This window comes from Humulus lupulus, chromosome 9 (genome assembly GCF_963169125.1).
Source record: "Humulus lupulus chromosome 9, drHumLupu1.1, whole genome shotgun sequence".
NCBI lineage: Eukaryota > Viridiplantae > Streptophyta > Magnoliopsida > Rosales > Cannabaceae > Humulus > Humulus lupulus.
In genome coordinates this window covers 125,597,590-125,669,678 of record NC_084801.1, presented here as the reverse complement: position 1 = coordinate 125,669,678, position 72,089 = coordinate 125,597,590, and the positions used below count along the sequence as shown (strand labels likewise).

Genomic DNA, 72,089 nt, shown 5'->3' with positions numbered 1-72,089 from the left:
AAGGCCTGGCCGCCTGATGTGGTGATGATCTTGCTTCGCAGGCTCCTCATCTCTGTGTCTAGGTCCTGCCTCCTCTTGTTTAGAGAGTCCCTCAAAGCGGACGGGCTAAGATCCGCCTATCCCTTGCCTTCCCGAGGCGCCATAGGGGGTGTGGTCCCTTTGCCCGCCCTCTTTTTATTAAGCTCCTCCCGTAAATCTGAAGGTGCTCTTTTAGAGGTGACCTCGTCCTCGTTGCGAGGGGCAGCGTTGGTCCTTGGTGCTGGTTTCTGTGCCTGCTTAGGTGGTTCAGGGTGTTAGCATCGCTTCGCTCGGGGGGTGTTACTGGTAGAGTGCCGCGTTCTCCCATCATCTACTGGTACGGTGGTCACCACCCCGTCCTTGCCTTTCTCCTTCCTCTTAGGCAAGGTCATACTCGATTTACCCTGCAGCAGGCCATTCAGGACCTCTTGCATATTCTCCAAGGTGGTCTCCAACCTTTGGTTCTTACGGTGGAGCTCACGTATTTCCTCTTCATAAAACCGAGATTTCAAACTCGAGCTCACGGAATGGACCCGGGGATGCTTATCATGCCTATGGGTAGAGGGGCCCAGGTCCTGCCGGCCGGAGTTCGGTACTTGCGGTGGTTTTGGGAGAGGGAACTCATTAGCATTTCCCAGCGGTGCTCTTGGAGGACTTTCTCTAGGTGGAGCGGCCGGTGACGAGGCCACTCTATCACCTCCGTGAACCTCAGGGTCCTTCGGGGGCTCCACGTCCCTGGGTGGAAGAGCATCCTTCATGGAGGCCTTCAGTTGGACTCCGTTCAGGTGAACCTCTACCTCTCGTAGTTCCCTGAGTCACTTTGAATGTCTTGGCATTTCTTCTTGCCGGAAACAATGGTGGAACAGTAGCTTGAAACTAACGTTCCCACAGACGGCGCCAAACTGTTGACGGTGAGAACTCGTCAACTAAGTTGAGTTGGAAAAAATTATCAAGTAAGGATCGTCAATAAAAAAGCTGTAGAAATCTAAGTAATAACTCAAGAACAATGACAGAATAACAATGGAGAAATCAATCTTTCATTCACTCTCAAGCCTTTGCTACAGTAAATCTTCCAACCCCCCTTTAGGTGGGGTTAGAGTTCATTTTATAGTGGGCTCTAATGGCCCTGGGTACATGGTGGTCCTAGGGACCAAGTGGTACATAAGTACTATGTCAAGAGAGTGGCTTCAGAGGTTGTGGTCGTACATCCAGTATAGGGGCAGGTGTCAGGAGGATGCCTTCACTACTTGTCTGTACCAATGTCTGATGAGTGGTGACAGGCATAGTGGCGCAGGTGGTAGTGGTGTCGACTCTGACTCCTGGCCGTAGACGTACGTGCCATCACTCTTATTCCAACACTCCAACTCTCCCACTGGTACAGGTGTCCGTACTCAACATACAATGTCTTAATGGCCGTACTCAGTACTAGATCGTACAAGTATGATCCATTCGACTTGTACTGGAGCCTCTTAGCATTGGGGTCTCAAGGTGTAAGGAATGGGACCCTTGGTGCGTGTAATGGTCGTGGCGTGAGGTGGGGGTCTCGGGTCCTTGGCACGAGATGCCTGAAGCACCCCGAGGTCACCCACAAGCCTAGGCGATAGGCATGTGGCCTTGACGGATGTCTAAGGATGCGTGGTGAGACGCCTTCCTTGCGACCCCCTTGGTGGTGCGGCTCCCTTGGTACATGGCTTCACTCGCGTGGCCACCAGGTGGCGTGGCCCCTATTCCTTCGCGAAGCCCCCTTGGAAGGCCTATTGATGACGCGGCTCCCTAGCTGCTCACGAGGCCCTCCTCCTCTCGCGTGGCCATGTGATGGTATGGTTCGCTCGAGGCGCGAGGCCGAACGTCTGCTGAAGTGCGAGGCTACGGTGCCGGGGCGCGACGCCGAGGGTGCTCCAGCAAGGCCACGCGGGCTTGGATGCGAGGCGGGGCGCGCATCAGGGGCCTCGCTTGGACGCGAGGCGGGGGCTCGCTCGGAAGCGAGGCGGGGGCTCGCTCGGAAGCGAGGCGGGGCGCGCATCAGGGGCCTCGCTCAGACGCGAGGCGGGGCACGCATCAGGGGCCTCGCTCAGCCGCGAGGCGGGGGCTCGCTCGGACGCGAGGCGGGGCGCGCATCAGGAGGAGGTGGGGCCTCACTCGGACGCGAGGCCGAGGCTGCTTCGAATGCGAGGCCACGCGAGGCCGATGCTGCTGGGGTGTGAGCTTGGGCACGCGGGGCCGTCTCGCGGGGCTTGGTTCTGAGCATGCGAGGCCTGCCAACAAGACTTCCCCTGAGTCACACTTAGGAATGCGAGGCCGTTGTGAGAGGATCGCGCCCCGAGCGTCTCGTGGCTCAAGCACACATGTAGGCCTTTAAGGGACTTCACCACACGACTTGGTTCTTTTATGGGCGCGGAATACTGAGCGTCTACATTTAGTATTTTAGCTTTTGACTTGATGCAACCGGTTATCTTAACCTGTTGGAAAACTAGAGCTGATGTGGTTGTGAAAAGTAAGAACATTAATGTAATTTAATTTTTTTAAAAATGTACCGTTGAGGACATTATAGTAAAATTCGTATGAAGTTGAGACTTATTTACGATAGTGGCTATGTGACACTTTGGTTGTCGCTAAGTAATTGTTAATGAACTATTGAGTAACATTGTTAAAGTCGAATGTAGCAAAAATTGAACTATTTTTATTGTTTTGTGTAAAAGAAATGAATTGTCTTAGGAAAAGTTTGAAATTTATTTTATCTCTTTAATGTTGGAATGACCGAGTTATCATTATTTTATCTCTTTAATGTTGGACAACTTCTACGGAAAGTATCACTTCTTTCAAGTTTTAAAGAAAATTACTAATTTAATTCATCTTTATTTTATTTAAAACAAAATTGATTAGTTACACCTATTTTAATTATTTAATTTTAAATCATATTTAAAAGAATAATTAAATAAACAAAATATTTGAAATTCAAAATTTAAATCCCATAGATAGAAAATATCCCGGGGTGGCGCCACTCACTGTACAATACAGTGAGTGGTGTGTGCCACATTAGAGATTTCCCTGATTTTCTCATTTGTTTCTTTAATTAATATTTAGGACAATATATTTATCCCAAAATAAAATATCATTTAATTCAATATTAATTTTATCTTAAAATATTAGTTTTAAATAAATAAATAAATATCTTATAATAAAAAAATTATTAATCTCTCTATATTAATCAAAACATGATTAATATTTATTTTAACATATAGTTTTTCAAAATAAAAACTATATAATTTATTAATTAATTAATTCACAATTAATCAACTGCCCATAATTATCACAAAATTATTGTAATGTCCTAGATAACCAAGACCGTTACACTGTGTATTTTAAATAGTGCTAGGCTCGCTAAACGAGTCAATTGGCCAGAAACGTGTACTAAACGTGATAAACAATTTAGGGTTAAAATTTTTGTTCAAAAGGAATAATCATTTCATGAAAATAATAAGTTGTACATGGGATCCCATAATAAACGTTTACAAAGTTGTTTACAATTACAAAAGGGTAATTACAATTCAAAAGTTACAACCTGTCGACCTAAGCGGTGAAAATAGGGTTTAACCCTAGTTCCTCAAACAAACTTTGGCCGTGGTGGTCAAGTAGTCGCATATGTAAAAGTCGCCACCTAAGCTTTCCAACTCATGGCAGATCCAGCTTCCCTTTCCCCATACTTGCACCACATAGCACTCGTGAGCCAAGACCCAGCAAGAAAACTTAAACATGCTCATAAGTAGTTAATAATTCTTTACCAAATCATAATATGCATGCCTAGCAGTAATCACCCTACTCATGTATGAAAACCATTCATATAAATGACTACAACGTCATATGGGGGTGTAACGCCCTGGTTACCCCCAGAACAATTACGGTGAACGGTGGACCGGAAATTTGACTTGCTACCCGAGTCCTTTGGTCAAAAACGTGCTCTAAGTGTAATTAACAGATTAAGGTATAAAACTAATAAAAAGGAAATGGATATTTTCATTACAAACTGCTCTGCAGAGCTAATCAAAACATTTACAAGTTGTTCTCAGTACAAAATGGTCATTACTGTTTTAAAATTTACAATCCCGCCGACCTAAGCGGCAAAAATAGGGTAAACCCCCTAGTTCCTCTGAGAACTCCTTGGCTGTGGTGGTCAAGCGGCCGCATATGTACACATCACCACCTAAGCTATCCACTCAAGGCTAGGTGAGCTTTTTCTTTTCCTTATTTGCACCACATAGCACCCATGAGCCAAGGCCCAGCAAGAAAACACAGTATCATATGTAAACATCATCAAATGATTATCATTATAATCACACTGAGCATAAAGCTTTCAAACAAACGAGTGAATATCACTTGAGGTCCTGATAAACCATACTGAGTGACTGACAAGCATGTCACTATTTCAAATGGAAGAGTGGCTGCTAGGTAAGCCACTAGCCTTCAACAGGTTCTGGTAAACCATACTGAGTAACTGACAAGCATGTCACTATTTCAAGTGGGAGAGTGGCTGCTAGGTAAGCCACTAGCCTCCAAGCGCTTATTTCATTCATCGACCTTGATGTCGGTCTGGCATTAATGCTCTTTGAGTCATTCAATGCTGATAGTCGATTAGATCTAATCTATGTTGGCTTGCGTGATACACGCTAAGGCCGTTCTGACTAATGAGTCAGCGCAACGTGACCAGTGCCCAATACCACTGCCGAACCTGACTAATAAGTCACAGCTTCACAGTTGATACTAGCACCTATGCCAAATCTGACTAATGAGTCAGTACCATGCACAAGTGAGCAACATATGCTAAGAATTCTATATTCAATCCATGTCCATATTTATACAACCAACATGCCTCATGAATATCCATGCATGTCACACTTGGGGTGCAGTTTTCTTACCTCTGGTTCGAGCTAGAATGAATAAAAGAACGACCCTTGAGAACGATCAACCTTTTGGTCCTTTAGCGGTTACCTGGTCATAACCAATTATGGGATTCCATCAATAAAATGAATAATAAAAGGTTCCCAAACCAAAACCTAACCTCCGAGACATCAAACACTACTCAACCGGGTAGTAGGTTCGACCCCGAGGCCTTAGGCTTGAATCCCCAAGCTAAAAACACTCTTCTGGCCAAAAAGCCACTAAGGGCTGCGGCCCGCCCTAGCTGCGCCGCGGCGCGCCCCTCAGACAGAGGCTACCCTCTCTACCAGACGCCATGAGTCGCGACGCACCACAGCCATGCCGCGGCTCAATACCCAGACCAGCCAAAATGACAGCACGCACCAGCAAAATTTCCCCTGCGTTTTCCCTTGGAACCAAGCCCTCTAACCAACTCCAAACCTCCTCCAAACACCCAATTTAACCTCTAAACATCATCCATAACTCACCCTCATCAAAACCCAAGCTAAACTTCAACCTAACTCCCTTTAATTCCAACTATCCACCAATTGATTACAAGCTGAAAACTCAAAACTAAAACAGGGTATAACCAGAAAGTTAATGGATAAAACTTACCTCAAACCTGGAATTAAACCCTCTCCAATGGCTGAACCAAGTCTACAACCTCAGCCCCTTGATTTCCTAGCTTAATTCCCCAATTCAAGCTCAAAAACTCCAAAAAGGAAATGGAGGAAATGGATGTACGGGAAGGAGAAATGAAACTCCGTGTTTCTGTTATGTTTCTACAGCCATCTAAAGCTTCACATATATCCACCCAAATGACCTAAATGCCCCTAGGTCATTTAAGGCTTCTAAAATCATTTCAAGGGTAAATTGGTACTTTCCACTTATCCCGTTAATCATAATTAACGCTTCCCAATTCCCGATAATCTCAATATTCTCAAGCACCAATAATTCACATCCCATTACCCTTTAATGCCCGGTAACACTCTAATCATTAAAACACCCCGAGACTCACCTCGAGCCCTGAGCTTAAGCCTATTATGACCAAACCGATATTTAACATACCATGATCATCTCATGTCGAATGGCTCGAACAAACTCACATTATAATGTGATCTCAAAATATATCACCAACATGCGTACAAATAAACAATTTTCCCTCAACGGGCCAAATTACCATCACACCCCTGTAATTAGAAATATGAACTCACATGCATGCATTTCACATCATATTATAATATAATCAACATATACATGCATTTTATCAATTCATAACATAATTAAGCAAGTATGGCCCTCCCGGCCTACTATTCACGCCTTTAAACACATCGGAGAATTCGGGGCATTACAACTATCCCCTCCTTACTGAAATTTCGTCCTCAAAATTTACCTGAACATCTCGGGATACTGACTCTGCATATCTGACTCCAGCTCCCAGGTCGCCTCCTCGACCTTGCTGTTCCTCCACAATACCTTAACAAAAGGTGTTGCCTTATTCCTGAGGACCTTGTCATTTCTATCAAGTATCTGAACTGGCTGCTCCTCAAAGGAGAGATCTGGCTCAAGCTCCAGATCTTCATAACTCAGAATATGGCCCACATCAGATACATACCTCCAAAGAGCTGATACATGAAACACATTATGCACGGCCGACAATGTCGGAGGCAAAGCTAGTCTGTAAGCCACTTGACCAATCCTCTCCAGGATCTCAAATGGACCTACAAACCTAGGGCTCAGCTTGCCTTTCTTTCCAAATCTTCTCACCCCTTTCCACGGTGAGACTCTAAGGAAAACATAGTCTCCTACCTGGAACTCCAGGTTCCTACGTTTGGGATCTGCATAGCTCTTTTGTCTACTCTGAGAAGCAAGCATTCTAGCTCTAATCTTCTCAATAGCCTCACTGGTCCTCTGAACTGCATCAGGACCTAAGTATCTCCTTTCTCTTGTCTCATCCCAATGGATGGGAGATCTGCACTTCCTACCATACAACATCTCATAAGGTGCTACTCCAATGGTAGATTGGTAACTGTTGTTGTAGGAGAATTCTATCAAAGGCAGATACTTACTCCAAGATCCACCAAAATCCAGCACACATGCTCTCAGCATGTCTTCTAAAATCTAGACCGTCCTCTCAGATTACCCATCTGTCTGAGGATGATAAGCTGTACTGAATTTCAACTGTGTCCCCATGGCTTTCTGCAAACTCCCCCAGAACTTGGAAGTAAAAGTGGGGTCCCGATCTGACACGATCGACCTAGGTGCACCATGGAGCCGCACGATCTCTCTCACATAGAGATCTGCATACTGATCAATTGTATATGTAGTCCTCACTGGCAGAAAGTGAGCTGACTTGGTGTAGCGATCCACTATCATTCAAATGGAGTCATGCTGACCAGTAGTCATGGGTAAGCCCACCACAAAACCCATCGTGATGTCTTCCCACTTCCACTCTAGAATATCCAGAGGCTGCAGTGACCCTGCCGGCCTCTGATGCTCAGCCTTGACCTGTTGACATGTCAAGCACTTAGCCACATACTCTACTACATCTCTCTTCATCCCCGACCACTAATACAATGATGTTCTATGATGTTCTATGTATTGGTGGTCGGGGATGAAGAGAGATGTAGTAGAGTATGTGGCTAAGTGCTTGACATGTCAACAGGTCAAGGCTGAGCATCAGAGGCCACCAGGGTCACTGCAGCCTCTGGATATTCCAGAGTGGAAGTGGGAAGACATCACGATGGATTTTGTGGTGGGCTTACCCAGGACTACTGGTCAGCATGACTCCATTTGGGTGATAGTGGATCGCTAAACCAAGTCAGCTCACTTTCTGTCAGTGAGGACTACATATACAGTTGATCAATATGCAGATCTCTATGTGAGAGAGATCGTGCGGCTCCATGGTGCACCTAGGTCGATCGTGTCAGATCGGGACCCCACTTTTACTTCCAAGTTCTGGGGGAGTTTGCAGAAAGCCATGGGGACACAGTTGAAATTCAGTACAGCTTATCATCCTCAGACAGATGGGCAATATGAGAGGATGATCCAGATTTTGGAAGACATGCTGAGAGCATGTGTGCTGTATTTTGGTGGATCTTGGAGTAAGTATCTGCCTTTGATAGAATTCTCCTACAACAACAGTTACCAATCTACCATTGGAGTAGCACCTTATGAGATGTTGTATGGTAGGAAGTGCAGATCTCCCATCCATTGGGATGAGACAGGAGAAAGGAGATACTTAGGTCCCGATGCAGTTCAGAGGACCAGTGAGGCTATTGAGAAGATTAGAGCTAGAATGCTTGCTTCTCAGAGTAGACAGAAGAGCTATGCAGATCCCAAGCGTAGGAACGTGGAGTTCCAGGTAGAAGACTATGTTTTCCTCAGAGTCTCACCGTGGAAAGGGGTGAGAAGATTTGGAAAGATAGGCAAGCTGAGCCCTAGGTTTGTAGGTCCATTTGAGATCCTGGAGAGGATTGGTCAAGTGGCTTACAGACTAGCTTTGCCTCCGGCATTGTCGGCCGTGCATAATGTGTTTCATGTATCAGCTCTTCGGAGGTATGTATCTGATGTGGGCCATATTCTGAGTTATGAAGATCTGGAGCTTGAGCCAGATCTCTCCTTTGAGGAGCAGCCAGTTCAGATACTTGATAGAAAGGACAAGGTCCTCAGGAATAACACAATACCTTTGGTTAAGGTATTGTGGAGGAACATCAAGGTCGAGGAGGCGACCTGGGAGCTGGGGTCAGATATGCAGAGTCAGTATCCCGAGCTGTTCAGGTAAATTTCGAGGACAAAATTTCAGTAAGGAGGGGATAGTTGTAATGCCCCGAATTCTCCGATGTGTTTAAAGGAGTGAATAGTAGGCCGGGAGGGCCATACTTGCTTAATTATGTTATGAATTGATAAAATGCATGTATATGTTGATTATATTATAATATGATGTGAAATGCATGCATGTGAGTTCATATTTCTAATTACAGGGGTGTGACGGTAATTTGGCCCGTTGAGGGTAAATTGTTTATTTGTACGCATGTTGGTGATATATTTTGAGATCACATTATAATGTGAGTTTGTTCGAGCCATTCGGCATGAGATGATCATGGTATGTTAAATATCGATTTGGTCATAACAGGCTTAAGCTCGGGGCTCGAGGTGAGTCTCGGGGTGTTTTAATGATTAGAGTGTTACCGGGCATTAAAGGGTAACGAGATGTGAATTATTGGTGCTTGAGAATATTGAGATTAGCAGGAATTGGGAAGCGTTAATTATGATTAACAGGATAAGTGGAAAGTACCAATTTTACCCTTGAAATTATTTTAGAAGCCTTAAATGATCTAGGGGCATTTAGGTCATTTGGGTGGATATATGTGAAGCTTTAGATGGTTGTAGAACAGAACAGAAAAACAGAGTTTCGTTTCTCCTTCCCGTACATCCATTTCCTCCATTTCCTCTTTGGAGTTTTTGAGCTTGAATTGGGGAATTAGGCTAGGAAATCAAGGGGCTGGGGTTGTAGACTTGGTTCAGCCATTGGAGAGGGTTTAATTCCAGGTTTGAGGTAAGTTTTACCCATTAACTTTCTGGTTATACCCTGTTTTAGTTTTGAGTTTTCAGCTTGTATTCGATTGGTGGATAGTTGGAATTAAAGGGAGTTAGGTTGAAGTTTAGCTTGGGTTTTGATGAGGGTGAGTTATGGATGATGTTTAGAGGTTAAATTGGGTGTTTGGAGGAGGTTTGGAGCTGGTTAGAGGGCTTGGTTCCAAGGAAAAACGCAGGGGAAAGTTTGCTGGTGCGTGCTGTCATTTTGGCTGGTCTGGGTATTGAGCCGCGGCATGGCTGTGGTGCGCCACGACTCATGGCGTTTGGTAGAGAGGGTAGCCTCTGTTTGAGGGGCGCGCCGCGGCGCAGCTAGGGCGGGCCGCAGCCCTTAGTGGCTTTTTGGCCAGAAGAGTGTTTTTAGCTTGGGGATTCAAGCCTAAGGTCTCGGGGTCGAACCTACTACCCGGTTGAGTAGTGTTTGATGTCTCGGAGGTTAGGTTTTGGTTTGGGAACCTTTTATTATTCATTTTATTGATGGAATCCCATAATTGGTTATGACCAGGTAACCGCTAAAGGACCAAAAGGTTGATCGTTCTCAAGGGTCGTTCTTTTATTCATTCTAGCTCGAACCAGAGGTAAGAAAACTGCACCCCAAGTGTGACATGCATGGATATTCATGAGGCATGTTGGTTGTATAAATATGGACATGGATTGAATATAGAATGCTTAGCATATGTTGCTCACTTGTGCATGGTACTGACTCATTAGTCAGATTTGGCAAAGGTGCTAGTATCAACTGTGAAGCTGTGACTTATTAGTCAGGTTCGGCAGTGGTATTGGGCACTAGTCACGTTGCGCTGACTCATTAGTCAGAACGGCCTTAGCATGTATCACGCAAGCCAACAAAGATTAGATCTAATCGACTATCAGCATTGAATGACTCAAAGAGCATTAATGCCAGACCGACATCAAGGTTGATGAATGAAATAAGCGCTTGGAGGCTAGTGGCTTACCTAGCAGCCACTCTCCCACTTGAAATAGTGACATGCTTGTCAGTTACTCAGTATGGTTTACCAGAACCTGTTGAAGGCTAGTGGCTTACCTAGCAGCCACTCTTCCATTTGAAATAGTGACATGCTTGTCAGTCACTCAGTATGGTTTATCAGGACCTCAAGTGATATTCACTCGTTTGTTTGAAGGTTTATGCTTAGTGTGATTATAATGATAATCATTTGATGATGTTTACATATGATACTGTGTTTTCTTGCTGGGCCTTGGCTCATGGGTGCTATGTGGTGCAGGTAAAGGAAAAGAAAAAGCTCACCTAGCCTTGAGTGGAGAGCTTAGGTGGTGATGTGTACATATGCGGCCGCTTGACCACCACGGCCAAGGAGTTCTCAGAGGAACTAGGGGGTTTACCTTATTTTTGCCGCTTAGGTCGGCAGGATTGTCAATTTTAAAACAGTAATGACCATTTTGTACTGAGAACAACTTGTAAATGTTTTGATTAGCTCTGCAGAGCAGTTTGTAATGAAAATATCCATTTCCTTTTTATTAGTTTTATACCTTAATCTGTTAATTACACTTAGAGCACATTTTTGACCAAAGGACTCGGGTAGCGAGTCAAATTTCCGGTCCACCGTTCACCGTAACTGTTCTGGGGGTAACCAGGGCGTTACACTCATACAACTCCGATTCTGAGTGCTGAGTGCTGCCCCTGAAATATTATGAACTGTTATGTGATACATGTTGAGTGCTGAGTGCCATAAACATGTATCTGTTTGTGAATATTGAATGACTGTGGAATATGATAATTGTCTGCTTGTTCTTGGACCGTGAGGCGGCAAGAGGTTTAGTTATTACTACCTGACTGGCCGTATTGATCAATGCTTCCGCAAGGTAACAGATAAGAATGAACCCAGAACAGACAGACACTACAGCTGGCCAGAGTGGTCAGGGTCAGAATAATGATAACAGCCAGGGTAAAGAGAATGACCAGTCTCAGATTCCACAGCCAACTCTTGCAAACTGGCAGCAATTCTTTAATGATTTGCAGGCTATAGTGTTGAAACAGGGAGAGGAGCTTCGCCTCCTGAGACAGCAACAAGTGCCTGCAGTGGTTAATGGTATCAAAGCCTTGACCCAGCCGAAAGTGTGGCCAACGGGGATGTCGGGCCCATAAGGGGGGGTGATTGTGACAATCATAATCTCGTGATCCGTAAGGGGAAAGACCGGGTAAGCTGTGCAATCCCACACCGCCTGGGGAAGGTCAAGTGTAATGATTCTAAGACTGTGTAGGTATGGGACTACACAGTTGAAGATGGCTTAAATGGATTGATGGGTACTACCTATATCAGGAAGGTGCATCTTCTTTTCGGTAGCCCATCACTTGAGAACTCCATGGTTAAGCGTGCTTGGCCTGGAGTAATCTAGGGATGGGTGACCTCCTGGGAAGTTTTCCTAGGAAGTGTGCGAGTGAGGACAAAGCACGCTGGAAAGACTTGTCTTGGTTTGTAGGGCCAGTCGTCATTCCAGAAAGCAGCCATAGTGATGTGGGGCGTCACAGGGGGCCAGTTGCCCTAGATAAATAATCAATGAATCATATCGGGGCTCGTTGCCCAAAACACATGGTTAATGAATCATGCTGTGGCTCAGCGCCCTAGGATATGTGACTAATAAGTCACCCAGGGGCCCATTGCCCTATCCTCTGTATAACCAGCCTTGGAGCTGGCCTAGCGTACTTGGCACTTAATTTTCCTCGACCATTGGGTCAGACAAGTGTTTAATGCGCTCCTGATTAGATCTAAAAAAAATGGCCAGCGCTCAGTGCGCTATTGCCGCTCTTGACTCATAAGTCAATGCTTTTCAACCAGCACTCAGCGCTATTGCCGCCCTTGACTTATAAGCCAATACTTTTCGACCAGCGCTATTGCCGTCCTTGACTCATAAGTCAAGCTTTTATCAATTATATAATGCTAACACGCATTCATCATATAACAAATATCCATATAGAAAGAATTCAGTTAATCAATCATTCACAGGCATAATCATAATCATGCACATTTACAAGGGCCCACACCCAATCAAGACTATATTCAACGTTTGGGCCAAGCCCTAATCATGTACATCACGTATTGGGTGCAGTTTTCTTACCTCAAGTTCGAGTGTAGAGTAAAATAATAACGACCCTCGAGCACGATCCTGATCTCGATCCCCTAACAATAACCTAGTCAAAACCAAGTATAGAATCCCGTAAAAAATGAGTAAATAAAGGCTTTCGAATCGATTCCTAGCCTCCGAGACGTCGAATCCTACTAAACTGGGTAGTAGGATTGATTACGAGCCCTTAGGTTTAAGTTCCCTCACTCAAAACCCTTCCAAAGCCCAAAATTCCTTAAGTGCTACGGCCCCCAAGCATTTGAGCCACGATCCGCCCAAGTCAGAGGCCCAACCTCTCCTTTCACTGAACACGAGTCGTGCCGTAGCCTAACGGGCGCCGCGATGCGACCCTGCATCAGGAAACTGTCCATACCTCTGGCTTCAAGAGGGTCGCGGCGCCCCAAGAACAGGGCCATGGCGCGACCCCGCAAACCCAGATTTCACAGCTCCAAATCCTCTCAAAATTCATCCCAAACTCGTACCAAACTCACCATTCAATCTCACAACATCCCTAGATCCTCCCAAGCAATAAAACCCGCATTTTTGATGGATCAAAAACTCACCAAATCGTAAAATTCCAATTCAAAACTCAAGGAACTTAAGGAAATAGAAACTCAGAAATTCAAAGCTTAAATTACCTCTGATTAAGTTGTTTTCCAGCTAAATCCTCTGGCTATCAAGCTTATAATCCTTCCTAGAATCGTTGTGACTCTAACCTTGCTTGAATCTGAGTCCTAAAACTCGACTTTCCTTCAAAAATGCCATCGAGCGTCAAAAAGAAGAACTTGAGAGAGAGAGAGCGAGAGTTTGAACGTGTTTTCTATTTCTGAGAGGTTACTTACGACTCAAGTAACCTTAAGTAAATCCCAAGGTTTGGGGTACTAAAAACGTCTGTGAGGGTAAAATGGTCAAAATCTCCAGAATTCCCTCCTGTTCTCACTAACTCCCAATATATCCTAGGATATTTATTCCCGTTACCCAATATCCTGGTCATGTACTAAATACCCAAAATACCCCTTGACTCACCTCAAGTCATGTATTGATCCTGTTGTGACATTCCCGCTAACTTGCTCCCTAGGATCGCCTCGTGCCGAGTAACCCAAATATATCCACATAATAATGTGGTCTCACACATATATCACATATATGCCAAATATACCCATAACGGACCAAATTACAAAAATTGTCATTCTAATAAGAAACATGCCAACATGCATATTTAATACAACTAAACATGCATATTAAGTCATATTATAATATAACTCATATAATCATACAATGATACACATAAATATCACATATACACGTAATTTTCCATAGTTTGCCATCTTGGCCCCCTAATCATGGCCCTCAGCCTTGTTAAGTAATTTTCGACGTTACAATTATTTCCTTGCCCCGAAAAAGTAATTCCTTTTCAATTAAGTCATTCTCTCTAGAAATCTTTCGTATGACATCCTTACCCTTGACAGTGTATGATAGAAGTTACCTAGGGACCATAGACCTATAATACGAACCTCCAATAAACCAGATTATAAATTAAACTCTTTAATCTAAAAACCTTATTTAATAATTCCATGATTACTTTACTATAAATATGGAATTGCACTCTAAGTATTTATAGAATTATATTTACATATTTTTCTTTGTAGTCCATCGATATAATCAATAAATGTAGTTTTGTCCTCCAATTATTGGTTCGTTAATTAGAGTTGGTCAAAATTACCATTTTATCATTCTAATTACCTCTTGTTCCTTAAGTACCATTAATTCACTTGTGAATAATTAATCTATAATCAAATTATAATTTTGAGTTCAATAACTATTCAGTTCCACAATCAACCCTTAAGGGAACCAATAGTCGATACATTAGGAAAGTATGAATTCCATTATTGTAAATCATTTTCCCTGCCATTCATGATATTTAATCTCCAAAACAAAAGTCATTAGCCTCATTATACTAAGAAACCTTAACAAGTGAATCAAAAGATCTAATAAGCACAAATAAGAGTTCATGACTACTCAAGGTTTAGACTGATCTACAAATGATCATCTATTATGATAAGAATTAAATCTTTATGGTAAACGGTAAGTTTATAAATATAGTATGTTCATATCAGTCCTATCATATATAATCTCTATTATATACAATACATTACCAAGATGTCTATCCACATCAGTAATCTGAATCTAGACTACTTGCATCCCGTATGCTTAGTAAACCGTACTAGTAACCATTCATTAAAGAGTCCTTACTTTAATATGTGTTCTCCGTGTTTTCACTAGAGGACATGTGGCAGTCATTAGAGGAGCAATTAAGCTCCTCGAGCACTTGTGAGGTTTCGTACTATGATCTGGCCAGATGCGGATGTCTCCGAGTGAGGCCACGACCTGAGGTCTGTCCTCGAGGCGCGAATGTCTCCAAGCGAGGCCACGTCTCGTGACCCGTTTCCAAGGCGTGGATGTCTCGAAGATGGTCACACCCCGAGGACCATTCAGGTGATCCTCTCACTTTCTTCATTCGCCAATCCCCTAGGTCTAGGATTCTTGTCCTCGGACCTGGAGTAGCTGCCAGGTGTCAATCGCCGCAGCTGTGGCCCACCAGAAGATCGTCTGACAACTTTTGGTGAGCCTCGAGTAGTGGTGTCAGGATCGTACACTCGACAATCGACATTTCCCACAATGTCGCCTGACATGGGCGAGTGTGCACCGTATCCTGACACTGACAGTTACTTGTTCCCTGTAAGGTTTGTAGGCAACTTTCTGCAAATGGGCCCCGTGCAATCTGCATGGGCCCACGGTCTTTATTAGTGCATCCCTATGTAATTAATTAGTAGTTTACTCCTAAAATAATATAAATGTTGTATTAATTGTCCATTAAGGGCATTAATGACCCATACCTCTATAAATAGGGTTAGGGTATCTCCTTGTAAAGGGTTCAGATTTTTGACTAGTTATGCATTGTAAACTTAGAGCAATATATACGCTGCCTGAGACTTCAATGAAGCTTGCTCAAACAAGATTCAAACTCACTAATACAAAAGACTCGTAGACTATGACTCTTTTATAGCTAGAACCACGTAAAATCTCTATGTTATTTTCTGTCAAGTTCTTAGATTAGATTGATAGCGAAAAAGACAGTCAACAATATGTAACTGACTATTTTATTCATTAGGTATGATCTTAATTCTCTCGTACTAATACAAAATCATATCATCCTAAATGAATATGAAATTTTCTTGATATTCATATAAATTATTCAAATAATAATTATAACATTCAAATATAATAAAACTATACTTTTATTTAAATCAATAAAAGATATTTACATGCTTTAGAGCATAAATCCTAATAGTAAATGTTATATGATATCAAATTTTAATTTACCAGCAAATTTAGTTGAATAAAATTTAAAATTAATACATTAAGAATTCATAATAATGGTTCATAAAGATAAATCATTATTATTATTTAGTTAAAGTTACATTTATTATAATTAACTTAGAGGGTTGTTCTTATTTTTGTTTTATAATTATGTTTTGTTCTTGAACATTTGTACCATTAGAATTCATTATTAAATATATGGCTAAATTTACAATAGAAATCTCAACACCAATCAAACAATTTTCAAACACTATAAAAAATGGCTCCACTTCTTTTAGTGAGATTGACACTAATGTACAATATATATTCTCATTATTCAAGACCAAAATATGTATAACTAGTTAAGTTGAGAAATTTTTTCACAGTCATGTTGAATAGTTCAACGCTGTAGCAATGGTGTTCTTAGTGAAAAGTACAGGAACTAATCTATATTGGGCTGTGTCAACTCTCATCATCTTATACCAACGCCAACTTCTTCCTACATTAATGTAAGAGCAATCTAACCAACAACAGATAACATGAAAGAATGATCAAGTAATAAAAGTACTCTCCCTTCCTTTTTCGAGATTCTCTAAGATAACACTACTATCTCAATACAAACTCAAACACTTTATATGCAAACAAATTATACCAACCCTCTATAGTTTATATGATAGAGCCAGAAAATGATACAAAACAAATATACACACACATAAGTAATTGAAACTTATATATACGATGAGATATTTCAAATAGAAACAGTACACAACATGACATATCCATGAAGCAATACAAACAAACCTGCATAATTATATTGCTATAGTGAAAATATATGGTTTTATGTTTATAAGGTATACAGAGTAGATGAAAGAGTGCTAGTTGTTTTCAAAGAGAAGCCTTAAAGCCTTTTTCATAAGCTAAAACAAAACTATCTAAACCAATTACAGTTTTGTAACACCATTTCAACAACCAAGGATTGCCACTTCAACTCAAAGTCACAATATAAATCAATAACGAAAACAAAATAAAAATCACAACAAAGCCCTTCACATGCCTATTGGTTCTTAAACAAGTTACACCAAATCCCCATATTAAATCTTACAACAAATTAAAAAAAAAATATAGGAAACCATTTAAAAAGAATCTCTAAAAACAAAAATATACTCAACTATCAAAGGTAATACTATCAATTTTCCTTTTTTCTTTAATTAAATTTTATAATGAAAAGAAAAAAGAAAAAAGAAAAAACTCTTACCACTTTGATCTGAAATGCCATATGAAGAGATCCATGCACACCAATGATGATGAAGGAGTTGAAGATGACTGGTGAAGTCGTAGTGGTGGTGCGGCTGACAGTAGAGGCTGTGATGCCTAGATTGTCCAGTAAATGAGAGAGAAGGAACATTATTTTTTGCAGTTTGAATTTCTTTTTCAGGCAATAGACTAATGAGAAAAAAAAAAAAAAGATTAACAAATTTAACGGTTGCAGGTTTTCAAAGATAGGATAGCATTTTAACAAATTCTTACAAAATAAATTGAATAAAAGGCTCACAGTCCTCCCAACTACATCTAACGCTTGAAATTCTACGAGGGAGGGCATTAATCCTTCAAAGGCAACTAAGGGACTAAAGAAATACTATAATATTAATAGTTATGGATTAATTAAATTAATTATTGATGATTAAGAATAATAAAAAAAATATTTGAAGTAAAATTTGAAGTAATTGATGGAGATAAAATAGTCATTTAATGTAATAAAAGTAGTAAAATGAAGTTGAAGTTGATTTAAAATAGAGTTTGGGTTGGAGATGACATTAGATTTATTAAAAAAAATAGGCAAGGGTTTTACCCAAATAGGAATCTGGTAAATAATTTTACAACTGAAGAGAAAAAAAATTGTCAAACAATGTATATAGACACTAAAGACAAAATGATCAAGATCCCTAGTTTCAAACCTAATTCCTGTCGTCTTTAACTGTACAAGATAATTAAAAAAAATGAAATAAAACCATTAAATATTAATTCTATGTGATAAACCTCATGTTAAAACATAGTACCTTGCTATGTCAACCAATAACAAGCTAGAATTTAGGGGTGCAACAAAGACTTGCCCTATATATTTTATTAAAAAATCATCACTCGTTCGTCTCCCTCTCATATCGAGCTTCCTCAAGCTCTCCATCTCTGGTGGAATATCAATCATTTGGTCTACAATGGTTGTTCATGATAATCTAGACCACTGTTTCTCTCTCTAGAATCTGAGAGTTTGAGAGAGAGAGCATGCTTAGTAGAGGGGATATTAATAATGAATCCTTTTTTTTCCTTCATTATATATAAAAATAATCTTCAAGCAACCTTTATATATTCACATTGATATTTATCTTTTCTATATAAAAAGTATGTAGGTAATGAAATTTTTTGTTTTAACGATTTGTTTTGTTAACTTTAAGGGAATATTCTAAATATTTAACATAATATACCTTTAAAACTAATTAAAAATAAATATTTTTAATTATATTAATATAAATTCAAATACTATAAAATATCATTATTATAATAACATTTAATATAAAACAACATATATAATAATTATATTAATATAAATTCAAATTCAAATTCAAATGTTATAAAATATTATTATTATAATAATATATAATACAAAATTAGATATTTAATAATTATATTAAAATAGATTTAAATGTTATAAAATAATATTATTATAATAATATTTAATACAAGGCTACATATTTAATACTTATGTTATCCCCAAAATTTGAAAAAGATGACGTGGCAATAGAAGTGACAAATGGCAAGGAATGGTTGGGTAATCTGGCTTAGGAGTGATCTGGTAGAGTTTTTGTCAAACCAGTGAAGATTTTTGACTGACCAGTCAAGTGTCATGACCGACTAGTCAGGTGCTTGTCCGATCAGTCAAGTGTTTGTCCGACCAGTCAGGTGCTTGTCCGACCAGTCAAGTGTTTGGCCGACCAGACATGTGTTTGGCCGACCAGTCACTTGTCTTGGCCGACCAGTGAGGGTGTGGCCGACCGGTGAAGTGTTTTGGCCCTCCAGTTTTCCTTCTGGGTGTGATGTGGACCGACTAAACAGATCATTGCTACGCAAGAGATCCCAGTAACAGCTTCAGTTGGAATCAGTCATACCTGCGCGGGAATCTCTCATATTATCCCACAGAATCGCATATTGTTGTATTTTAGATGTTATTATTAATTTAAATATTGAAAGAATAACATAAAGATCCCGATTATGAGGGACTGCGTTTGTATGATCCTGGGCTTATAAATACAAAGCTCATGGCATCATAGAGAGGATTCGAATTCTGATTTTCCTAAGAGAGTATTTTACATTTTGAGAGAAATATTGTATTCTTTTCATCTACAATGAAGAAACTCAGTTGACTCAGGTTCATCTGATCTTGAGTGTAGATTTATAATCATAACTCTAAGTGGACTAGGTTATTACCAACACATTGGGGCTGAACCACTATAAAAATCGCCAGTGTCGTTTTTCTCTTGAAGGTTTACTGTAGTTTTGACGTTTACTCGTCGTTGGCCAAAACCGTGGTCAACAACTTATATTAATATAAAGTTAAATATTATAAAATATCATTATAGTAATATATGATACATAATCTTAATTTTTATTAAAAATATTATCATTTATGTTTAGAAAAAAATTATCATAATATATATGTATATTAAAAAATCAATTTTGGTTTAATTTTTCATATTTAATATGTTTATGTCATTATTTTATATATAATATTGTTTATTTATTTAAAATTTATATGACAATGATACAAATTTAATAAAATAATTAATAAATTCTATAAATAAAACTAAGCAAACGTGCATTGCATGTTGTTTAGATTTGTAAACATGCTTATTCAAACATGTATTTATTTTTATTATATTTTTTAATTATCATTGTTATCCCCAAAATTTCAGTTAATGATGTGACAATCAGAGGTGACAGGTGGCAACTGTTAGGAAAACTTATTCAAGATTTTGTTTATTTTCATGTAAATCTTATATTAAACATATTAATATAAGAAAACCTAGAACATGTTTCTAAAATTGAATCCAAACAGAAACAATGATAAGAACACTTACATTATACGCAGTGGAATGATTGAGTCATTCCTTCAGTTTCTCTAACCCTTGTATCCTTTTTGTCACAGAGTATCACCAAGAAACTGAATCGTTCTTCAATTTTCTTCACAACCTTCCAAAGTATCCTTAGAATCACCTAGACTATGGTGGGAAATTCTCAACACATGAGATAGATACAGAGAGAAGAAGAGAAAAGAATATTGAGGCTTAGAAAATGACTTATGCTGTAGAGAGAATCTAAAACCTACTAGATCTTCTGATTTTCTTAGAAACAAGTGTTTCAAAAATCTGATTTCAACTCTAACTTAGCATTCATTTTATATGCTCAATTATGTCACTTATTTAATTAAAAAATCAATAAAATAATAGCCAATTAACAACCCTAGGCCGAAATTATCATGGGCCTTAGGCCCATGAAATTTCTCTTTTAATTATAAGTCCATTGGACTTAAAATCAAAGCATGTATTATTTTCTATTGATTAAATTTTTTAAATCTTTTATCAAATTAATTATTTATAATTTGAACCTTGATTTAAACTTATTTATTAATTTAGATACCAATTTATCTTAATTATTAAATCTACCATAATTTTTTTCTTCTCTAAATTACATAACTCTGTAAAACTATCCAAAATTGACCTAGTCAACTTTGATAATTCTAATTGATAATTAAATCAATTAATTGAGACTATCTAGAATATTTTATCCAAGGTACAGTGGGGACCATGGGCCTGTAAAATCAAACTCCAATAAGTTATCATAAATTTAACAAATAAATTTACTAACTTATTAATTCCTCTTGACTCCACTAAAGACTTAGAATTGCACTCTTGAATTCATAGAATGCTCTATAAGCAATATAGATATGTTATTAATTATCCATTGTTACAACCATAATTGTCACACAATCCTCTATAGATGGTTTACAATGAGATGGGACTAAAATACCGTTTTACCCTTCATTGTATTTTATCCTTAAAACACTTAGTTCATTGTAAATGATATTTCAGTAAACTAATATTAATTACTGAAATGAGATCTCTATCATTTAGCACCTTGAACCAAACTAAAAGGAAACCATCGTTTCACTTTTTCATTAGAAGCTATAGATGTTCATATCTATGATTAACACTCCCACTCAATTATACTATTGAGTTCCCAAGATGTAAGTATGAGCTAGTCCGCAGGGTAAGCTGGTAACGAACAAGTCGAAGAACTCAAATAATACAATCAGTTAGAATACTAACCACTCAGAATTGAGATTGAATTTACCTATGGTCAACTATATGATATGACTAGAATAGATAATAACAGTATGTTTACTTATCCTATCTACTGTCAATATTGGTCCAGTCCGATGTAACAAATACATTCGATCTTATCTACTTTGCTAATGTTCTGGAAAGAACATAACACTGTGATGTGTAAGTAAATCATATCGTAGATTGTCAAGTGAGTGTATATCCTGTGCACTGACTAATCTTAGGACTAACTTATTTTGAGCATATAATCATATTTATATTCCACTGTGATTACGTCACTATGAATATGATTAGCTATATGCTCAAGATTTTATAGAAGTTTATATTAAACAAATAATCATGAAAATAAAACATGTGAGCAAAGTGATTGACCAAGCCAAAAAATGATTTATATTCCTTTATTGATAATAAAATGAGATTACAAAGAAATTGGGTTTTAATTAGGGCATAAAACCCCAACAAACTCCCACTTGCACTAATTGAAACTAATGCCTTAATTCTACTAATCCAATTTCATTGATATGCTTATCAAATGTAACTTCTGGCAGTGTCTTCGTAAACGGATATGCAAGTTTGTCTTCAGATGCAATCTTTATAACCTTCACATCTCCCCTGGCCACATATTCTCGAATAATGTGATACTTCATTTCTATATGCTTACTCCTCTTGTGACTTCGAGGTTCTTTCGAGTTGGTTATTGCTCTTGTGTTGTCAAAAAACAACACAAGCGGTTTATCCATTTCTGGAATAACACCAAGATCTAAATAGAACTTCTTTAGCCAGACTATTTCCTTAGCTTCTTCTGACGCAGCTATGTATTCAGCCTCCATGGTGGAATCTGAGATTACAGACTGCTTTATGCTTCTCCATATCACAGCTCTACCCCCAAGAGTAAACACCATTCCAGAAGTAGACTTCCTGTCATCTCGACATCAGTCTGAAAATCTGAATTAGTGTAGCCTATAGGGTTCAGAACTCCACCCTTGTAGACTAACATATAATCCATAGTCTGCCTTAAATACTTCAGGATATGCTTAACTGCTATCCAATGTTCCGGTCCTGGGTTTGACTGATATATGCTCACTAGTCCCACTGCATAGCGATATTTGGTCTAGTACACAACATAGCATACATCAGACTTCCAACTGCAGACGTGTAAGGAACTTTTCTAATTACATCTTCCTCTTCAATAGTCTGGGGAGACTGTTTCTTTGAAAGATGAATTCCATGGCGGGACGGTAGACTTCCTTTCTTGGAATTTGTCATTGAGAAACGTTCAAGCACTTTATCAATGTAAGTTGCTTGAGATTTAGCTGAAAGTCTGTTCTTTCCATCCCTGATGATCTGGATACCTAGAACATAAATTGCTTCACCCAAATCCTTCGTTTGGAATTTAGTGTTCAACAAATTCTTCACATTTGATAATTTCTTAACATTGTTACCAATGAGTAAGATATCATCTACATAAAGAACCAGGAATACCACTATTTGATTTGTCTTTAGCTGGTAAACACAAGGCTCATCAATATTTTGTTCAAAGCCATAGGTTTTGATTATTTCATCAAATCTAAGGTTCCAGGATCGAGAAGCTTTCTTAAGTCCATAAATGGACCTATTCAACTTGCAAACTTTTCCTTCTTGTCCAACTACTTTAAATCCTTCTGGCTGATCCATATAAATGACTTTGTCAAGCTTTCCATTAAGAAAAGTTGTCTTGACGTCCATTTACCAGATCTCATAGTCAAGAGCGGCTGCTATGGATAGGAGGATGCGAATGGACTTAAGCATGGCTATCAGACTAAAAGTTTCCTCATAGTCCACGCCTTATCTTTGGGTATAACCCTTTGCCACTAATCTAGCTTTATAAGATTTGATTTTTCCATCAACACCTTGTTTCTTCTTGTAGATCCACTTGCACCCAATGGCCCTAAAGTCACTAGGTGCTTCCACTAGATCCAAGACAGAATTTGAGTACATGGACTCAATTTCCTATTTCATGGCTTCGAGCCATAGTTCCATTTTAGGGCTAGCCATTGCCTATTTGAAAGACAACTGATCATCATCACTAGTATCGCCAACAACCATATTGGTTTCACCATCCAAACCATAGCGAACTAGGCTCCTAGAAATCCTCCCACTACGACGAGGCTCTGTGACTGTTTGCTCAAGAACCGTGGTACTTTCTTCATTTAAATTGACTTGCGTCTGTTGGGTGTGAAGAGTGGGAATTTCATCATCAACTCGCGTTGATGAAGATGGAACATTGGTTGGAGTCAATTCTTTAACCATCTCCTCTATAAATACTTTGCTGCATGGTTTGAAGTTTTGGACAGTCATTTTCCAGAAAAGTAGCATTCGTAGAAGTAAACACTTTCTTTTCTGAATGACTATAGAAAAGTCCACCCCGAGTACCTTTAGGATAGCCAACAAATATGCAAACTTCAGTTTGCAGTTCTAGTTTTCCTTCCTTTTCCCTTAAGACGTGGGCGGGACACCCCTAGATTTTATAATGGCGTAAACTAGGTTCATGACCATTCCAACGTTCCAAAGATCTTTTGGGGATTGATTTAGATGGCACGACATTAAGAATGTCGTTCTGTTTTGGCGTTCCGCTACACCATTTTGTTGCGGAGTACCTGGGGCAGTAAGTTGTGATAAAATCCCAAGTTCATTTAAATGATCTTGGAACTGCATATCCAAATATTTTCCACCCTTATCAGATCGCAAGATCTTTAACGTTTTACCTAATTGGTTCTGACTCATTGCTATGAATTCCTGGAACTTTGAAAATGTTTCTGATTTCCTATGCATTAGGTAAAGACATGAGTATTTAGAGTAATTGTCAATAAAAGTGACGAAATACTCAAAACCACCCCTGGCTTTGTACATTCAAAGGTCCACAAACATTTGAATGAATAAGTCCAAGTGGTTCCTTGGCCCTATCTGTAACGACCCAAAATCACTAACAAGGCTTAAGGTCCTTGATTAGCATGCCTGGAGGGCATAATTGGTTTATGTATGATTATACGATATGCATGTGTTATGAATATTAGATATGCATGCGGGCCCTGTTTAGCTTATAAGGGCATATTTGTAATTTTTGCCCATTGAGGGCATAAATGGGAATATATATGTGATATTAGTGCGAGAACACATTATTATGTGGATGTATTTAGATTATTCAGCATGAGGCGATCTTAGTGAGCAATTAGCGAAAATGGCACAATGGGAACCTATACTCAGCTCGGGGGAGCCTAGGGGTATTTTCAGGAATTTAGAAAATATATTGGGGATTTTTAGACATTGGGGAAAAATAGTGGGTGATTAATAAGATGACGTGATTTAAGTGGTAAATATTAGGAACACTCGAGGAATTAGCAGGAATTACGTGCAAATGACTAATATACCCTTAGATTGATTAAAAGGCTTAGTTTTAATTGGGAGGGCAAAAAGGGTCTTTTGGTTATTAGAAGATATACTTGATATACTCTGTTTTCTTTTAGATTATAGGAGAAAGTGGTAGAAGTAGTGAAGGAAAAGAAAGAAACGGAAAGCACTCAGCTCACCCATCTCTCTCTCTCACGATTTTCCCTCTCTCACTCTTCCTTGTGGACTTCGAAGCTAAGAATTCAAGAGGAGTCTAGGCTAGGCTTTGGGGCTGTGATCTTTGGAGAAATTGAAGGAGTTCAGCTGGAAATTTAGCTCCCAAGTTGAGGTAAGGTTTAAGGTTGTTGAGTTTTTGTTGAGGTTGATTTCTGAGTTTGGATTTTGGATGGAAGTTTAAGGACTTAAGCTTGGGAATTGGAGGAATTAAAGCTTGGAAGGGCACTGAAGGCAACCTAGGGTCAGATTTATCCAACTGAGGTACCAATTTCTGGCCTTAATTGTCTTGGGTTTCCTAGTTTTAGTTAATGTTCTTGAGCTTCAAAGCTCAATTTTGATTTCTGTGTTTGATGAGGTTGTTAGCCAAGTTTTGGTGTTATTTGGGTATTCTGGGTGAGCTATAGTGAGTTATGGGTTCAATTTTGAGTTTGGCTGTGGTTTGGGGAGGATTTTTGGAGCTTTGGCTCGGGAGATGCGAAGGGAGAAACCCAAAAAATTTGCATGTTCTGGTTGTAGCACTGTAGCGCTAGGCTGGGAGCGCTACATCACTAGGCTGCATTCTTGGGGGCTGGAGTCTCTGACTCTAGCGCTGTAGCGCCTATCTAGTAGCACTGTAGCGCTAGTTAGCTTTTAGAACTTGGTTTTTGGGTACTTTTTAGGGTTTTTGTATGAGGGCTCGGGGGACAGTTTCACCACTTCGTTTGGTGGAATTAGAGGTCCCAAGAGCGCAAGTTTGGGTCATGGGATTGTCCTTTGGAATTTAAACTCATCGAAGTACCATTTATGGATTGTGACTAGGTGTATGCTAGGGCTCAGAATGGGATCGTGCTCGAGGGTCTTTCGTAGTAACTAAAGCACTCAGAATTAAATTTAAGAAAACTACACCCTTATGTGACTGTGTGGGACTGAGATACCCTGTATTTGAATGCATATGTTGTGTGATTGTGATATGCCATGTGAGCATGAAATAAATGGCCTAAGAGTGTTGGGACTGATATTTGCGCACAGGACGCAACTCAGCCATTGGTAGCTGAGGACAGCTAAATAATCACTGAGCTCAGCTTAAGCAGGCCGGAGTCAGTGGGTTAAACATTGGGCTCGGCCTAAGTGAGCTGGAGACAGTGGGTTAAATAGAGGGTGCAGCCTAAGGGCGTCTACCGTGAGTATTGTATGATGAATATTGATATGTTATCATTGTTGTCTGTTGTTTATAGCTTGTTTAATACTGAGATGAATGGCTTATGAATAATTGATTAACCTCTCTGATTAGATGATTGTTATGGCATGCTTAATACCTGGATAACAACTTTATGGATTATTTGATTGTCTGCATTGTTTATGCACTGCATTATGGTTTTCTTGTTGGGCCTTGGCTCACAGGTGCTATGTGGTGCAGGTAAAGGCAAGGGCAAGGTGGACCAATCTTGAGTTGGAGAGCTCTGGGGCAGAATGTATGTAGTCTGCTGCTCATCCGCCATGGCTGAGGGATAGTGTAGGGACAAGAAAACCTGAAATGAGTATTTTTCCATTAGAGTGGCTTGTGGTTGTATATAACTTTGAAATTTTGTAAACTGTCCTTTAAAACCTGTTTTTGGGATCCCATGTACTAAACATTTATTTAAATAAGAAATTTCCCGTTTATGACCAAAATCTTTTAACCCTAACCTGATTATGACTTTAGAATCACGTTTTCAACTATATGACTTGATTAGCAAATCTTGCACATTTATAATCACACTGTGTAACGGCCTTGGTTATCTAGGGTGTTACAACTTGGTATCAGAGCGTCCTATGTTTAAGGGTTCTTGAAGATTGGCTACACATGTACATTCACCGCTAAAGACAAGCTCGACTTAGGTTTTTGTAATTGTATATTTTAGTTTATATGCTTAAGTGTTTGGAAAGAAATATGAACGCTGTTATCTGTTTGATTTATAGGGAGCATGAGATACTGATAGGGCTTGGCCCTTGACTGCTGTGTGATGATATTGGGGCGTGCTTATTAGCATTATTGTTGCATGTGGTTGAATATTTGGATAAACTATTATATCTTGATTGTTTCTATTCCAATGGTGGATGAAGGAAAGATTGTTACCCTGTCATCATAGTTTGACCGCCGAGTCGTTGATTGTAGATTAACTTGGATAGTTATGCGTCCAAGGTGATCTTTACGACTAGCTGGCACTGGGTCCGTGGCTAGAGATGAGGACCAGGGCCAAAACCCTCCACCAGTCCTTGAGAACTAGCAACAGATTATAGTTGACATGCAAGCCCAGCTTCAAAGCCAGGAAGAGCAGATCCGTCTTCTGAGACAGCAGGCTCCGTCTGGGAGTGCTGCATCTATTGTGCCTCCTGCTGTGGCACCAGTTATTCAGCCACCAGAAGTTAGGAATAGGTGGGAGTCGTTATATGAGTGGTTCAGGAGACAGCATCCTCCAACTTTTGAGTGGGGACCAGATCCACTAAAGGCCGAACAGTGGATGAGCATGATTATCGCTATCCTAGACTTCATGAGGGTAGAGGGTCATGACAGGGTGGCTTGTGCCACATATATGCTGAGAAAGGATGCCTGCATCTGGTGGGAAGTGGCCTCCCAGATGAGAGATGTTACTACTCTAGGTTGGGATGGATTCAAGGATTTGTTCAGTCAGAAGTACTATAACGTTGCTGTTAGGGCAGCAAAAGTGAATGAATTTGTGGGGTTGGTACAAGGCAATATGACCGTTACAGAGTATGCTCTGAAGTTTGACCGACTTGCAAAGTTCGCACCAGACCTTGTGCCTACTAATACAGCTAGGCATGACAGATTCATCAGAGGGCTTAATGTTATGATAGCCCAAGATGTGAGAATTACAACAGTACCAGGGGGACGACTTATGCCCAGGCTGTTGAGAGGGCTCTTACCGCTAAGGAAGCAGAGAACAAGATTTGGAGGGAGAACGCTATGAGGCGGGAGGTTCGCAGGGTCGTGCCACCATATTCAGGATCTGGTAGGGGCAGAGGCCCCAATGATTTGAAGAGGAAGGCCCCTGACACTTCGACCGTTGCCGGTCCTCATAGGAGGAGTCGGGGTGTTCAGGGTGGTAACTAGGGAGGCGGTGATACATGGAGGAGTTACCCAGAGTGCACAAGGTGCAGAAGATACCATTTGGGCGAATTTTGGGCCAAGGCTTGTTATGCGTGCGGGGTGGTGGGACACCTCAAGAAGGACTGCCCAACAGTGAAGAAAGGGGAAGCAGGGAAGGTGGATAGCTTAACTCCAACTCGAGTTTTCACCTTGACACAGGCAAAGTCCGAGGCTAGTCCCTCGGTGGTGACAAGTCAACTTTCTTGTGCTGGCTTTCCTTTTACTGTGTTGATTGACTCTTGTGCTACACATTCTTTTGTTTCTAGTAAGGTGATTGATAGGTTGTGTAGACCTAGTGAGTACTGTACTGCGGGGTTCGGGACTATATTCCCTACAGGCGAACTGGTATTTTCTAGGAGATGGATTAGAGCACTGCCAGTGATGGTTAATGGTAGGGAATTATCAGTAGACTTAATTGAGTTAGGTATGGAAGACTTTGATATGATCTTAGGGATGGACTAGTTGGTTAGATATGGGGCTACCATTGGTTGCAGGGAGAGGATGGTGACCTTTGAGCCTGAGGAAGAGGATCCATTCATCTTTGTGGGTGCAGTATGTGGACCCTGCATACCCAAGATATCAACACTAAGAGGCAGGGATCTATTACAGGGAGGATGTATAAGTTTCCTGGCTAGTGTGGTGGATACTACCAGAGTGTTGCCAACAGGACCGGGAGAGACTATATTTTTTTATGAATTCTTGGATGTATTCCCTAAGGATTTACCAAGGTTGCTGCCGCACAGGAAGATTCAGTTCGTCATTGAGTTTGCATCGGGGACAGAGCCAATGTCAAGGGCACCATATAGGATGGCACCGACAGAACTGAAAGAATTGAAGATACAACTACATGAACTTCTGGATTTAGGGTTTATCAAGCCTAGCTACTCGCCATGGGGTGCTCCGGTTTTGTTTGTGAAGAAGAAGGATGGGACTTTGAGGATGTGTATAGATTACAGAGAATTGAACAAGTTGACCATCAAGAATAAGTACCCTCTACCAAGGATTGATGACTTATTTGATCAGCTGCAGGGAAAGACGATATTCTCGAAGATTGATCTTCGATCTGGTTATCACTAGCTGAGGATCAAGGACGAGGTTATACTGAAGACAACCTTCCGAACGAGGTATGGGCACTATGAGTTTCTGGTCATGTCATTTGGTTTGACCAATGCCCCAACAACCTTCATGGACTTAATGAACAAGGTGTTCAAGGACTTCTTGGATTAGTTTATGGTTGTCTTTATCAATGACATCTTAGTGTACTCCAGTTTAGAAGCAGAGGATGAGCAACATCTTCGACAAGTCTTGCAGAGATTAAGAGAGCATTAGTTGTATGCCAAATTTAAGATGTGTGAGTTTTGGATACCAGAAGTGACGTTCCTTGGACATATCGTTGGTGAGGATGGGATTAAGGTGGATCCATCTAAGGTGGAGGCAGTGAGAGTGTAACGACCCAAATTCAGTGTTAAGGCTAAGGGCCTGGAGCAGTATGCCTGGAGGGCATGATGGGATTTATGTGTGACTTTAATAAGTTTAATGCATGATTATGATTGATTGCACGTTGTATGACTATTTGATTAATTGAGATGCATGACTATGTGAATTAGTATGCATGTAGACCTGATTGTCTTATAATGAGCATGATTGTAATCTGGCCATGTTAGGGCATATCTGTGATAATTGTACTATGTGAATGGTGCCATGTGAGTGTGGTGTTATTATCAGGATGCACGCATCGAGACGGTCCTAGTGAGCCAATTAGTCTAAAAGTCACAACGGGATGTTGTATCCGGCTCGGGAGGAGCCTAGGGGTACCTCGGGAATTTTATGGTTAAGTTAAGATTTAGCGGGTAATGGTTATTGGAGATTTAGTAACCTAGGTAACCATTAGTTACTGCTGTGGGTAACAAGTTTTAAGGTAAAAAGTGATAGAATTGAAATGAAGTGTAAAGACTTAAGTGCCCTTTGAGGTTTAGCTAAGGAGGATTAGTAGGAAAGGGTAAAATGGTCATTTGGCAAGGGTAATAGGCAATTCTCAGCTGGGTTTTAGTGGGTCACGGTTTGGGCATTTGGGTTATATGATGGCTTTGCTAAAATAAAGAGAAGGAGAGTTAGGGCAATGAGAAGAAGAAGAAGAATAGGAAAATGGGCTGAAGTGGGAGCTTAGGAGGTGAATCAAGGGAGCTTGTAGGGTGGATTCTCCACTTGAGGTATGGATTTTATGAGCAATTAAGTTTGATTTCTGTTTTGAATTGTGAAATATATAGCTTGAGTTAAGTTTTAATGTTTGAGTTTGAAGTTGCTGATTTTTGCAATCTAAGGGTGGATTGTTGGGTATGTTTGTGTTTTGAGCTTGAATCTAGAGTTTATGAGTTGTTGGATGGTTCATTTGATGTTTGAAATTGATTTTGGGGTTTAGGTATTGGTTTAGGGTGATTTGGGATTGTTTTAGTCCAGGAAAAACGCAAGAGAAAACCCAGAAAATCTGGGTTCGCGTATGAGCGCCGCGGCCCTGTTCTTGGGCGCCGCGGCGCGAGGTTGCTTCAGGAGGAGGTCAGGCTGCTGGGCGCCGCGGCCCTTGAGGGGAGTGCCGCGGCCCTAGGCCATTTTGGCAGGCAAAAATTCTGTTTTTTAGGGCTTTTTGCCCGGGGACTCGGGGGATGGTTCCGATACTTTGCTTTATGGATTTAGAGGTCCCGGGAGTGCGGGATTGGTCCCGGGAAGTGGTTTTGGGTTTGGTTAGTATTAAAAGTGTTTTGTGTGTGTTTTGACTAGGTTTTCGGAGAGGCTCGTGCTTTGAGGACCGTGCTCGTGACCGTGGTGCATCGGAAAGCTCGGGACGCAGGTAAGAAAACCGTAACACCCGAGAATAGGGCATGGCCCCACTGTGTGATTGCAGGGCATGGCCCCAGATTGTATTATGTGCAAATGTTTAACCTTAAATGAATCATGATGTGTGTGAATGATTATTTCGAATGTACTATATGTGTGATTATACTGAAATGAACGGCAAGGGCCGAGAGCGACGTAGGCCGGGTGCGGCAGCGGGGCCGAAAGTAACACTCAGCACATGGGAGGCTTATATTCAGGGTGGGACCCAAGGCACATGGGATGCTTATATTCAGGGTGGGACCCAAGGGATACATGATTTATCCTCGCGGTGAGAACCGAAACCCCAGGCTTTGGTAAGGCCTCTGGGGCGGCATGGCCGTGCTTGTTTATTATGATGGTTTTCCTATTTATCAGTAAATTATGCCAGCTATATGAATTGCATATGTTATGTATTATTTGGGTTTTCTTGCTGGGCTTCGGCTCACGGGTGCTCCGTGTGGCAGGTAGAAGCAGGGACTGAGTCAACCAACCATGAGTACGGAGAGCGTGAAGCGACGCGTACATGTTTGGCCTGCCCGACTGCTTTGGTTGGGGATTTATTTGAAAATGGCTGTAATAATCTATGATTTTATGATTTCTCAACTGTAACCTTATTTCAAGATGTAATTAGTTTTCAAACCTTATTTTGGGATCCCAAACATTTAATAATAGAAGTTTTAATGAAACGACGCATTTTCAAAGATTACAGCCTTAACTTTTAATTAGTCACACTTTTGTTTCAAAACCTCGGTTAGCGAGTTCATTGCACACTGTTTTGCCTTAAAACTCACTTAGTAATGGCTCTAAGGAAGTAGGGCGTTACAGAGAGACTGGCCGAGGCCAAGGAACGCCTCAGAGGTTAGAAGTTTCCTCAGGTTAGCAGGTTACTACAGACGGTTTGTGGAAGGGTTCTCGAAGATTGCTGCACCGATGACAGAGTTGACACAGAAGAATTTGAAGTTTGTCTGGTCAGACAAGTGTGAAAATAGTTTTCAAGAATTGAAGCGACGACTTATTATAGTGCCTGCGCCGAGTCTTCCTTCGGAGGAAGGAAAGTTTGTGGTGTATTGTGATGCATCAAGGTTGGGTTTGGGTTGTGTGTTGATGCAGAATGGGAAGGTTATAGCTTATGCATCACGACAACTGAAGGAGTATGAGCAGCGGTACCCTACCCATGATTTAGAGTTGGTCGCGGTGATATTCGCACTGAAGGTGTACCGACATTATCTGTATGGAGAGAAGTGTGAAATATACACTGATCACAAGAGGCAGAGGCGTTGGCTGTAGTTGGTAAAAGACTATGATTGTGATATTCTTTACCATCCAGGGAAATCCAATGTAGTGGCAGATGCATTGAGCCGGAGGGGCCCGGGGCAGTTATTTAGTTCTACTCAGATATCAAGGGAGTTGGCTGATGAGATGTCCAGAGCGAGGATAGAGTTGGTGGTGGGCCGGTTGGCCAACATTACTTTGTATTCAATCCTACTAGAGCGGATTAAGGAGGGTCAGTTAGTGGATGCACAATTACAAGAAGTTAGAGGGAATGTCTTAGCGGGAGCGGCTAAGGACTATTCCATTTATGAGGTTGGTTTGCTACGGTATCAGGATCAGATTTGTGTTCAGACTGATGTAGGGATTAGACAAGAGGTATTAGATGAATCGCATACTACACCGTACTCACTTCATCCAGGCACCACGAAGATGTATCAGGATCTATAGACGTTGTATTAGTGGCCTGGGATGAAGAAGGATGTGGTGGAGTACGTGGCCAGGTGTTTGACCTGTCAGCAGGTGAAAGCTAAGCATTAGCGACTAGCGGGGTTGCTTCAGCCTTTGGGTATTCTCGACTGGAAATGGGAGGATATTACGATGGACTTTGTGGGAGGTTTACCCAGGGCAGTGGGGCTTCATGACTCGGTGTGGGTGATAGTAGATAGATACACCAAGTCAGCTCACTTTCTACCAGTGAGGATGACCTATACTGTGGACCAGTATGCAGAGTTGTATGTGAGGGAGATTGTACGCCTCCACAGGGTTCCTAAGTCTATAGTGTCAGACCAGGATCCTATCTTTACCTCCAAGTTTTGGGGTAGTGTATAGAAGGCTATGGGGACTCAGTTGAAGTTCAACACGGCCTTTCATCCTCAGAATGATGGACAGTCTGAGAGGGCGATTTTGGTGTTGGAGGATATGCTTAGGGCATGCGTGATCAACTTTGAGGGATCTTGGAGTAAGTATCTCCTGTTGATTGAGTTTTCATACAACAATAGTTATCAGTTATCAATCAACAATTAGAGTAGCTCCATATGAGATGTTATATGGGAGAGATGTAGATCACCCATTCATTGGGATGAGATGGGTGAGAGAAAGTATTTGGGACCGGACATGGTTCAGAAGACTAATGAGGCTATTGAGAAGATCCGAGCTCGAATGCTTGCCTCACAGAGCAGACAGAAAAGATACGCTGATCCTAAGCGTAGGGACGTGGAGTTTCAGGTTGGGGACCACGTGTTCCTGCGAGTTTCACCGCTGCGAGGGGTGAGAATGTAATGCCCTACTACCTTAGAGCCGTTACTAAGTGATTTTTAAGACAAAACAGTGTGCAATGAACTCGCTAACCGAGGTTTTGAAACAAAAGTGTGACTAATTAAAATTTAAGGTTGTAATCTTTGAAAATGCGTCGTTTCATTTAAAACTTCCAGTATTAAACATTTGGGATCCCAAAATAAGGTTTGAAAACTATTTACATCTTGAAATAAGTTTACAGTTGATAAATCATAAAAATCATAGATTATTACAGCCATTTTCGAATAAACCCCCAACCAAAGCAGTCGGGCAGGACAAACATGTACGTGTCGCTTCACGCTCTCCATACTCATGGTTGGTTGACTCAGTCCTTGCTTCTACCTGCCACACGGAGCACCCGTGAGCCGAAGCCCAACAAGAAAACCCAAATAATACATAACATATGCAATTCATATAGCTGGCATAATTCACTGATAAATAGGAAAACCATCATAATAAACAAGTACGGCCATGCCGCCCCCGAGGCCTTACCAAAGCCTGGGGTTTCGGTTCTCACCGCGAGGATAACTCATGTATCCCTTGGGTCCCACCCTGAATATAAGCATCCCATGTGCTGTGTGTTACTTTGGGTCCCACCCTGAATATAAGCATCCCATGTGCTGTGTGTTACTTTCGGCCCCACGGCCGTACCCGGCCTACGCCGCACTCGACCCTTGCCGTTCATTTCATCATAATCACACATATAGTACATTCGAAATAATCATTCGCACACATCATGATTCATTTAAGGTTAAACATTTGCACACAATACAATCTGGGGCCATGCCCTGCAATCACACAGTGGGGCCATGCCCTATTCTCGGGTGTTACGGTTTTCTTACCTGCTTCCCGAGCTTTCCGATGCACCAAGGCCACAAGCACGGTCCTCTAGCACGAGCCTCCTTGAAATCCTAGTCACAACACACATACAACACTTTTAATACTAACCAACCCAAAACCACTTCCCGGGACCAATCCCGCACTCTCGGAACCTCTATTTCCCTAAAACGATACATCGGAACCAACCCCCGAGTCCCCGGGCAAAAGCCCTAAAAACCAGAATTTTGGGTGTCAAAATTGGCCTAGGGCCGCGGCACTCCCTTCAAGGGCCACGGCGCCCAGCGACTTGGCCTCCTCCTGATGCAACCTCGCGCCGCGGCGCCCAAGAACAGGGCCGCGGCGCTCATACGCGAACCCAGATTTCTGGGTTTTCTCTTGCGTTTTCTCCGAGCTAAAACCTTCCCAAATCATACCAAACCAATACCCAAACCCCAAAATCAATTTAAGACTTCAAATGGACCATCTAACAACCCATAAACACTAGATTCAAGCTCAAAACACAAACATATCCAACAATCCACCCTTAGATTGCAAAAATCAGCAACTTCAAACTCAAACTTTATAAAACTTAACTCAAGCTTTAAGTTTCACAAATCTAAACATAATCAAACTTAAATATGCATAAATACTTACCTTAAGTAGAGAATCCCATCCTAAGCTCCCTTGATTCATCTCCTAAGTCTCCAAATTTCAGCTCCTTCTTCTTCTTCTTCTTCTCTTCTTCTTCTTCTCTTTATTTTTAACAAAACCAATCAATGACCAAAATAACTAAGCCCCAAACCGTGTACCCCATATAACCCAGCTGCCATTTATCTAATTCCCAACCAAATGACCATTTTGCCCCTCCTTGCCTATCCTTTCCTACCTAAACCTCAACGGCACTTAAGTCCTTTCATTTCTATTTCATTTCTACCATTTTCTTTCTAAAACTTGTTACTCTCAGCAGTAACTAATGGTTACCCAGGTTACTAAATCTCCAATAACCATTACCCGCTAAATCTCAACTTAACCATAAAATTCCCGAGGTACCCCTAGGCTCCTCCCAAGCTGGGTATAGAAATCTCGCTGTGACTCTTAAGTTAACTAGCTCTCTAGGACCGTCTCGGCACGTGCATCACAATAATAAGACCACACCCACGTGGTACAATTCACAGAATACAATTATCACATACCAACACAGTTATGCCCAACATGGCCAAAATTACAATTACGCCCTTCTAACACGATCCGTGCCTACATGCATACTAGTAAACATAGTCATGCATCTCAGTTAAACAAATAGCCAAATAACATGCTTTAAATCACAACCATGCATTTAACTCATAAAATCACACATAAATCCCAACCTGCCCTCCTGGCACACTAATCAAGGCCCTTAAGCCTTAATAGCTAATTTGGGTCGTTACAGAGAAGGTTTGGGAAGAAGGGCAAGCTGAGCCTTAGATTCATTGGACCTTTTGAGATCCTGGAAAGGATCGGACAAGTGGCTTACAGGTTATCCTTGCCACTATCGTTGTCGGGAGTTCATGACGTATTCCATGTTTCTATGCTTTGGAAGTATGTCTCAGATACAACACATGTGTTGAAGTATGAAGACTTGGAATTGCAGACATATTTGTCTTATGAGGAGCGATCGATTCAGGTTTTAGACAGGAAAGATAAGGTTATACGGAACAATATGATTCTTCTAGTTAAAGTGTTATGGAGGAATAGCAGGGTCGAGGAAGCAACCTAGGAGCTTGAGTCAGCAATGCGGGATCAGTATCCCGAGTTATTCAGGTAAAATTTCGAGGACGAAATTCTTAGTAGGAAGGGATAGTTGTGCCGACCCAAAATCACTAACAAGGCTTAAGGGCCTTGATTAGCGTGTCTGGAGGGAATAATTGGTTTATGTATGATTATATGGATATGTGAAATGCATGTTTATGAGTATTAGATATGCATGTGGGCCCTGTTTAGCTTATAAGTGCATATTTGTAATTTTGGCCCATTGAGGGCATAAATGTGAATATATATCTGATATTAGTGCGAGACCACATTATTATGTGGATGTATATGGATTATTCGACACGAGGACATCCTAGTGAGCAATTAGCGAAAATGGCACAATGGGAACGAATACCCGGCTCGGGGGAGCCTAGAGGTATTTTAAGAATTTATAAAATATATTGGGGATTTGTAGACATTGGGGAAAAATAGTGGGTGATTAATAAGATGACGTGATTTAAGTGGTAAATATTAGGAACACTCGAGGAATTAGCAAGAATTACGTGCAAATGACTAATATACCCTTAGATTGATTAAAAGGCTTAGTTTTAATTGGGAGGGCAAAAAGGGTCTTTTGGTTATTAGAAGATATACTTGATATACTCTGTTTTCTTTTAGATTATAGGAGAAAGTGGTAGAAGTAGTGAAGGAAAAGAAAGAAACAGAAAGCACTCAGATCACCCATCTCTCTCTTTCTCTCTCTCTCATGGTTTTCCCTCTCTCACTCTTCCTTGTGGACTTTGAAGCTAAGAATTCAAGAGGAGTCTAGGCTAGGCTTTGGGGCTGTGATCTTTGGAGTAATTGAAGGAGTTCGGCTGGAAATTTAACTCCCAAGTTAAGGTAAGGTTTAAGGTTTTTGAGTTGGCTGAGTTTTTGTTGAGGTTGATTTCTGAGTTTGGATTTTGGATGGAAGTTTAAGGACTTAAGCTTGGGAATTGGAGGAAATAAAGATTAGAAGGGCACTAAAGGCAACCTAGGGTCAGATTTATCCAACTAAGGTACCAATTTCTGGCCTTAATTGTCTTGGGTTTCCTGGTTTTAGTTAATGCTCTTGAGCTTCAAAGCTCAATTTTGATTTCTATGTTTGATGAGGTTGTTAGCCAAGTTTTGGTGTTATTTGGGTATTCTGGGTGAGCTATAGTGAGTTATGGGTTCAATTTTGAGTTTGGCTGAGGTTTGGGGAGGATTTTCGGAGCTTTGGCTCGGGAGATGCGAAGGGAGAAACCCAGAAAATTTGCATGTTCTGGTTGCAGGGCTGTAGCGCTAGGCTGCGTTCTTGGGGGGCTGGAGTCTCTGACTCTAGCACTGTAGCACCCATCTGGTAGCGTTGTAGCGCTACTCAGCTTTCAGAACATGGTTTTTTGGTACTTTTTAGGGTTTTTGCTCGAGGGCTCGGAGGACGGTTTCACAACTTCGTTTGGTGGAATTGGAGGTCCCGAGAGCACGAGTTTGGGTCACGGGATTGTCCTTTGGAATTTAAACTCATCGAAGTACCATTTATGGATTGTGACTAGGTGTATACTAGGGCTTGGAACGAGATCTTGCTCGAGGGTCGTTCGTAGTAACTAAAGCACTCGGAATTAAAGGTAAGAAAACTGCACCCTTCTGTGACCGTGTGCGACTGAGATTCCCTATATTTGAATGCATATATTGTGTGATTGTGATATGCCATGAGCATGAAATAAACGGCCTAAGAGTGCCGGGGCTGATATTTGTGAAAAGGACATGGCTCGGCTTAAGCGGGCCGGAGTCAGTGGATTAAACACTGGGCTCCACCTAAATGAGCCGGAGACAGTGGGTTAACTAGAGGGTGCGACCTAAGGGCGTCGATCCTAAGTATTGTATGATGAATATTGATATGTTATCATTGTTGTCTGTTGTTCATAGCTTGTTTAATACTGAGATGAATGGCTTATGAATAATTGATTGACCTCTCTAATTAGATGACTGTTATGGCATGCTTAATACCTGGTTAACAACTTTATGGATTATTTGATTTTCTATCTGCATTGTGGTTTTCTTACTGGGCCTTGGCTCGTGAGTGCTGCGTGGATTATAAAAAATGTCATTTCGATGGCTATTCGATGATACACAATAATATATTTATCCTTGGTTATGTATATAAACAATGTCATTTTGATTGAAAAAATCCATTAATACACAAATAAAAAGATTAACAAGGTTCATTAATACACAAATAAAAAGATTAACAAAGACCATTAATACACAAATAAAGCAAATGTCAGGTCCTCAACTTCCCCAAATAAAAAGATTAATAGTACCCAAATAAAAAGTTTAACATTGATGCCATAAATTTCAAACACGAACTTTACAAGTTGCCCTATTATGGCCTAGACCTCCACAAGTACTGCACTTGTGTTCTATAACCAATTTATCTCCATTGGAAGGATGGCGTTTCTTCTTAGGCCTACCTTGTTTATTCTTTGGATGACCAACCGGGTTTTTTTGCGCAGGTGTTCTCACTTTTATTGTCATAATGTCATGTGGAACAATCCACTCTTCCTCGTTACCAGTAGGATATACATATTCTGTGTAAGAGGACCTCCATGTCACAATTTTATAGTAATCTGAACACAACGAATAAAAGTTCACCCCTCGCTTAAGAGATCCAGAAAGTGCATGAGCACATGGGATACCAATAATTTGAAACATGCCACATGTGCATGTCTTATTTAGGAGGTCGACTTCACCATTCAGCTCACCATCTAACACATGGAACTCATTCCTCCCTATTACATAAGGGATCAAGAATCGAGCTTTCTCAGCCATATCCACCAATTTTTTCTCATAGGTCGGTGCAAGAGTTGTAGTTGTCTTCTTGCTAGTTTTTGTCCTATCACAGAACCAGGACTGCAGTGTGAAGCGAATAAATTTGATGAATGTAGTTATCGGAAAGCTCCTAGCGTCCCGGGTCTTATTGTTGAAACTTTCAGCGTAATTGTTTGTCATTATATTATACCTAGTATCCAAGAAAACTAACATTTAATAGTAATGTACATTTAGAAGATTTCATAAATTAAAATATAATTCACAATGACATACCTATTTCCAGGAAAGTAAGCACGTGACCACTTATCAAAACCCATGCCTTCTAGGTATTGAGCAATAGCTGGGTCTTTTGATTTGATTTTTTCGAAGTTAGCGTGGAACTCAGATTTCCTAAAAGCATATGTTGCATTATACATCAACACATGACAATGATCAGTCTTGAATTTAGCAACCACATTCATACTAATGTGGTGGTAGCAAGCACCATGATAGGAATCGGGGAAAATAGTTTCCCAGGCATGTGTAATACTTGCATGCCTGTTAGATACAAACGCCAGGTCCTCAACTTCCCCAATCGCTTACTTTAGCTTTGACATGAAATACTGCCAAGAATCATGATTCTCACTATCCACAATACCAAATGCAACTGGATATAGATGGTTATTTGCATCCAGCGCGACTGCACATAACATTTGTCCACCGTATTTTGTCTTTAAAAAAGTGTCGTCGACACATAACACAAGACGACATGTACGAAACCCTCTTCCACTAACTCTGAGTGAGAAAAAGAAATATTTGAATCGATCCTCCTCAGTGACAAAATCTGTCAACGTCCCAGGATTTTTTTGTTGAAGCATGAACAGGTACCATGGTAACTTCTGGTAGGGTGCTTCCAGTGTCCCTCTGACATAAGAAAGAGCCTTCTCTCGACATCTCCAAGCTTTTCCATATGAAAACTCAATGCCATAATCATTCTTAATGTCTTCTCTTATGTTGTTTTCCACGTACGCATTCGATCCAGTCAGATATTTTTTCTTTATGCAATGACCAATAACCCAAGATGCAGCTTGGCGATGGCCTTTATGTCAGAGGTCAAGTGAGAAAGTGTGTTTATTGGTGAAATGAGTTATCTCGAACATATCAAATTTAGGAATTCTCTTCCCCCTTCAATCTCCACCCACAATCAGGATCCTTGCAAGTGATATACCAAACTTCAGTACCTGACTTCTTCACCACAAACTCAAAGTTCTGCTTCATTGCATACAAGTGTGCCTTCATCTTCAACTCTAACTTGTTCTCAAAAACCTTCCCAACTTATATTACTCCACAACTCACTCCATATAACGTGGGGTTAACATAAGAGGGGTATGGGATATCTTCAGCAATATATGCCGGAGAACTCCATCTATTTCTATTGTCTTGTGTAGTTGGACGACTGCTCTCTGAGCCAGCAGTCCTCCGTCCTTGGCTTTCTTGACGTCTTGGCAAGGGTCGTATATTTAAGTTATCCACTTGAACCACAGGTAGCATCAACAACTGATACTTTGAGTTATCATCAGAACTACTGCACCCGTTAACTCATTCATCATCATCATCACCAAAATGGGAAACTGGATCGTCATTGACATAAGACTCATACTCATACCCATCATCATGCAGGAGATTTGTTGGGGGAAAAAAGTTTCATTATGACTAGGACCTCTCATGCATACACTTGGCCCAAGAGTTGTTTGTGGAACAGCCGTGCAAGATTGATTATGGTTTTCTATATTAACACTCGCTCTAGGAGATGGATCAAGAAAAACACTGTTCTTTGCAATCGAACTAACGCATAAAGTAACTCGATGTCTTAAGGACTTCGAATTGTCAAGAATAAGAGCACTAACTCCTTCATCATCTATGATTTCAATGGGATCTACGCTAAAATCATTGCATGTAAACGACACTTCAAACTTTAATTCAAACAATGACCTATCCACTTTCAGCTTTGAATACAACTTCTCCAATAATTCTATGTAACCAACATCGATTGGTACATGTATTATAGTGTTCAAACCAGCTTTGAAATTCCATTTCTCTCATTTCCTTTCCCAAAACATCGTTGTAAGAAACAATTATATTAACTCTGGAACCTGCAAATTTACAACAACAAAAAACATAAGAAAATTATAAAAATAAAGTGTAATCGATGATGAGTCGATGCCTATGAAAATCTGCATTGCAATTCAACATCGATGCCACATCGATGACATTTTGATGCATAATCGATGCTTATGATTGCCATATGTACGTGATTCCAGTTCGATGGTATATCAATGCCATATCGATGCTGAACCAAGTCAACATATATGGCATCGATATACCATCGATATTATATCGAACATTACATCTAAATTATATGTTTGCCCCAACATTGAAATTTCATCGATGTACCATCGATATGGCATCGATATACCATCAAAATATCATCGATGTATAATCGATGCTGATGGTTGCCATCTGTGCACAATTCCATTTCGATGGTATATCGATGCCATATCGACGTTGAACCAAATCAACATATATGGCATCGATTCAACATCGATATACCATCGATATTATATCAAAAATAACATCTAAATTAGATGTTCGCCCCAGCATCAACATTCCATCGATGTACCATCGACATAGAATCGATGTACCATCGAAAGGCCATCGATTTTGGAATGGCACCCACATATTTCCAGATCTAAAGAACAGATCAAAAAATGCTGAAAAAATACCACACTCAACAACAAAACAGTTCGAATCTAATATCTAACGATGGCTTTTCATATTCACAAGTATATAAATGAAAGGATACTTACCCATGATTTTTTCTCTTAAAAAACGTCAAGAATGAGAATTTCTTCACTTGAAATGAATTCTTCACTTAAAATGAAACTTCTAGGTCCGAGTAGTCCAATTTCTTCACCGGTTTTGCTGTAAAAATCGACAATGGTTGCTGTGAAAATGGCTGTAAATGATGGATGCGAGAGAGAGATAGAGAGAGAAATGTGTGAAGGGTTAAATTTTACTCATGAGGGTATTTTTGTCCAAAATAAGGGAGGAGGCACATTAATGGGAAAATTTTTATGATGGCATGTATATAGATATTATTTTATTACCTTATTATGATGGCATGAATTTTTATGATGGAGAATTTTTATTATTTTGCTTCTTATTATTCTATATCATATATATATTATTTTATTACCTTATTATTCCTAATGTTGTACCCTAATCTTAGCACGAATACGTAGAAAAGTAATCAAGTAAAATATATGATTATTATCTATTGGACAACTCGAGGTTCGTAATGGTCAAACCTGGTATTGGGCATCCTGACTTTACCACGAACTATGAATAAGATAAGTCATCAAAGCACTAGCTCGGGGTCGGATAGCTGTCAGGACACAAACTCGTGTAAGATACGCAGCTCAGGGTGATTCAGATATAACGACACTAAATAATCCCCAAATATTTGGGATTTTTTTTATACGCTTATTCATGGCCAGGCTGTCATATTTATTATCCAAGACAGCAGGATATATTTACTTTGTGATCAAATCATATCCCAATATAAATGGGAATTATTTGTATTGAATATGGACATTATGTAAATGTGTGATTGACTCACACGGTTACCTAAACCTGTCCATGGAATTCCCCTATAAATACTGGGAATATTGGACATGAAAGGGGGACGATTATTCTGTAATACCGAAACTCTACCAAAATAGAGAGAGAAACAGCAATATTATTGACTCGTGGACTAGGTGAATTTTAACTACTGAACCACGTAAAAGTTTTGTATTCTTGAGTGAATTTTGGTTATTTTTCATTACGGTTTAGCATTAAGCACTAATCTGCCTTTATTATTTCTTAATACACTGTTGGCGAAAAATTGCGTCAACAGTTTGGTGCTTTCATTGAGAGCAAATTAGTGCTTCATAAAAATCCCAGTCGATTCCCATCATGGTGCTCACTCGCTCAATGCATGATAATGAGACAGAAAAGTCCGGTGGGCAGGAGGCCCATCATACCGCTGTTTCGAACAAACATGGCCCTGAGATTCAGCAACGTCTGGGAAAACAACTGGCAGCACAAGGCGACACTAAGAGTTCAGCGTCATTGCCGCCGAATCCAAATCCAAACTATCTAACTGCCGTCGAGTTGGAAAACATGCAATTGAGAAGCCATCTCGCTAAGGCAAACAGGAAGATTGAGGAGGTTTTGGCTCGGTTATCCCCTCTTGCAACCGTCATTAATGTTGGAAAGAGGCAGAGTGGGTCTCATAAGTCCCACATAAATAACCAATCCAAACCGAGTTTATCAGTCAGAACTGCCACTCCAAGTTCTGAACCTACGGGGCGAGATCGCCAGAATACTCGACCCAGCGATCGTCATAGGGGTCGTCAGCATGTCAGTTGGTCGGTTAGGACTCAACCCCAAGTTCGGTGCCATCTTCACCGGCCCCCAGGAATGCCCATGAAAATCCACGATGGGGGTTGGGATAGGCTCACGAAGACAAAATGCTCCAACAAACCCTCCTACGCCGCAATCAGATCACCAGGCACAGAGAACTAGAGACATTGGAGTAGAATAGAGGTGGGCTAATTTAGTCAGCCCCCTCATCAATAAGGCACCCCCCGTCACCTATAAGACATCCAACGCAACCTCGTCCTCAATGAGACATTCCTGCTTATGGAGATAGTAGGAGAAATCCTCCCCCATCTGTCAATACTTACGTCTCACGAACACGTATCGAAAATCTAGATTCTCGGCCCCAGCCGCGAGCTGTAAGCTTCGCAAATGGGAGTTACTGGACCGAAATTCATCATAGCGGTAGGTCCGAGGGTGACCTAAGGAATCATTTTAGTTCGGCACAGAACCCTCGATACGATCCTGTAACGACCCAAATTCGTTGTTAAGGCTTAAGGGCCTTGATTAGTGTGCCAGGAGGGCATGATGGTAATTTTGTGTGACTTTAATGAGTAAAATGCACGATTATGATTTAAAGCATGTTATATGACTATTTGAATATTTGAGATGCATGACTATGTGTATTAGTATGCATGTAGGCCCTGATTGTGTTAGAAGGGCATGATAGTAATTTTGGCCATTTTGGGCATAACTGTATTGATATGAGATGATTGTTGAGACCACAGTGGTATGTGGATATATCTATGATTTGTGACTCGAGACGATCCCAGAGAGCGGATTAGCGGAAAAGTCATGGCGGGAATTTATACCCGGCTCGGGGCAGGCCTGGGGGTATAAACAGGAAGTTTAGAGAATATGTTGAGGTTAATTTGGATAATGAGGTATATATATTTGGTGATTTAGCAGGTATTGGGAAGCAAGCGGGAAAATATTAGAGACACTTGAGGAGTTAGCGGGAATTGGGTAAAATGACTAAAATGGCCCTATGTGGACAAAAAGAGTTTAGAATTTATAGGGAGGGCATTTTGGTCATTAGAATTCTTAGAGATAGATTAAATGAGGCTTTATATAGTGAGTGGGATTGTTAGAGAGTGTGAGAAATCTGAAGGAAAAGAAAGAAAAAGGAAGAAAAAGAAAAGAGAGAAAAACAGAGGGTTTTCCAAAAAGGGCGGTTTAAGGATTCTAGCACCATTTCTCTTCAAGTTTCTTGGGGCAAAGCTCAGAGGAGAGCTAGGATAGGATGAGAATCAAGGATCCTAAGCTAGGCTTGAAGATTTGGCAAGGGATTAGCAAGATCACATCAATGTTTGAGGTAAGTTTTTAGAGTTTTCAGTTTTGGGTTTTGACTGGTTTGGGCTGTGTATCTAAGCTGGATTGATGGGAATCTTAGGGGAATTTCTGGGCAAGCTTTGAGAAGAGCAAGCTAACGAGGTCTAGGAGTTGAATCAAAGTCGAAATTGCATCAATGGTATGAATTCTAAGCCTTTAACTTGATGTTTGACTGAATTTCTGGGTTTAGGGTTCATCTATGGTGAATCTTGAGATTTGGGATGCATGAGCTTGGGTTTTTAGATTTGGGGATGCTTGGGATGAGTGGATAGTGTTTATAAGCTTGATTTTGAGTTTGGTAAAGATTTGGGGAAGTTTGGGTTGAGATTGGCACAAAGAAATCGCAGAAAAAGAAAATGAGGGTTGCCTGCCTGCAACTAGCGCTACATCGCTAGTCTTTGGGCGCTGTAGCGCTAGGCCCTGTTTCTGGGGATGTCTGTTCTGCCTGTAGCGCTATAGCGCCCTCTTTAGAGCATTGTAGCGCTACCCTGTGCCCAGAAAGGGGTTTTTGGGCTATTTGTGGGATTTTTACCTAGGGTTCGGGGTTCGATTCCACCATCTTGTTTTGTGGATCTAGGACTTCCCGGGGGCCTGGGATTGGTCCCGAGGCTAGGTTTTCGGACTTGAGGTTCGGTGATGACTTTGACCTATGGCTGTGTTTAGGTGTGCGCTAGGGCTCGAGTGGGATCGTGCTCAAGGAGTCAAGTGATGAAAGCTATCAATTTGACAGGTAAGAAAACTATAGCACCCGTAGGACAGGGCATGGGCCCATGGTATGATTGCAGGGCACGACCCTATATTTCATGCTAAGATGATTGCAGGGCACGGCCCTATATTTCATGCTGAGATGATTGCAGGGCACGACCCTATATTGCATTACATGTTAGGGTGCAGACCTAATTGAATTGATATATGTTTGAATATTATTTGAGTTAGACTATTTGTTATTATAGTAGAATGAAATGGCAAGGAGCCAAGAACGACAAAGGAGCCGAGAACGGCAATGGAGCTGAGAACGGCGAAAGGCCGAGAACGACAGTGGGGCCGGAACTAACACCAATCACGTGAAGTGCTTGTAGTCAGGGTGGGACCCCAATGGATACATGTGATATCCTTACGGTGAGGACCGAGGCCCCAGGCTCTAGTAATGCCTCTGGGACGGCGTGGCCGTGTTTGTTTAGTTTGATGGAATACTTGTTTATCTGTGGATAATCTGATATGTTAACTATATAATTCGCATATGTTATATACTGTATGAGTTTTCTTGCTGGGCTTCGGCTCACGGGTGCTCTGTGTTGCAGGTAAGGGCAAAGATTGAGTCAACCAACCATGAGTACGGAGAGCGTGAAGCGACGCGTACATGTTTGGCCTGCCCGACTGCTTTGGTTGGGGGTTTATTTGAGAAATGGCTGTAATAATCTGTGATTTTAATAATTAATCAACTGTAAACTTGTTTTAAGTTGTAAATAGTTTTCAAACCTTATTTTGGGATCCCAAATGTTAAATACTAGAAGTTTTCAATGAAACTACGCATTTTAAAGATTACAGCCTTAACTTTTGCTTAGTCACACCTTTGTTTTAAAAAACCTCGGTTAGCGAGTTCTTTGCACAAAGTTTCTTTTAAAACTCACTTAGTAACGACTCTAAGGTAGTAGGGCGTTACAGATCCGCAACCCGATTTGCACGATCGTCTGAATTCGCAGAGAAGGAATCCATCTCGGAATGAAGATATTAGCTATACTCGAAAAGAAGGAGGTCCGTCCATAGTACGCGATAACGGGAATGCCCCACAAAACCAAGCTCGAGCATGGAGGGACAATAACCCATCAAACGCATACGATAAGATGGGAGCTATTGAACAGCCCCCAGGTAACCTAGGGACTAGGGACCAAACCCTCAAAAGAATAGCTTTGATGGAAGAGCAAATGAAGACGCTTTTATCTGGAAAAGAAAAAGATGATTGCAACTCAGATGAGGAGCTTAAACCTTTCGCTCCAAATATTGCGGCAGCCACATATCCGGTAGGCTTTAGAAAGCCACACCTGGCCAAATTTTATGGAGATGGAGATCCGTCAGATCACCTCAGAATGTTTAACACCATGATGATGGCTCACAATATCGAGCTCGATCTAAGGTATATTTTATTCCATGCAACTCTAGTCGGGCCAGCCAGGCAGTGGTTTAGGCAATACAAGAGGCATTCCATAAGCTCGTGGAAGAAGTTTTCTTCTAATTTCAAAAAAGCATTCAAAGCTTCACAGGCAGCTCGGGTTGTTACTGATTCATTGGCCAACGTAAAGCAACAACCTGGCGAGACGTTGAAGACATATCTAAGTAGATTTGTCAATGTCACTGCATGAGCTACGAATGCTGATGACAACTCTAAGCTAATGGCACTGAGGACAGGAATCCTTGCCAGGGGCGACTTGTGGCAGGAACTCAAAAGAAAAGGAGTAAAGAGTGTGGATGAATTATTGGCCTGAGCTCAAGAATGGATTAACCTAGAGGAGGCATGAGCTTGTATTGCGGGAACCATACAGACCCCTGTCCAGCTCGTTGGAGTGGTAACAAACGTTGCAGCTACAGCTCAAATCGTTACCTAGAATAACCAAGGGGGAAATAACAAAAATAAGGGAAATGGCGAGAGCGGCCAAAGTGGGACGAAGAAAAATAAGTCTGTGGAGAAGTTCAAACCTATTTACGCTACTTATACCGACCTAACGGACACTACGGAGCATATCTTCCTGGCAAATTCTAATTGCCTTCCATGGAAGAAGCCAGAACCATTGAAGAACCAAAGGGCGAAGAGAGATTCTTCAGAGTTCTTCCAATTCCATAATGACATCGGTCATAACATTGATGACTGTCGACAGCTAAATGATGAGATCGAAACTCTCATCAAAGTCAGACCGTTGGCCTAGTACGCCCGAAATCAGGTGGTCCTTAATCAGCCCACTGGACCAAACCCTCAATCTGTAACGCCCTACTTCCTTAGAGCCGTTACTAAGTGAGTTTTTAAGACAAAACAGTGTGCAATGAACTCGCTAACCGAGGTTTTGAACAAAAGTGTGACTAATTAAAAGTTAAGGCTGTAATCTTTGAAAATGCGTCGTTTCATTAAAACTTCTATCATTAAACATTTGGGATCCCAAAATAAGGTTTGAAAACTAATTACATCTTGAAATAAGGTTACAGTTAAGAAATCATAAAAATCATAGATTATTACAGCCATTTTTCGAATAACCCCCAACCAAAGCAGTCGGGCAGGCCAAACATGTACGCGTCGCTTCACGCTCTCCGTACTCATGGTTGGTTGACTCAGTCTTTGCCCTACCTGCAACACGGAGCACCCGTGAGCCGAAGCCCAGCAAGAAAACTCATGCAGAACATAACATATGCAAATATATATGGTTAATCATATCAGATAATCCACAAATAAACAAGTCAACCATTAGACTAAGCAAACACGGCCATGCCGCCCCAGAGCCTTACCGAAGCCTGGGGTATCGGTTCTCACCGCGAGGATAACTCATGTATCCCTTGGGTCCCACCCTGAATATAGCATCCCATGTGCTAGGTGTTACTTTCGGCCCACGGCCGCCCCGGCCTACGCCGTACTCGGCCCTTGCCGCTCATTTCATCATAATCACACATATACATTCAAAATAATCATTCACACACATCATGATTCATTTAAGGTTAAACATTTGCACACAACACAATCTGGGGCCATGCCCTGCAATCATCTCATCATGCAACATGCAATATAGGGCCATGCCCGGCAATCACACTATGGGCCCACGCCCTATCCTACGGGTGTTATAGTTTTCTTACCCGTATCCCTTGCTTTCCGATGCACTACAGTCACGAGCACGGTCCACTAGCACGAGTCTCCCCGAAATCCTAGTCACAACACACAAAAGACACTTTTAACAACCTTAAATGAGCTTCCAGGCCAAGTTCTAGTACTCGGAACGTTGAAATTCACCAAACATGGTAAAAGACTCAACCCCGAGCACCCTAGGTTAAATTCCTAAGCCTAAATTCTCAAAATCCCAAAATCCCTTAAGCGCCGCGACATGGCCCCCAAACAGGGCCACAAAATGCCCAGAAACAGGTAAGGGCCGCGGCCCTACAAGGACCATGCCGCGGCCCGCTCTCCATCCTCAGCACAACTTAGCCTTCAAGGACCGCGGCCCTCCAAGAACCATGCCGCGGCCCGACCCTTCGAACCCAGAAAAACCCACCATTTTAATCTCTAAACCTCACCTTAAACCATCCCAAACACATATCTCAATCTCAAAACTCAATCCCAAACCTCATATGAACAACTTAACAACCTATAGGCACTATATACAAGATCAAAACATCAACACACCCAAGAATCCACCCCTTGATTCCTATTTTCAGCCACCCAAACCAAAACTCAAACAACTAACTCAAAACTTCAACAAAAACAACTCAAGCTCTAGATTTAACCAATCAAAACAGAAATCAAAACTTAGATGTGTCTAAAAACCTTACCTCAAATGGAGAACCCACACAAAGTCCTTGATCTCCTCCTAGACTCCCACTTCTCCTTCTCTTCTTCTTCTTGCCCTAACCTTCTTTCTCCTTCTCTTCAATTTCTATCAAGCCTCAAGTGGCATAAATGCCCCAAACCGTATACCCCCAAATCCCAGCTGCCATTTATCTATTTCCCAACCAAATGACCAATTTTCCACTCCTTGCCTATCCTTTCCTACTTAAACCTCAAGGGCACTTAAGTCCTTTCATTTCTATTTCATTTCTACCATTTTCTTTCTAAAACTTGTTACTCACAGCAGTAACTAATGGTTACCCAGGTTACTCAATCACCAATAACCATTACCCGCTAAATCTCAACTTAACCATAAAATTCCCAAGGTACCCCTAGGCTCCTCCCGAGCCGGGTATAAAATCCCGTTGTGACTTTTAAGTTAATTTGCTCTCTAGGACCGTCTCGGCACATGCATCACAACAATAACACCACACTCACGTGGTACAAATCACAGAATACAATTATCACATGTATGCCCTCAGCGGGCTAAAATTACCAATTTACCCCTATCATGCAAACGGGGTCCACATGCATAATTATTTCACCTAACATGCATACTAACCACGTAGTCATGCACCTCAATGTTCAATTAGTCATATAACATGCTTTAAATCACAACCATGCATTAAACTCATAAAATCACACATAAATTCCATTATGCCCTCCTGGCACGCTAATCAAGGCCCTTAAGCCTTATTAGCGAAATTGGGGCGTTACACAATCAGTCCCTGAAGCACTAATAGGCCAAACTGAAGCTCAAACAAATCAGGTCGAACCTCCTCCGATAGTGGGGGGAGATATGACCACCATTTTGGGAGGACCTCATTTGGCAGGCATGAGCAGTTGGGCCCAGAAGAGGTACATTAATGAACTAAAGTCCCAAAACGGGGTGGAGTACATCCCGGAACAACGGTTATCGAAACAATAGCGATTGGAAAAGAAACCAATCATTTTCACATAAGAGGATGCTAGCCACGTCAAATGCCCACATAATGATTCACTGGTGATAACCGTTGAACTCTCAAATCGAAGGGTCTGAAGAACACTAGTGGATAATGGAAGTTCTATGAATCTACTTTTCAGGTCCAACCTGGAAAAAAATTGGGTTATTTGTAACTGATTTGAAGGTGACCTCGTTGACTCTGTACGGGTTTTCTGGTGAAGGGTTGGCAGCTATTGAGACGATCGGATTGGTGGTGACATTGGGAGAAGAGTCGCGAACTGTTTCCAAGTTGCTCAAGTTTGTGGTAATCAATTGCCCCGCTGCATACAATGAGAGTTTGGGCCAACCTACACTGATGGCATTTGAAGCCATAACCTCTATCCACCACCTACCAATGAAATTCCCCTCAGCGGTGGGAATATGCACCATCAGAGGTGATCAACTCGCTGCCAGGGAATACTATAACATTTCTATGAAGGGAAAATCACAACTCGGGCAGCAAGCGATGGTCATAAATGACGGAGGTGATCAATCCCAGGAAGTAGAAGTTACTCACAGGACAGAAGAACCTCAGCAAAAAGTGGATAGTAAGGTCACCCGACGCGACGACATTGAGCCATGGGTAGGTGAAGACAGATCAGAGCTCAAAGCCATAGAAGAGTTCGAGGAAGTAAACATTGACCCCAAAGAAGCTTCAAGAGTCGTAAAGATTGAAAAGAATCTTGACAACAAAAGGAAAAAGAAGCTGGTCAATCTTTTACAGAAAAACCTGGACGTCTTCGCATGGTCGCATGAAGATATGGTAGGAATAAGTCTGAATGTAATAATGCACACCTTAAATTTGGACAAGAATGTGCCTGCGAAATCCCAAAAACAAAGACGTTTGGGAACGGTCCGAGCTGAAGCCCTTGAGGAAGAAGTAGCTCGGTTATTAAAATGCAGGTTTATCCGAGAGGCAAAGTACCCGATCTGGGTTGCCAACCTCGTGCTGGTCCCGAAGCCAAACGGGAAATGGAGAACCTGTATCGACTTCTCCAATCTAAATAAAGCTTTTCGCAAGGACTGTTTCCCACTGCTAAGGATTGACGCATTGGTAGACACCACGGCAGATCACAAGCTCATGTCCTTCATGGACGCGTATTCTGGATATAACCAGATTGCGATGAATCATGCGGACCAGGAACATACTAGCTTCATGACTGAACATAACGTATACTATTATAAAGTTATGCCATTCGGATTAAAGAATGCCGAGGCCACATACCAACTCTTGGTCAACAAAATGTTCGCTAGCCAGATTGGCAGAAATATGGAGGTGTATGTCGATAGCATGCTTGTCAAGTAAAAAACTGCCAATAACCATGTGTCTGATCTAGAAGAATGTTTAGGAATATTAAGGAGATATGACATGAAGTTGAATCCCCAGAAATGTACTTTCGGAGTGGCATTTGAAAAATTCCTGGGGTTCATATTCAACACGAGGGGAATGGAGGCAAACCCTGAGAAAATCATATCGTTGTTAGAAATACCCTCACCCAGGTCGCGTAAAGAAGTTCAAAGCCTAACTGGAAGGGTGGCCGCTTTGAATCGATTCATTTCAAAATCAACTAACAAGTGTCTGCCATTTTACAACTTGCTCAAAGGAAACAAGAAATTTGAGTGCACCGAGGAGTGTAAACATGCATTCCTTGACCTAAAAATGCACCTGGCTGAGCCCCCGGTATTATCTAAGCCTATGTCTAGAGAACCTCTACTCTTTATTTGGCCATGACAGAGAATGCAGTCAGTGTCGTGTTAGTTCGAGAAGAATACTGTGCTAAAAAACTAGTATATTATATAAGCAAGAGACTTCTCGGAGCCGAGTCACGATACACACTGATAGAGAAACTGACATTTTGTCTGATATTGGCCTCCAAAAAGCTCCGGCCATATTTCCAGTCCCATTCAATCAATGTCTTGACCGACCAACCTTTAAGGCAGGTTTTGCAAAAACTTGAAACGTCGGGACGTCTTTTAAAATGGGCCATCAAACTTAGCTAGTTTGAGATATTGTACGTGCCATGAACCTCAAGTAAAAGTCAGGCCCTTGCTGATTTTATGGCTGAATGCACCAGATTTCAAGAGGAGCTCTTGAGGGAGCCGGTGCAGGAGTTATGGAAAATCTTCATTGATGGATCGTCAAATGAGAACGGATTAGGAGCTGGGATCATCTTAATCTCTTCAAAAGTACATCAATTTCATACAGCTCTGAGATTTGGATTCGAGACATCCAACAATGAAATCGAATATGAGGCCTTACTAGCAGGGCTGAGAGTGGCAAGGGAGATCAAGGAAAAATCCATCCAATACTATAGTGATTCTCAGCTCGTGGTCAATCAGGTATTGGGAGAGTATCAAGCTGGAGGTACTAAGATGGTGGCCTACCTAGCTATGGTAGAGGGAGAACTGTTTGAATTTGAGTACAACTCTGTTGAACAGATACTCCACGAGCAGAATTCTAACGCTGATGCTTTGGCACGGCTTGCTACCACAGAAGAGGCTGAGACATTGAATGTGGTGCAAGTGGAGTTCTTGGAGAGCCCAAGCGTGACATGAGAAATGATAGAGGTCAGAATGATTGACATAAGGCCAACCTGGATGACTCCCATAATGGAATACCTCGCAACTGGAAAGTTACCTGACGACAGAAAATACGCAAGAAAAATACTTTATCAAGCTCCACGGTACATAATAGTAGATGGAACCTTATATCGAAGTGGTCATTCGTTGCCTCTCCTACGATGTGTTCTGCCCGAGGAAGCCAAAACAATTTTACAAGAAATACACGAAGGCTTTTGTGGAGATCATGCTAGGGGGCAAAACCTGGCACTAAAGATACTGAGGCAAGGCTATTTTTGGCCCACTTTAACGAAAGACTCGATATCGTATGTTCAGAAGTGCGACAAATGCCAACATTTTTTCGTGGTTGCCCGAGTTGTTCTGGTCGAGCTAACGATGACTTCATCCCCATGGCCATTTGCGCTATGGGGAAATGATATAATAGGCTCCCTACCTATAGGAAAGGGGGGAGTTCGTTACGCGATGGTGGAAAGCGACTACTTCACGAAGTGGGTAGAAGCCGAGCCTCTGGCAACCATCACTTCAAAAAGAGTCCTGGACTTCATGGTGAAGAATATTATATGTCGGTTTGGGCCTCCTAAAAAGATCGTGTCAAACAATGGGACTAAATTCGACAGCAGTCTCTTCACTGATTTTTGTGGAAATATGGCATCACGAAGAGTTTCTTGTCAGTAGCATATCCGCAAGGCAACTGGCAGGTCGAGGCTGTAAACAAAAACCTTAAGGCAAACCTAAAGAGGTTAGAAAAAGCCAAAGGACTATGGCCTGAATAGCTCCCTCAGGTACTTTGGCCCTACCGAACTTCTCACAGGACATCCACGGGGCATACTCCTTTTTCCTTAACTTTTGGAAGCGAGGTCGTGCTTCCAATCGAAGCCATGGTAGCTACTCACAGGCAAAGGCCATTTAATCAAGAATAGAATGATGGACTACTTAACGCATCTCTCGATCTGATTGAAGAAAAATGAGAGGAGCCGCAGTTACAGCTCGCCCATTATCAATAAAAAATCACTCGCTATTTTAATTCTAAAGTTAAGAGGCGCGGACTTGGATTGAGCGACCTAGTTCTCCGAAGGGTCTTTTTGGCAAATAAAGACCCCAAAGATGGTGTATTGGGCCCAAACTGGGAGGGACCGTACCATGTCATAGAAGTCTTTCATGAGGGAACTTTCAGGATAGCCCGACTGAATGGGGAAGTAGTCCCACGGACCTGGAATGCTCTACATTTGAAAAAGTATTATCAATAGTACCACCATCAATGTAAGGCTTATTTATAAAAGCCGTTTTGATTAAATAATAGATGGATTTTAAATAACTATTTCTTATTGTTGTTATTGCAAGCTCGTGTTCTCATATTTGTAGAAGCAACCAAGAAAGTTTATACATTCTGGTTACTTGGGGGCACATAACCGAGGTTGGCAAAATTAAGCCTACTCGGATAAGATTAAAAAACTTAGAAGCTTGGAAAAATTGATTATTCAATGGCTTTTTAAAGCTTGAGTTTTCAATAAACCTAGTGTGAACTAAGTTCAAATCATTTAAAACCCTGGATGTAACCAGGTCCGAAACTTAGAAGTTTGGAAAAATTGATTATTCAACGGCTTTTTAAAGCTCGAGTTTTCAATAAACCTAGCGTGAACTAAGTTTAAATCATTTAAAACCCTGGACGTAACCAAGTCTGAAAACTTAGAAATTTGTAAAAATTGATCATTCAACGGTTTTTTAAAGCCCGAGTTTTCAATAAACATAGTATGAACTAAGTTTAAATAATTTTTAAAAAAAACTGGATATAACCATGTTCGAGGCCTGATTCTTAAAAGGTGTGACACAAATAAGCAAACAAAAAACTTGGACATAACCAAGTTTGATAAAATCTATCTTGATCTAAAAGTCGATTCCTGAAATCTTGAATGTACAAGGGTCTACGGATTAATAAGCATGAGAAGTTAATAAAGGAAAGACGAATGGATCAAAAGTTAGATATATATTGTGTTGACCCAGATTTTGGCCAACTGACACGGAGTCAGAATACGCTTGATGTGAATTAATGTGTTGAGAAGAATCAAATGACGAAAAGTAATAAGAACACGATATTTTATAGTGGTTCGACCCCAGGATCTGGTAATGACCTACGTCCACTTAGGCTATTATTGATGTGAGAATCAAAGGAGTGATCAAAGAACTCGGGTTCAATGAGTTTCACCAACCTCTGAAGAACAATACAATATTTCAAATGGAATTATACTAGTATCCAGTAATTCGAAAGCCCAAAAGTCCCTTCCTTGAGCTATCCTTTTCTATTTATAGGCTCAAGGGGGATTACATAAGATCGTTACAGATATTCTCTCCTGAATAATCGAATACTCAGGAGATTGTGTGAGTTAAATTCGGGATTTACAAAGATCTTCACAGTAATGTTACTTTGCATGCGGACCCATCGACCAGACTGGTCACAGGTAAGACTGGGCCGCTTACTGCTTCTAATACGTCATCTGGTCGATATCCTAGCAGAGCTCTTCCAGGTGTCAGCCACGTGTCCAAGGATCACTTGCCACATCATCAATGCCAATTTTTTGGATAACATATTGTAACGCCCTGGTTACCCCAGAACAGTTACGGTGAACCGAAAATTTGACTCGCTACCTGAGTCCTTTGGTTAAAAATGTGCATCTAAGTGTTATTAACAGGCTTAGGTGGAAAACCAATCAAAAGGAAATGATATATTTTATTTAATGCATAAAACTGTTCATGGGCCCATAAAAACATTTACAAGTTATTTACAACTCAAAAAAGTCATTACTGTTTCAAATTTACAACCCACCGACCTAAGCGGCAAAATAGGGTAAACCCCCTAGTTCCTCTGAGAACTCCTTGGCCGTGGTGGTCAAGCGGCCGCATATGTACACATCACCACCTAAGCTCTCCACTCAAGGCTGGGTGAGCTTTTCTTTCCCTTTACCTGCACCACATAGCACCCATGAGACAAGGCCCAGCAAGAAAACACAGTATAACATGATATAATATCAACAATGATCATAATAATCATTCAGTGACAGTCGCAAAAGTCACTAAGGTGGGTACAACTCCCTTTAGCCATGTGACGATAGGGTCACCAGAGCTTAACAGATAAGTGAACCTTTCACTAGCTTAAACAGGTTAGGTGCATGATGACTAGTCACCAACATAACCTACCTCATGACCATAGAGTCATAACAATGGAACATTGTTCCCTAGCCATGTGACAAGCCGTCACCCAGGCCTTAGGCCCTAGCTCGGAGTAACTAGCTTAGACTAGTCAAGCTCTTATAAGTTTCATCGACCTTAGGGTCGGTCCAGCATTAATGCCTTAGAGTCATTCAATGCTGATATCGATTAGATCTAATCTTCATTCGGCCCTGCGTTTAGGACGCTTATGCCGTTTCTGACTCTCAGGTCAGTGATATGCGACCAGTGTCGTCCCTGACTAATCAATGCCATACACAAGTAAACAATATCCACTAGCATTTAATATGCAATCAATGTCCACATTTATCAACCAACATGCCTCATCAACAATCATGCATGTCATATACACAGGGTGCAGTTTTCTTACCGCTGGTTCGAGCGAGAAATATAATAAGAACGACTCCTGAGAACGATCAACCTTTTGATTCCTTAGAGGTTACCTAATCACAACCAATTATAACCTCCATTAGTGAAAATCAACAATGAAAGGGTCTTAACCTAAACCCCACTCTCGGGACCTCGAAACTTGCCCACACGGTGAGTAGATACGATCCCGGGCCTTAAGGATTGAAACCCCGAGCCAAAAACCCTTAAAAACACTCCAAACGGGATTTTGTTCAGTAGCGCTGCTCCCTAACACCCCAGCGCTATACCCAGAACCCCCAAACCGCCCAAAAGCATCCTGTGTAGCGCTATAGAGCCCTCTGATGGGCGTTGTAGCGCTAACCCCAGACCAGCTTTCCCCTGAAACCTCCTTCTTCGACTCCTTCCATTCTAACTCGATTCCAATGCTTCCAAATCCCATTTTTGATGCCAAATGAACCCCAAAACCATCCTCGCATACCCCAAACATCACAACCATAAGAACCCTAACCAAAACTCCCAAAAAAACCAAGCATCCAACCTAGAAATCCCAACTAAAAACCAGAACTAAAACAAGGCAAACCAGGGAATTCAATGGCTAGAAACTTACCTCAAACTCATATTATGATGTTCTTCAATGGTGGAACACACTCCCAAACTCCCAAGGCTTACTTCCCAAGCTTGAATCCTCAAGAATGGCTCAAAAATCACAAAGAAAACTTAAGGAAAGAAGGTACAGGAGAAGCTTCAAATGATACTCTGTTTTCCTCTTCTTTTACAGCCTAAAATGGCTTATATCTATCCTAGGGGTGAAAATACCAAAATACCCCTAGGTCAATTAAGGGTTTCTAAAAGCTCCCAAGGGCAAAATTGACATTTTCCACCTATTTCGTTAATCATAATTAACGCTCTCCAATTCCCGCTATTCTCGATATTCTCAAACACCAATAATTCATAACCCGTTACCCTTTAATTCCCGGCAACGCTCTAATCATTAAAATCACCCCGAGACTCGACCCAAGCCCCAAACTTAAACCTATTATGACTAGATCGCTAATTAATATTCCAAGATCGTCTCATGCCGAATAGCTCGAACAAACCCACATTATAATGTGGTCTCAACAATATGTCACTGACATGCATACAAATATACAATTATGCCCTCAACGGGCCAAATTACCAAAACACCCCTGTAATTAAATGTGGACCCACATGCATGCATTTAACATCATATTATAATATAATTCACATATACATGCATATAATCATTTAATGGCATAATTAAACAGTTATGGCCCTCCCGGCCTACTAATCCAGCCATTAAACTGCATTAGGGATTCTGGGGCATTACATATATTAAAATAAAATAAACAAATATATTGTCACAATTGAGGAGAAAAAACCTCGAACTAAGCCCGAAGGAAATTGTTTAATATCAAAAGATTTTTAGACAAATACAAAGAAAATTATAAATGAGATCATTGGGCTCCATCAGCTCGCTCCACCGAGTTAACTTCCTCACCATCTCCCTCCATTGCACCAGAGGCCTCACCTGTCTCCGAGGGTTCTTGCAGAAGCCGAGCCTTGAATTTAGCAAGGTATGGATCCCACAGCCCGAGTTCCATGAAGGAGAAGTTCCCATCCTGGTTGAAGGCCCAGCAATGGTACAACATCTCCTCCCTTGTGGATGATGACACTGCCGCTTCCTCCTTGGCTTTAGCTTCGGCCGCAAGCAGTTTCACTTTGATCTCATCAATCTCGGCCTGAAGCTGTTCAGCTCGGTGGTTTGCTTCTACAGCCTGAGTTTAGGAGGCAAATAATGCGGTCTTTGCGACCTGCTCGCTTTCTTGAGAAGAGGTAAGAGCAGCCTTAGCAGCATGCTCATTCTTCTGAGCAACTGTTAAAGCAGCTTTGGCAGCCTGCTCATTTTCTTGAGCAGTCTTCAGCGCAGCCTTGGAAGTAGCCAACTCAGCTCGGACTTCTTCATTTCTGGCCTTGGCACGAGCTATGCTCCGGTATTGGGCTAGGACAGACTGCAGAATAATAGAACAAGCTCAAAGATATAAAAAAAAAAAAGAGGAAGAACATATTAAACAAAAAGGAAAAAATCAGTTATGGAAGGACTCACGGTGAGGTTCATCCCCATGATAGATTCGAGAACATCCTTCGGGCTACGCTCCTCTATGGCCTTTAGGTCCCTCACACTGGCTTTGTATGCGTGGCCCACCATATGAGTCGCCGTCTCATATATTATACCCTGAAAAGTCCTCGGGGATCTTTTCCAGGTTCTGTGTTTCCACCGGTATTCGGACGATGGGGGCCACAGCTTGAGTAACTTGGGGAGGCGGGGGAAAATGTCGAGAGGGGGGAGGAGGAAGTTGCTCAGTAACGACATTAGCCACCGGAGCTGGCTCCCAAGAGGAGCTCGTGTGTTTACCCTTAGAGGGGGATTTTGTAGTATCCCCTGTTTTAGGGGTGGCCTTCTTCGCCACCCTAGGCCTCTTCACGATGAGGCCCGTTCCAGGCTTTTTTAGCCTGAAAGGCGGTCCTTAGGTTGGGAGCTCCTATCTGTTCCATCTCTTTGCCTAAAAAGAACAAAAAGAGTTAGTTCATAAAATTTATGTTTCAAAAACATATATAAAGAAAGAGGAGGAAACAAAGATCCTACCCTCTGGACAGGGGGAGGAATCTATTATCACCAGCTTGGGTGTTTTGAGCGGGATAGGCACGACCTTCAGCCCTGGAGTTAATGAAGGAGAAGGGGAATCTAAAGTTAAAATTTCTTGTATCCTAGGGGGTTCAGGTCCTTCCTCGGGGTTGGATTCGTCTACGTATTTTCTGAACCCAGGGGAAAATGCACCCTGGAGCAAAGAAGGCCAAGTCCTACGGTTTGTCACGTATACTTAAAAAATGGCAGATCTAATGTTTAGGGTGTTATCAACTACAACAGTGCCTCTAAGGTAGCTATGGTCATAGCGTACCACTAGGTGATCTACTGTAACGACCCAAATTCGCTAATAAGGCTTAAGGGCCTTGATTAGTGTGCCAGGAGGGAATGTTGGGATTTATGTGTGATTTTATGAGTTAAATGCATGGTTATGATTTAAAGCATGTTATTTGACTAATTGTTTATCTGAGATGCATGACTATGTGTATTAGTATGCTTGTAGGCCCTGATTGTGTTTGAAGGGCATAATTGTAATTTTAGCCCGCTGAGGGCGTATATGTGATAATTGTATTCCGTGATTTGTACCACGTGAGTGTGGTGTTATTATTGTGATGCACGTGCCGAGACGGTCCTAGAGAGCAAATTAACTTAAGAGTCACAACGAGATTTCTATACCCGGCTCGGGAGGAGCCTAGGGGTAATTCGGGGATTTTGTAACGTAGTTCTTGAGAGATTTTGGTGACTGGTAATTTGGTAACTTGTGTAACTATTAGTAACCATAGAGAGTAACAGGTTTTTGATGGTAAAATGGTAGAATTGTAATGGATAGGAAATGGCAAGTAAGCCCTTGAGGTTTAGTTAGGAAAGGATAGGCAAGGAGGGGTGATGTGGTCATTTGGCAAGGGTAATAGACAATTTCAGCTGGGTTATATGGGGTGAACGGTTTGGCATTTATCCATTTTGGAGGTTTTGTTTAAAATTTAGAAGAAGAAAGCTAGAAGGAGACCTAGGGCAAGAAGAAGAAGAAGGAGAAGAAGAGGAGTGAAGGAGCTGAAACTTGAGAGTTAGGAGATGAACCAAGGAAGCTTAAGGTTGGATTCTTCATTCAAGGTAAGGTTCTATGAAATTTTAAGATTTTTTTCTGTTGTGGTTTAGGAATTTGAAGCATGGTTTAAGCTTTTCAAGCTTTGGTTTATGTTTTTGGTTTATGGGTTTAGATTTCTTAAGTTGAGATCAAATGGGTGGATTTTGTGTATGATTGTGTTATTGAGTTGGGTTATGATGTTTATGGGTTGATGTATGGTCTATTTGAAGTTTGAAATTGGTTTTGGGGTTTAGGTAATTGTTTGGGATGATTTGGAGGGGTTTAAGTTCGGGAAAAACGCAAGAGAAAACCCAGAAAATCTGGGTTCGCGTATGAGCGCCGCGGCCCTGTTCTTGGGCGCCACGGCACGATGTTGCATCAGGAGAGGGGCAAGTCGCTGGGCGCCGCGGCCCTTGAGGGGAGCGCCGCGGGCCTAGGCCATTTTGGCAAGCAAAAATTCTGGTTTTTAGGGCTTTTGCCCGGGGACTCGGGGGATGGTTCCAATGTATTGTTTTAGGGAATTAGAGTTCCCGAGAGTGCGGGATTGGTCCCGGGAAGTGTTTTTGGGTTGGTTAGTATTGAAGGATGTTTTATGTGTGTTGTGACTAGGCTATTGGAGAGGCTCGTGCTAGAGGATCGTGCTCGCGGCTTTAGTGCATCAGGAAGCTCGGAGTACAGGTAAGAAAACTATAACACCCGTAGGATAGGGCATGGGCCCATAGTATGATTGCGGGGCGCGACCCTATGTTGCATGTTGCATGATGAGATGATTGCAAGGCATGGCCCTATATTGCATTACATGTTAGGGTGTAGACTTAATGAATTAATATTTATTGGAATGTTGTTGTGTTATGCTATATGTGTGATTATAGTAAATTGAACGGCAAGGGCCGAGAACGGCATAGGCCGGGTACGGCAGCGGGGCCGAAAGTAACACCTAGCACATGGGATGCTATAGTCAGGGTGGGACCCAAGGGATACATGAGTTATCCTCGCGGTGAGAACCGATACCTCTGGGCTTTGGTAAGGTTTCTGGGGCGGCATGGTCGTGTTTGCTTAGTTTAATGATTGACTTGTTTATTTGTGGATTATCTGTTATGATAAACTGTATACATTGCATATGTTATGTTCTGCATGAGTTTTCTTGCTGGGCTTCGGCTCACGGGTGCTCTGTGTTGCAGGTAAGGGCAATGACTGAGTCAACCAACCATGAGTACGGAGAGCGTGAAGCGACGTGTACATGTTTGGCCTGCCCGACTGCTTTGGTTGGGGGTTTATTTGAAAATGGCTGTAATAATCTATGATTTTGTAACTGATCAACTGTAAACTTATTTCAAGATGTAAATAGTTTTCAAACCTTATTTTGGGATCCCAATTGTCTAATACTAGAAGTTTTTATTGAGTCAACGCATTTTCAAAGATTACAGCCTTAACTTTTATTAGTCACACTTTTGCTTCAAAACCTCGGTTAGCGAGTTCATTGCACTGTTTTGTCTTAAAACTCACTTAGTAATGGCTCTAAGGAAGTAGGGCGTTACATCTACGCACTGGAGAAGGGTTACATTTAGATCCGGGTTGGTAGGTTGATGGCTAACGAGCTGGTTCGGGTTATAATGAATTAACCTAAAGTTGGCAACATCCCTATCTAGCTCCCTAAAGAGGTATGGGTTACCTTGGCCGGAGGGGTCGGGTACTTGGTCAGCTTTGGGAGCCCATCTTTTCCGCACAAGAGGCACCTCAGCCTCTTCCTCATCGATGTCCTCAGTGACTGGTAAGGCCTCTTGAGGAGCGGGAAGCTCGAGGATAGTTGGGAGCGGAGCTCGAGTCCTTAGAGCTAATGTCTGCCCCTCTTTGATCAGCTCGCAAGCCAACATGGTGGCATCGTTCATGACCTGGGATAATCCTTTTCGCCAGGGGGAAGACTGGATAATTTCTCGTATTGACCCCCGAGGGTCACAAATTTTTCCGTCCTCACAAATATGGCTGCATGAGAAACAAACTCAATTAAGACATGTACAAAACATAAATATTTTAAAGGAACAAAAATTCACGAGCTAAGTTTATAAAGGTAAAAGACTTACGAGGACGGTTGAACTATCGGTGTTCACAATTCTTGAAGTCATTCGACATAAAGAATAGATCTTTATAGTCGTTTGGATGGTTGGGAAGCTCGATGACGAGGGCAGAGTTTGGAAACCACGTGAGGTAATAAAACCTGTCACCTTGTCCTCTCTGGTCAGGGCTAGCTTTGAGGCAGAAGAAGTATAATATGTTTGCCGAGGTGGGGACCTCCCACTCGTGCTTCGAAAATAAATACTTTAGCCCCGCCATAAGCCTGTAGGAGTTTGGAGGGAGATGGAATGGAGCCAGCCTTCATATGCTTGTCGCTCCAGGCCGCATAATCATCTTGGAGGGGAGCACAACTCAGTTCCCCTTCAAACGCAGGCCAAGCGAGAAGACCGCCGGATCCTATCTCTATGTTGTGACTCAACAGGATTTTATTGACCTTCCCTTGAGTCGTGATTTTCGAGATTATACGCTCATCCTCAAAATAAGCGTTGGGATCGATAACGACCTCCCTCTCCACCACTGAACCAAAGTGCGGGATGGGAGAATCGAAGGCGACCTGTTTCCCCTGGTTTTTCTGCTGAGTGGATGTGCTCGAGGCGTTTTTCTTCGGATGAGCCATTAGATCGCCTGACGACAAAGTGGCCTAGTTAGCAGGCGACCTAAGATGATCTATAACTATGTCGCGAGGGCATGGACGAAATGGGTTTTTTTTGTTATACGAGCTAAATTTATCCTCAGTTCCATCACGTGATGCCACGCGATATCCTAGGCTATGTGCCTCGGTTTCTTCACAGTCCCCTAATATTTAGGGATCCGTGTGTCAGAAACATCAGGCCACTACTTTCCTCTGAAAAGAAGTTTTGTGCAAAACTGCCTAAGGAATCATAACCCTTAAGCTAGCTGGTATTACACCTAGAGACCTTACGGATTTTATGCCCCAACCAGGTATTTCTAAACCTATTTGACACTAGAACTACCCCAGATTAACCCAGAAAGTTACCCAGTTTTATGAATACTTCTTTTGTAAAAACATATTTGATTTCACTTATGGAGGCTAATGCTGAAACCTTTGCCCTATTGGCATTCATAGAACCCTAACAATAACGAACGATGAACATTGCTTTTTTTTTAAAAAAAAAAAAAAGAAGATGAAAAAGAAGTTTCTTTGGGTCAGGAAAGATAGAGATACTTATAGGAAATGTGTTCGACGATTAGGGGATGCAGATTCTGATCATGGAAAGCTCCTGAAACGCTTCTGAGTATCTAGGCACGATGAATAGTTCTGGGAATTCTGGGGAAGAAGAAGGAAGTTTGAAAAATGTGAAAAAGGGTTTTTTTTTTTTTAATGCAAATGTGGTGACGTCTTAGACTGATCACCCTATTTATACGCAAGCCATGGAAATCAATCTAGAATGTTTGATGGGGTTAATTTGAGATCCAAGGACCAGGGTTAAACAGACCACATGGCGACAAAAATTTGACAATATAATTATTGCAGTCCTCGAAACCTGAACAGACGCCAATCACAGTAGACCACGTGTCTAATACTCAAGTAGTAGGCAGGCATGGTTTTATGTAACAGAAGTTTAAAATCCCCTACTATGTAGGTCATAAAATGACGACATCATACACGAGCAGGAGCTTGGGGAAAAATGTTGTACCCTAATATTAGCACGAGTTCATTCACTCAGCTCGGGTACAGCTGGCAAATAAATACGTGAAAAAGTAATCAAGTAGAATATCTGATTATTATCTATACGGACAGCTCGAGGTTCGTAATGGTCAAACCTGGTATTGGGCGTCCTGACTTTGCCACGAACTACGAATAAGATAAGTCATCAAAGCACTAGCTCGAGTCGAATAGCTGTCAAAACACAAGCTCGTGGAAGATACACAGCTCGGGGTGATTCATATATAACGCACACTAAATAATCCCCAAAGATTCGGGATTTGTTTATACGCTTATTCATGGTCAGACTGTCATATTTATTATCCAAGATAGCAGGACATATTTACTTTGTGATCATCTCATATCCCAATGTAAATGGGAATTATTTGTATTTAATATAGACATTATGTAAATGCGTGATTGACTCATGCGGTTACCCAAACATGTCCATGGAATTCCCCTATAAATACTAGGAATATTGGACAGGAAAGGGGGACGATTATTCTGTAATACCAAAACTTTGCCAAAATAAAGAGAGAAACAACAATAATATTAACTCGTGGACTAGGTGGATTTTAACTACTGAATCACGTAAAAGTTTTGTGTTCTTGAGTGAATTATGGTTATTTTTCATTACGTTTTACCATTAAGCACTAATCTGTCTTTATTATTTCTTAATACATTGTTGGCGAAAAACTGCGTCAATACCTAATAATAATAGTAATGTAATAATAATAATAATAATATCATAATGATGATAAGAGTTGATTTAGGTAAATATATAACTTACCAAATTTGAAAATATATATTTTCAAATTATTAATTAATTAAATAAATAAAATAAAAATCATTGATACAATATCAGTGTCGTGCTACACGTATGGTACAGTCCCTGGACTGTGTCATGCGTGAACTGTTATATTCTCTTTTCAGGGATATTGCATTTTTCTTTTATTTATTTATTTAACTAAAATCAATCTTCCACAAAACAAGGATTTATCTTTTTAAGGAAAAGATGACAACCATATTTCAAAATTCAAAATTCAAATTGATGATCATCATTATCATCATCTTTTAAAATTCAATAAATCAAAAACTATTTTTGACTTACCAATTTTATTTTCTCCCACTCAAATAAAATAATTAATTTCAAAATTTTATATATTTATTTATATATATGAATTTCGAAATTATATATTTAAATTAATAAACATATTTTAAAAAAATTAATAATTAATTATTTAACCTCAATTATCATATAATTGTATACTTGACCCGAAGAATAAAATTCTTCTCAAATTTCCAAATTACAGTTTTACCATTGTATCAACTCTTACCTTGATATGATTTTGATAGAGCCATTCTGGAGACCTATGGACCTATAATATCAAACTCCAATAAATATTAGATTATTAATCAAAGCTCTTTGATTAATTAATTATATTTATTAATCTCATGATTACTCCACTATAAATATGAGATTGAACTCTTGATAATTATAGACATATACTTACAAAGTATTTTATTAAAGAATAAAGTGTCCATTGATATAATCATTACATACAACATTAATCCTCTATTAATGGTTCATAATTAAAAGGAAATAAAATTATTGTTTTACCCTTTTAGCTATATCTTGTTCCTAAAGTACCATTGACATTACTAGTGAAGGTTCTGTCACAACAAGTTTGCGACGTGAGCGCTCATAACCTTTTCAGTTCCAAAACTCAACCCAATAGGGAACCATAATTCAATCTATAAGAAGGTATACATATCTGTTAAACTATGTCCCCAGCCATATATATCATTGAGTCCCAAAATAATTGTTCTTAGCCTGATCATTCTGACAAACCATAACGCATGAATCAAAGGATCATATGTCATATATAAGAGTTCATAGCAACCTCAGGATTAAGATTATCGTGTATATGATCATCATTTGATGCGTTTGGTTAATACTATGAAACGATGTTTAAACAAGTATTAACAAATCACATCTGGTCCAGTTCTATATATCACTATATATAAAGTACATTCACTAAATTGTCCTACTACACTAATGACCCAGATCTAGGTCACATTCATAATACTAGCAAACCATACTAGCAGTAATTAATCTAAAGATTCCATAACTTTATTTTACTGTGAACTGTTTTAAGTTTATTATCTCATACAAATATGAGAGTAAGATCACATAGATATACTTTGGAATTTTCAGATATTTACTTAATATTATAAACATAATATCGGACATAGTCTATATATAATAATTAAATTCAATTATTTATTTCATTTAAAACATTTGTCAACTACAATTGCTTTAAGGGCACTATTTCCAACTGAAGATGTATTTAAGTTGGGTTTATGCTACTTGATAGAGGGGGTGTTCTATGCCCTTGAGAAGACAACCAACATATGGAGTGATTCACTGAAGCTTGTTGAGGATTATGATTACTTTTTCAAGTATCTATGGGGGAAGTTTTCCTTTAAGAATTTGATTAGAGGAGTTCAGAAAGACATGAAGAAGCAATTGAAACTCTACAAGGAAAAGAAGAAAGAGCGTTCAGGGATACAACAGAAGGAGTCCAAGTACAGTTTCTATGGCTATGCCCCCACACTTCAGTATTGGGATTTTGAGGCCATGCCAGATATTGGGAGGAAATTCAGTAAAAAGTGTGGGAACCAGATCCCAGGAAGCTTAGTTGGTCTACCAAGACTGATATATTTCCTTCCACAGCTCAGTTGGTCCCATTGTTCGGCAAGACTCGAGTAAGTTCAACTTTATCATCTTAAATGTGACAAATTAATTTATTGACGGTTTACTTTATTAAAGTATTTCTGACATATGTTATTTGTTAATGCAGTTGGTGGTATTTTCCATATTGAAGCCACGTCCAGGTGAGGTGGACTACTACAATAGCCTCCCAGGCGTTGATGGTCAGTTATTCCCTGAGTTGGGATCAGTTGGAGTGGAGGCTAGGACTTTAGTGCCTAAGAAGGAGGCAGAGAAGCTGGCAGAGGTTGCAAAGGCAACTTCTATTTTTTACGAGGATGTCCTGAGGGTGAGGAGGGCACTACACAGGCCGCTACACCTTTCTCTAGTCAGGTTTCCCAGCCTGATTATGAGCAGTTGATGTAGAGGCTCTAAAAGATTGAGGAGGGCTAGTCTGATTATGCGCAGTTGGTGTAGAGGCTCCAGAGAGTTGAGGAGGGCCAGACGAATTTACTTAAGAATCAGACTACGATCATGGATCAGTTGGCGCAGTTGATTTCAGTGGTCTTTGATCGATCCAGGGAATAGAGTTGACCCACCACCCACCCACACTCAGATACAAAGTCATATGTTTTGCTAATGACTACGAGCCCAATGATCCATCTTCCACTCCACAGGCCCAGACATCTGTTGTTTTCAGTGATGTCGATAGTCCTAGTGTATGAGTGTTATAGCCTGAGATGGCAGCTGACCTTGAATTTATCAGGAAGAAATGCAAGCCATAGCATTATGATGACTTCACCGACCCTACAAAGAGGCTAAGGTCAGATAAACAGGCACTTGTTACGGACCCTTAGAGGAGGTGTGACAACGGTAAGAGAAGAGTTTCCATAAGTGGTTGATCAGGAAGATTGACAACAAGAGGGATCGATTTGCCCATACTAGGACACACGACGTGCATGGTTCTTACAGATGCACACCATTTGGACTTGGCTTTATGATTCGGTAAGTAAATTACAATTATATTTTATATTCAATCCTTAAACATATTGATGGTACTGACGAATTTACATGTTTTTTCAGCATATTGATGCCGCTCTACAAATGCTACGCCGTCAACGCCACTTTTATCACACCACATTTTGACAGTCTACAGCTATCATGAACACCATATTCCCCCAGGTGTGCCTAGTTCATTGGAATCATTTCAAGCAAATCAGGGAGAAGTATACATGGGATGAGGATGTGCTTAAATTGTTGAAGGGTGACCCAGATCAATACCTGTATCCTGGACAACTGTTGATGAAGTATATTTTGTCTTGCACATCCCACAAGCACAACATTGGGTCTCCATTTAAGTATCCATTCCATTGTGGCACATTAACATATATGATTCCAACCATATCGTCGTTAGTCAATCTCTGTTGGCGGAAGTCATTAAGCCTTGGTGTGTACTGATGCCTTCTTTGTTGTTCATGTCTGGCTTGTTTAACGACCATGACGAGCTCCAGTTGCAACCTAGCGAGAAACCAAAACCATTCTAGTATTGTCATCTTGGCCCTGCATAGTTTCTCATCATGATATTGTATCAATTTCTAGGAAAATAAGTGCAAGTCCACCTTTCAAAACCAATTCCCTCAAGATATTGAGTAATGGGCGGATCAATTACCTTAATTTTTTTCAAAGAACTTGTGAAATTCTGTCTTTCGATACGCGTACACTGGACACCCCATGATGTCTTGACAATTGTTGGTTTTGAATTTTGCAATCACATTCATACAGATATGGTGGTAACAAGCACCGTGGTAGGCATCTGTGAACACAACCTCCAAAGCATGAGCATACCTGTCCAATGCAAAGGCTAGGTTGTCGATGTCCTCTATGGCTTCCATCAATTTTCTCATGAAATAAGTCCAAGCGTTATGGTTCTCACTGTCCACTAGTCTGAATGCAATTGGAAACGGATGGTTGTTCGCATCCAACGCAATAGCACAGAGCATGTGGCCACCATACTTATTCTTCAAGAATGTGTCGTCCACACAAATGACAGGAATACAATACTGGGATCCCCTTCTAGAAACACTAAGGGAAAAGAAGCAATACAAGAAACAACCATCATCGGCTACAAAATCAGTAATTGTACCTAGATTCTTCTGCTCCAACTGACACAGGTATCCAGGTAGCTTGGAGTATGAATCCTCACATGTGCCTCTAACATACATAAGCGCCTTTTCTCTACATCTCCATGTCTTCTCATAGCTCATTTCAACCCCAAAATGGTGCTTCATGTCCTCCCTTATGTTGTTTTCCATGTACCGAGTACCATCGGTAGCAAATTTCCTTTCGATTAGGTGGCCAACAATCCATGGTGTTGCTTGACGGGTGTCCTTCTCTCAGATTTCTTGTGAGCAAGTGTGTACATTGTTGTAGACAGTAATCTCAAACATTTCAAACCGCCTTTTTTTTTCTTTTCCTCAATCTCCAACCACAATCAGGATCCTTATAGATAATGTACCACACATCAGTATCAGGTTTCTTCAACATAAACTCAAAATTATTCTTCATCGCAAAGATGACGCCTTGGTTTTCAATTCGAGCTTGTTCTGAAAGAACTTGCCAAGGTGCAATTCTCCTAAAGATGTGCCAGTTGAGGAAGGATGATATCGATATGAGGCCTCTATATCTTCTTTGGTAAACATGGGAACACTCCAACTTCTATGATTTTCAACTAAGTCCAAAGGAGAACTCCATATATTGCTATCTTCAGTTCTACCTGGACTTGGATGACTGCTGCTGGTCCCAGGTGTTTGTCGATCTTCTCTTCTGCGCTCCTCAACTACCATAACATCTGAACTCTATGTTGGTAAATCTGCCCTAATATCTAGCCAATCAACTACTGCTGCATTAGAAATCGGATCATCGTTGACATAAGGATCGTATCCATAGGTATCGTACTCTGTCGTGTCAAGAACATGTGGCGGAGCTCTAACAGGGATATCATCATGGACAATAATGTCTGGATTTGTCTCTAGAACAAATGTCTCAACTTCACTTTGAGTTCCCCTGAAACCATGACATGGGAGAGAAATGTTCTCTTCAAATTGAACTTCTTTATTAACGCTGGGAGAGGCCGAAGCATTTCCTAAACAATCCTTCTTAACCCATATTGCGCACAGAGGAATCATCTTCTCAATAGATTTCGATGCTAAGCCCATGAATGCACGAACATGCCTATCATTTTTCATAATTGTAGGTTTGAAGGGTTGTGAGAGGCATGTGTATGGGAGCTCAAGTTTCAAGTCGTACACACATTTATCCACTTCAAGCTCATCATGCAAAATTTCAACCAGTTGCTTGTACGTCATGCTCTTCTCCAAAGAGAGAACTTGATTTTCAGCATCTCAGAAAATCCAATCCTTATATTCCAATTCCCAAACACCATTGTATGCAACAAATATAGACACATTCAAATTTGTATTGTCAAAAAAACAAAACAAAAAGGTCAAAAATTTATTAACATAAAAAACTGCAAAATATCAAGTTCCATCGAGGTCCATTGAGGACTGTTGAATCTAATCGAGGTGGCCAAGTATGGGAAATTTTTTCTAAGTATCGAGGTCCATCGAGGACCATCGATATGGTCGTCTATAGGACACTTCGGGTCCCTATCGAGGTCCATCGAGGACAATCGAGCCTAATCGAGGTGGTCAAGTATGGTAAATTTTCTCTACATATCGAGGAACATCAAGGTTAATAGAGGTGGCCATCTATTGGACACTACGGGTCCCTATCGAGGTCCATCAAGGCTAATCGAGGTAACAAAGAATGAGAAATGTTGTCTACATATCAAGGTCCATCGAGGACCATCGAGGTTAATCGAGGTGGTCATCTATAGGACAGTACGGGTCTCTATCAAGGTCCATCGAGGAAAATCGAGGCTAATCGAGGTGTTCCATTCCTAATCTACATTGAAGCATGTCGAGTGTTATCCCAAAAATTTGCACATACGTTGTGGCATTAAGTTTGGACATATGACATATTTTGACACGTAGCATGGCATCCAACAGTCTATACAAGCTAGTCGAAATATACTTGACAAATGAATAACAGTCACTGCTCGGTACGCTTGCCAGGAGAGTAGTTGGCCGGTATGGTGAACAGACATACCTGCTTGGATGAAGAAAGTTACACTCACCTTGCGCCTAACAGCCCTAAAAACTTGGTCAAGGCTCCTTAAGAATAGGACAACAACCACTTGCGAGAATGTAGGGATATTTCCCCATCAGTTATGCTCAGGAGCATCCCTTGGGTGAGAGGGACAGTATAAATTAAAACTCTCCACCACAGTGGAGGGGGTTCACAAAATTGTCCTACCGACCAGCACTAGAAACATACCGAGCAACCTGGTTTGATACTTAGCAGTGATTCTGCCATTCTGTATTGTCTTTTACACCTAGAATTCTACCTGTAATCACTGGTTATTTGGTGTAAACCCATAAGATCAATACAAATCTAAGAGGAAGTAGGTCATTACCATATATTGGGGTCGAACCTCTATAATTCTGGTGTTGTTTGTCATTTATTGTTCATAGTTATTAGGGTTTTGGCTTGTTTATGGTTCATTGATTGTCTAATTGAAAGCTCTCTAATTAATTAATTTAACTTCACGTTAGTTGACCAAAAAGCCAATCAACATCGAGGTACATAGAGGAACATAGAGGAATGTCTAGTTTCATCGAAACTCATGAGGCAAACAAAGAACCCAGAAAAACTCAGTTCTAATCCGACCATGAAATAGTAAAAAAAATCCAAATTGCTGACACAGATCTGTTCGAATAATTAAAACAGTGTAAATAAACAAGTTTCCTCACTACATATAACGAAAATATACTTACCCATAAGATTTGTGCCACTAGATCCCAAACCCAAAATGAAGCTTTTTTCCTTGATAGGATTCAAAACTTGCCCAAAGAACAACTTCAAATCTAAGATTAGATGAGCTCCAAAATTATTATAGATCAAGAGAATACATGGTGGCTACCTTGTTTTTTTGAGTGAGAGAGCTTGAGAGAAGGGAAAACGTGAGAGATAGAGAGAGAAGACAATATCATAAAAAGAGATGGCAATTTATGTTAGGGGCATTTTGGGAATCTAGGAGAATACTAGCATAAAAGTGTGATGTTTAATTAGCATGGAATAATTTTGTTATAAGACCCCCTTTTATGCATCAATAGTCAAATTTCTCTAATACTAACTTATTTTGGTCCCAACTTATGAATGTAACTTGGGTAACACATTAATGATGTTTTACAGGGAAGCTCTTTAAAAGCCACTGGAAGAGGAAAGGAGAAGTCTTCAAGATATGAGCAAGCAAATTGGCATTCCTAAATAACAATGACTTTCAACTGTAATTCTTT

General features: G+C 40.9%; 1 protein-coding gene across 1 annotated transcript; it reads right to left on the bottom strand.

The window, feature by feature from the left end:
• Window positions 1-38,472: 38,472 nt before the first annotated feature.
• Window positions 38,473-40,224, bottom strand: LOC133800017 (uncharacterized). Its single transcript, XM_062238001.1, has 3 exons — window positions 40,167-40,224; window positions 39,529-39,625; window positions 38,473-39,136 (listed from the first exon to the last, which is right to left on the bottom strand). Exons 1-3 carry the CDS (start codon window positions 40,222-40,224, stop codon window positions 38,473-38,475), a joined length of 819 nt encoding a protein of 272 aa, XP_062093985.1.
• Between the last annotated feature and the right edge of the window lie 31,865 nt (window positions 40,225-72,089).

Coding starts and splice junctions, on each gene's coding strand:
- LOC133800017 (XM_062238001.1), bottom strand. CDS start 40,224: ATGAAGGCACACTTGTATGCAATGAAGCAGAACTTTGAGTTTGTGGTG. Junction 39,626..40,166: donor GTTTGTGGTGAAGAAGTCAG/GTACTGAAGTTT, acceptor TGTTATGTGCAG/TCGCGCTGGATGCAAATAAC. Junction 39,137..39,528: donor TATTTCATGTCAAAGCTAAA/GTAAGCGATTGG, acceptor CTTGGATACTAG/GTATAATATAATGACAAACA.